The following is a 60948-nucleotide window of genomic DNA, read 5'->3' on the forward strand; positions in this document are numbered from 1 at the left end:
TGAAGGGCACCACATATACTGCAGGCTGTTTACCGTAATCATTCAATGGATGTCAACACAGACTGTGTGTGTGTGTGTGTGTGTGCGTTTGAGAGAGAGAGAGGGGGGGGGGGGGGGGGGGGGGGGAGGCGTGAGTGTTGAGGCTTCTCTGTGAATGTGAGATGGATGTGAATCAGTGTTTGCGTTCACATGTGCTGATGAGACGGCGTTGCTGTAACTGGAAATCTGATCTATGTATTTTACATAACAGGAAATGCAATCAGTGCGTGTTTGTGTGTTTTTTTGCGTGTGAGTGCATGAATGTACATTGAGCATGCATGTGTGTATGCACATATAGTTTATCTGAGTGTTTGTGTATGTGTGTGTGTGTGTGTGTGTGTGTGTGTGTCACCACCTGGCAGAGTGAGGATCAGAGGGTTCCTGCCTGTCTCTGATGTCAGAAATACAACCTGGCAGTTTAATGTCTCAATTAATATGTGCAGCTCAAACGATCTGTGCAGGAACACTGCGATGCGGTTGTTTCTTGCCCCTCACTTGCATATTCCTCAGCAGCCATAGAGATGTAAATCATCTTAGGTGTAAATACACGCACAGGCACCGCATCAAGGGATTTATAATTCGCATCTTTGAATGGATTGTCAGTGGTTCAATTTGCCACGTTTGTCAGGACGAGCAAAAGGTAACAAGACCCGTGGCGCAAAAGAGGCTTTTCAAACTTTGTTTTTGCATAATGGATTCGTTTTAGTTGAGCCTGTTTTGCTTCACCTGCACAAGCCCCAGTGGTAGCATGATGTTCAAATTGAGTGCAGAGGGGAGAGGCCAGGTCAGGCAATTCAAAAGAAAACATGAGCTTACTGCTGAGGAGAAAGGAGGAGACACACACACACACACACACACACACACACACTTATTTTGAGGGTGCAGGATCACCTGTGGTTTTCTGTCCTCAGGCATCTCCACAGCAACTACCAACACAGTCACACACACACACACACACCCCCCACCCACCCAAACCAGCTTCCCAGTACCACCTGTGCCAGAATGTGCATGTGTGGTTTGTGAGAGTATGTGTGTGTGAGAAAATGAGAGACAGAGACAAAATGAAAGTTACGTACTTGTTTTTTTGTACAAGTGATCGGGGTGCATTTGTGCGTGAGCCCTTCTCCCTTCTCTAACACACCCCTACATGCAAAGCAGCGGTGTGCTTCATGCCAAGGTTCCTATTTGGCCTTCAAAGTCACATAGCGGTGCTTGGTAAGGTCTGTTCAATTTAGTCCGCTATCGCCCGAGGTCGCTAGCAAATTGGCTTTGAACCCAGGACCTTCCCTGGGGCTAACCTGACTCTCTGCAGCACCCATCTAGTCCCTCACTGCATAAATGGTGAGAGACATTCCCAGCACATGCTATGAGTCCACAGAAATTTTATGAAGGGCTTTGTATTCACTCATCAAAGCATCTTGATTTTGTATCTATTCTTATGGTTTATTCTACACATGAATTGTGGATAGACTCTGGTTCCCTAAATAGCCTACTTAATATTATAATGTAGCTCCAAGATACCATTCCTTGAGATGTAAAACTAAAATGTTGGTTAATGTGCTAAATGAATGAACTGCGTAGTCTTGTCTAGAAAACTGAAATTTAACTTAAGTACAAGTACTTCTACTTGAATAAAATATTTCAACACATTCAATTTCTTGGTTTTTCATACATAATATTAACTCTTCATGGGTCCAAATAGCTCACAGCCACATAAAAAGGTCTGTCAGAGCAAAGGAAGAAGTGCCTCTAGAGTGTCTGGGTACCCATAATTCACCACCTGGAGCGGTAACATCGGAGGGGAAGCAGGAGGGCTGAAGGGGAGCGTCCAAAAACCAGGAGCCTCTTGCTAGATCAATCAGAGCTTTCATCATCAATCAAATCAAACACACACACAGGAGCCTGTTTTTGAATTTCACAGCCAATAGGAGCCAGAGGGCCAGCTTGATTGGCTGCTGGCCAAGTGGCATCAGACTGCTTCCTCCCCTTCTCAACGCCACCGAACCAGGTGGTGAATCACGGTAGCTAGACACTGGAGAGGTGGCGGTTCTTTGGCACAGCGCATTAAGGAGCATGCATACAGCTGTCAAGTATTTATATACAGGTTATTTTCGCAACTGCTGGTGGAACATTGGCGAGTGATTTATTTGAATTCACTCTGACCTCCCGATAACACTAAAGTGATCCTCACAGTGACTTTGACATATATTCACACCATCTGCCGGCATGCAGGGACTCACAAATCATACATGTTGAAGATATGCATTGGATATATCTATGGATATCTATGGAAATCTATTAACAATTTGTGGGCTATACTATGTAGCAAAAACAACATTTGTGTTTGACTTCTGTGTAACATCTTTGAAATCTTTAAGCATTATGGTCTGAGCCAGAAATAGTTACGATATGTTGAACACAATCTGAGCAAGCCTTTTTTCATACATTTAGTGACCAGTATATGTTTTGATGCATTACAGTAACATAACAATATCCCCTCTGAATGTGTTGAGATATGAGATTAAACCTGCTCTAAAGAATGTTATTTGCTGCATTCCTGGAGTTCATGTTAGAGGATATAATTCGCATGCAGAAATGATTCGCATACCAAAGGGCTCAAGGCATCTATGCTCACGAGGGATAGAAAATTAAAACTGAAATTGTAATGCGGTATCACTAAAATAAGCTTAAGCATCCTCAATTATAAAGCAACATACAATATATGTCTAGATTAAATAGTATTAGTAACAGTATTACAAGTTCAGAATCATTAGGTCCAGAGTCACTACGTTCACTTCAGAAAGGCCACAGAGGTTGGAAATGTCCGTAACACGCAGTGAACTCCAGCAGGAACCTGCAGTGAAGGCAGAGTGATGGGCTTGCTAGCTGTGAAAAAGTGGACATGCATTACATCCCCTGTACTCTCTGTACTCCTACTCTGATTCATATTAGTGCCATAAAGCACAAGGCGAGGGCGCTTTCAGACAGGAGTGGCATAAATCCCATGCCACAGAGCTGATGAAAATAAAAAAAAAACGTCTGCTCATTCACACACAATCCATTTCCTAAGCACTCCGTTCTGCAGTAACTGCCTCTTCCCTGTTGCTTTTGTTGTTTCTGTTTTCAGCCCCAGCAGTGACCAGTGTTTTGGGTGCTATTTAATCTGTGTGGACCGGGTTTTAATGGTAGGTATACTGTATATTCAGGCGGGGCAGTGTCTAAAGCCTGTTTTCACAATGACACAGAGCCAAGGTGGTGACCTTCATGGTGTAAAGGCGTGTCCATCCAATCTCCCAGTCTCCCCTGGGAGCGTCATAAAGCACTCTCTGCTCTGACACCTCAGGGTAGAAGGTGTAGGGGCGAGAGTTATGATGTGCTGTAAAGAAAGATCTAAACATGACTGACTGTACCCTGAGCAGAGTGTGTGTGTGTTTATGTTTGTGTGTATGCGTGCATATGGATGTTTGTGTGTTAACGTGTGCCCATGAATACCTTGGTCTTCAAGGAAAGTGTGTGTAAATCAGCATAACGCAGGCCAACCTTTACCACACTGACACCAATAGTCTAAATATTGACATCCTGCATATTTCAGGTCTAAATATTGCCAAAGTGAGACATTCCCTGTGTCTCTCCCGCTCTGGCCGGTAGCTAATGTTAGACAAGCCTCTTCTGAAGTCCAGCGTGTTGTTTCAGGGAGAGTAAGATAGGCTGTGCTTTCCCTCCGTTAAGATATTCCACAAATGTTTACACAGTCGAGCCGATCAAATTTTAAACCGCTTCACTAATGTTTGCGCAGTCTACAGCGTCAGTCGGGCTGCACAACATGATGTGGGTTTAGATTAGGAGGGACAATGTCAGCAAAGTGGCAGCACCCACTATCAGATATGCGCTTGTAAAGATCACTGACCTTGTCCATGCCATGATGAAGCTGAGTGTCAGACATTAAGGTTTGAGTATTTTTTCCATATGATTTCTGTTCTAGTTACTATAGCACAAGGTCACTCTTACAGTAATTGACCTTATTCGCCATTTTGAGCACTCAGGGTGGGAAACACCTGGAGGAGCGAGTCCAGCCTGCTCTGTGCTACTGTTGTGAACCAAGATACATCATACAAACATTTATCATTTCACAAGTTCCCCAGTGAAAAACATCTAAAACGAAGAAGAATCAAGAGGGATATGTTTACATTTTAATATATTTGGTCCATTATTAGCCTATAGGTAGGTAGCTTACCAGTTAGCTAGTAAGCTAGCTAACTTCCCTGCTAAATTCTAAAGTTGTTGCTGCTGTCCTCGATATTGCTAGATAATTTGGTAACTGTTAGGTTTATGTCACTTATGTGTTGAAGTAATGCTAACTTTATATGCCAAGGTAGAGTTTCCCACCCCAAGTGTTCAAAATAGCCACCGTGGCTACCGAAACCTCCAATTTTGCAGATTTCGAAAAATGAGACAAACCTGTACGACCTGTCCTGCGTTGGCTGTATGGCATGGACATTTCTGAGGCACAGTGTTTTTCCCAGACACTGGTGATGTAACCCAGCTGCAGGCCTGATACAACAGTTTCCTTCATAGCATCATTTCCCCATGCCATCATATATATTTCAAGAATTCCCTCGAGCTTGGTTTTCAGCTACTGCATGACGCTTCAGCATTCCTTCACCTATACCATTATATTTCCTCCTGGCTAGTCAGGATGTGAAGTTGCTCACTCACTAGCGGAAAGGTTTAGGCTTATTTTGGATCAGTGCTGGGTTTCTTAAGCAGCAGCTAGCGGGCTTAATCACAGCTAATATGGACAGAATTAAGAGCGCGACCTGGTCGTGGCATTTACTGAGGCTGTGGCCAGCCTGCCTCCCCCTCATGTTTACCTTGTCAACACAGCACACAGCAACACACTGTCTGCAGGACAGAAAATAAGCAAAGAGAGGCTAATGTTATTTATGATGATTAATCGGAGTCATTTGACTGAAAATGTCAATGTGTGTTTTGGTATATTTTGTTGATGGATGGTTATAAGATGGACGGTTACAACTTTGCAGTGTTGCATTTGCAGCATTTGTCTTATACACTTGTAGGGAGCTATATAAATTCTTTCATTGATTATAAAATTATTCTTTTTTTTTTCGCCTGATGTTCCTGTTGCTCTGTCTGTGAAATGTAAAAGCTGTCATCTCAGTAAGCTTGACCGTGATAGGGAGCGAGAGAGAGAGAGAGAGAGAGAGAGAGAGACCGCTTCTCAGTCACAGTGTGTCCCATTCTCCTCTGCATTCCACAAGTTCACTTCCCCGGCGTGAATATTTGCTTTTTTGAGAGCCAAAGCAGCCTGCAGCTTTCCCTTAAAAGGTTTATGCCGTCCAAAACGGAAATGAGAAGAGTGTGGAGGGAGGGAGGGAGAGAGATAAAAAAAAAAAACAGAAAGAGAGACAAGTGAAGGAGGGGGACGACCGAAAACAGAGGATGTGATAGAGATAGAGAGAGAGAGAGAGAGAGAGAGCAACAAAATCAGAGGTAGAAAGACAGATAGGAGCCAGAAGACGGTGACAAAGAAAGGAGGCGAGGGAAAGGGAGAAAGAAAGAGAGAGACAAAAGGAGAGACAGAGAGAGAGAAAAAGGTGGTGATGACGCGGCTGTGAGAGAGAAAGCCACCGCTCTCCCCGCAGTTGATTATTTCCCAAGCAGCCCGGCACATTGCTAATCCGAGGGCGGACGCAGCTTAGTTAGTCGTTAATAGCTCTGCTGATGCCTCCCAATGTGTGGTGACCCGGCACATTCACAGGTCAAACCACCGGCCGACGACCAGCCCAGAACAACATCATTATCCTTCCAAATTAACGAGAGACGGTCCTTTTACCGAAGCGATAATATTTCAACCCTCCGCAAACTGGCCTGACCTTTCGTCATCCACAGCCGAAGGTGTAGGTGGTATGAAACTTTATAAGGCAGAATGCTCTGGCTGCTTAATTAACACAACTGCGGATCACAACAAATTGAATGTGAGAGCAAGAGAGAGCAGAGAGACGGAGGTAGTGCAGAACAATATACGGCTGGCAGTAAATAGACCATGCAGCCTCTCTCTCTACTCTTCTCTTTCTCCTGTTCTCTCTCTCTTCCCTCTCCCTTTTTCCCACTCATTATCTCATCCCCCCCTCCCGTCTCTTGTCTCACTCTCTCCGTCTTTCTCTCTAACCCCTGAACCGCACTCCCGCACAGCCTCTCATCCAGCATGAGCACAGCAGACAGATTTTTGCCAGAAGGTTCCTCCTCATCAATACCTTCACAGCGCTAACGTGTTTCACAAAAATTCCCCGGATATAAATTGATAAAGCTCTCGGTAGCTGTGTTGTGGGAGTGTGGGTTTGATATGCAGCAATAAAACATGTGAACTTGTGATTTCAAAGAATTTCTGCAGAGGTATTGAGAACGGCGCTTATTCCAGGCGCTGTATGACCTACAGCCGTACCCTTCATGCATTTTAACGGCCCCTTTTCGTATCAGAAATATTGACAGGGAGAGTCAATACGGGATGAAAAATTTATGGATAGTGACCGGGTAGAAGGGTTGACGGGGAGGTTGGGATGCGATGCCCCCATATCAGGTGGAGAATGAGTGGATTTTCAATTAGAACCAACATGCTTCTCAAGTTGGGAGGCGATCATCAAAGGTCAAATTCTGTTCAGATTTCTTCGATCCTGAAGGAATGGGCCGCTGCTGGGTAATGATTTTCTTAGCGCAGGTATTGATGTTCAGCACTAGTTTATCATGGGAGAGAAAAATTACCGTTCACTTTTTAGGCCTTAAAATGGAGAAATGCTTGCATGCAAATTCTGACAAACAAGCTGTGAAAGACTACATGATCTCACTGAGCACTGGATACTGTCATTATTGACTAGCATACCCCAAATATATATGTTTATTATGTAATATTAATATATACTCTCAAGTATCTCTTAATGGAACACCAGCACAGGTACAGTTAGTAAAGGGCAATGCTGTAGTTACTAATCCAGTCAGTATTAAAGCCATAGTTCAGTGCTATTCTAGGCCCACAGTGTGTGTATGGATTTTATAAGTTCCCTGTCTTATGCTTATGAACGGAAAATTGCACAACTCTTTCTCCCACAGACACACAAAAAAAAACCTTTAAAACCCCCTTCCTCCCCCCTTTAAAACTTTCTATATCTGCCTCGCACATACACAAAAATACCCTCACTCTCCTTCCTCCTTATTCCCTTCATATTAGCTTGAGCTAGCCTCGGTGGCAGAAAGCGTCAAGCTGACCTCAATCCCCTCCCACTGTGCCGGTGGGTCACAGGCTTGCCCGGCCGAGCGGCTCTCTGCCTGTCACACGAGGCAGAGTCGCAATCCGGCATATTCTTAGCCCTGCGGCTAGCTGGCTCCCGGGGCCTCGGGGCGATTAGCCTTGCTATTCATACCCGACCAAAGCTACTCTGGCAAGCTCTCTGTCCCCTCAGCCACTCTCCTCAAGGATGTGACTGGTCAAATACTCTGGATAGCAAATCCACCTTAGCTAAGTGGTTGATCGGTGCACCTCTGCCAGACAAGTATATGCTTGTAAGTGTGTGTGTGTGTGTGTGTGTGTGTGTGTGTGTGTGTGTGTGTGCACATGCATGTGCAGTAACAGAAAAACAACCTCATGAAAACACTTCGCCAACATTACAAATGTGGCACAAGCCAAACATGCACACAAACAAAACTGACACTAGCCAGTAACCCTACAGCTCTGCATCAAACAAATCCTGGTTCTTGCCTGATCAACTCCCAGCAATATCACACTGTCACTCTCAGCGGCATCACTGCATCTCCTGCAACTTCACAGGAGTGAAGAGTTTCTCTCCATCTCCTCAACAAAGTTAGAACACTCCAGCTTCCGCCACCCACAGATCTGGCATTTAAAATTCAGATAGCTGATCTCTCTCTCTCTCTCTCTCTCTCTCTCTCTCTCTCTCTCTCTCTCTCTCTCTCCCCCTCCTCATACCTTGCAGCAGCCATGTCTGAGCAGTTGAAAACCATCTTTTACCATGGGAATTAATTAAGACTGTCTAAATCTAGACTAGAGTCCTTTTAAACATACACTGCAGAATGACAAAGGCAAGGCAGTGTGGAGGAGAACTGGAGTGTGTAATTGTGTGAATACACACAAAAACAATGAGGGGGTGGGGGGGGGGGGGGGGGGGGAGAAACATAGAGACAGAGAGAAAAAGACAGAGAGAGAGAGATGGAGGGGGAGACAGAGAAATAAATGCAATTTCCCTGGGGATGTGTAAAATCTTTTCTTCCCCCGTTCCACTTTCACCATTGGTTTCAGCGTCACTCGACTCTCACTGAAATGCCCTGACGATCAGCACAACGGTGGAATAGGTGGATGCCTTCAACGCTTTCTCACCCCAGCAAAGCCCAGAGGAAAAGACCATGACAACCTGCGCTGACAGGCGTTCACTGCATGTTATCAGCTATCCATACAGGCAGATTGAGCAATCATTTAAGGTCGGAGGCGTTGCCTTTGTTGATTGTGGGGCCTGAGAAAAGAGTTGTCAGCGTTTCAATCATTCAGAGCGGGGCCTGCCAAAAATAGCTTGGCAGCCGCACTGTTTGTTCTTTACCTGGGTTTAGAGGAAAAGTTCGCTCCATAAGGAAACGAGTTTACACAACCAAATAGCGGTTAGGCTTACGGCTGTGGGAGGACAGGCGTACTGACATAACGAGCCTGAGGCGGTTGCCTAGACACACACATCCACATCCACACACACACACACACACACATACACACAGGTTTCAACACTGAGCTGACATATACAAAGGTCACGCCTCATCTCTTGATTGATAATGTGATACTGGCTTTGATATCATCATGTTGGTGCTCAATCAAGATGACATTCAGTGAGACAGAGGAGAATACCAAAGCACCGGACAACAAACAAACTGGATGGAGCTCGCATTTCCTGGGAACTACTATAGGAAAGCTACTACTCGAAAACTAAAAAGACCGGTTCAGCATTGTCAGAGAGCAGTCACATTTGAAGTTCTGTCCCCCAAAAAAGGTTATAAAAGTGTTGATGTAATGAATGCCGCTACCACAGGCCCAGAAAGGTGAAACTGTACACTGTCCCTCAGGGTTGGCAGTGTTCCCTACACCTCAGTGCCCATCGAGGGGCACAATCACTGGCATTTTCACACCCAACCAGCTCTCCTCCACTAAAAGGGCATTGTGTGGCATGCCAGCAGGACCCAGCAGGCATGAGCAAACACTCAAACCCCTACAGAGAGACAGGAGGGACAAAACACTTCGATGTCCCCACAGCAAAACAAAACGGTAAACAAGCAAATGGAGCCTGTGTAGGCCAATGCACATGGAAATATACAGGGTTCATTATCTGGTCATAATGGAATGAGATTTCATCAGATTGAAGAGATACTAGAAATATTGTAAGCTCTGACCATGATTAATAAACACCAATTTCCTGGCTGCCTGCCCAGGAGATTTTGGATGATTCTGCACATAAACACTCAGATGTTCATAGGCTCCGTGGAAATGTAATTACATTTTCCATTCCACGTCACAGCTTTTTAAAAAATGTATTTATGCATCATTATCACCATGCCTGATATGATATCATCCGTCTGATATCACATTCCCAGTGTGTCCAGAACACAGATAGCACCTAATCTAATTTCACTCCATCGTTACCAATTACTTGTCACACCCAGTGAGGTGCGGTCGCGTTGCCTTTTTCAAAATGACGTCAAGTGAAACTGAATCCGGCCACTCTCCGTCTGACCGGCTCAAAACCATGGGACTGCGCACCATAACGCCAGACCTGTCACCACACTCCATTGATTTCCAATCTGTCACTTTTTACCCTGCAGTAACTGGGAATCCCATTACGTCTACCCCCCCCCCCCTTAAAGACCAAGGTATGTCTCATAAAAAGAGGTGCCAGTGTGCTCAAAAACAGCATTCTCTCCTTCACCCAAGATGCAGTAGTTCTTCACCCCGACCTGCCATCAAAGTGACTGATGTTCCCTCCTGCGAGGTGTCCCACAGAACATGAGTAACCACTTTCCAGCTCTGCGTCCTGACCTCGGCAGATACATTAGTAAATTTGATTCCCCTCCTCCCTGCCGTATGTCTCTCAGCCAGTTGGGTGTCAAGAAGCGGAGGAAGAAGCGCGTCCCGGCGAAGCCAGGAAGCCTCGGTTCCTCCTTGTCGTATTTCACATGTGTCAGAAAGAGAAAGAGGTAGACACAGACAGAGGAAGAGAGAGGAGAGATTAATTTAGTTTGATATTTATGAGCTATGGGTTCACGGCCCTGGAGGGAAACCTTATAAATTGGAGTTTCAGCAAGATTGTATCTCAGAATTGCACTGACGATTTCACTTTGAAGATGTGCTTGGTCTTGCAGGAGTTGTGTGGACGCAGTGGTGATGATACGCCCCAGCAAAAAAAAATACAAAAAAACACTTACTTGGAATTGGAATAGTTTTGAGCTGTTGTGAAGAAGGAGCTGTTGTTGCCAGTTTGTGAGGGGTGTTTAAGGAAACAGTGAGAGTGCCAAGGAATGTCAACAGATGTGAAAAAAGATGCAGGGAAACTGTGCGCTTTCACATGATAAAGGAAGAGAGGGAGGAACGGGGAAAGAACGCTGAGCGAGAGAGAGATACCAATGTGGGTGAGACATCAGACAGAGAGAGAGAATGGAAAACTGGAGAGTGAGAATGAGAGCAACACCTACTGTGAGGGAGAATATGGGAGAGGGAAAGATAAGGAGAGAATTGCAGAAGTATATTTTGAGTATGACTATTTCAGGCCATGAGCTGACAGGCCCCAGAAACCTGTCTCAACATGTTTTTTTCACAATAAGAGGCAATAATTACCTATTTATCAGCATACAGTCTTTATAATGCTTTACACTCAAGCTAATAATAATCATCCCAGAGAGGTAAATGCTTATGTGAAGGCTTAGAGAGAGAATTCTCTGTTCATCATGTTAGTTGAACATCATAGTCAAAAATGACATTTGTCCAGGCAAGCTCACAAATACAGTGTTTTCTTCTTCTGCTGTTTGCAGGGAGGAAGTTCTTGTGGCATGGCAACACTTGCAGAACTCCTTCGCCGCTGAGCTGGACGTGACGCAAATGACAACAACACAAACTCATCCAGCACAATCTGGTGGGATCTCAGCCTGCTACAACTTCATCTTGCTCACCAGCTGCCCTTTGCGCCCTAACAAGGGAGTGTGTGTGTGTGTGTGTGTGTGTGTGTGCGTGAACAAATATCAGAACAAGGGCAGAATGAAAGGAAAAAATCCTTCATAAAGGTGCCATTTTAGGTTCAGGGATAGAATTAAGGTTCAGGTAGGGGTTCATTTATTTGGTGCTCAGTGTTAAATTCAGGTGTGAGGGCAACAACTGTTACCCAGTGTCCTATTGGTCTGTTTATCCAAGGCATCCCTATGAATATGTCTGATAACTGGCTGAGAAAAATCTATATCTGCACTCACCTTTCACCCACACACACCGCTTCACATTTCAATGTCCAAGTTTCTCCTTGCTTCATGTGAATTTTCTTCCGCCCACATCAACTGTCCATCTATCTCTCTCTCTCTCTCTCTCTCTCTCACACACACACACACACACACACACAAATATTCCCTGATGCGACTGTCTTCATGTTGCTAATGCTGGATGGAGGTTGTCATGGGAACACATCTTTGACAGTTTCTCAGCTCACTTGCAGCAAAGACGCAGAAACTCACTCAGGAGGCAGAGGAAGTACATGCATTTGAAGGGGAAAAAGGTGGCAGGGCTGGAATGTGACGGAACAGAGAGGATCATGGGAAGCCTCGGCGAGGGGCTCAGTGTGGGACATTTGAAGTGGTTTATCTGTGTTTTGAGGTTGTTTCTGGGTAGTTTGGACTGTTGCTTGATGATCAGCACTAGCTGCTTGACTTTGGATCTTACAGGTCCCAGTTTTCTGAAACAAAGTGGAAAATGTGCTCTAAATGTTGCTGCTCCTACTTGGAAACCTCGTAACTCCAATTTTGTGTTGACCAAGCCTCCAAAGGCCCCCGAGGACTTTTCTGAATCCCACCACATGCTCTTCAAAGCATTTGGGGTAACACAGGACATCTCCTCCACATACTTTCAGAAGGCAGCAGCAGTCCCTTTAAAACATTACACGGTCATTAAAGTGCCCGGTCTGTTTCATAGGTTCCCCGAAACCCATGCAAAACCCAGTGCATCGTCTCAAAAATAAAAATGAAAATTAGCTTATCTTAATTTTGATACGTCGACTTCCTGAAGTTACAGGGTTTCCATCGATGTGTACCTATGGCCTCATCTACATGAGTGTTTACATTCAAGAGCGCCTTTGCTAAGTGAGAATGACAAATCGCCCCCGCTCCAAAGACATGTGGTGCTCTTACAGTAAATGAGTTGCAGACTCAGTCGTTCTGCTCCCATCTGTATGGCTGTCTCTCTCTCTCTGTCTGTCTCCCTGTCAGAGATTTATGACTCTGTCTCACCGCAAGCACTGCCACTGCACTCAGCGCTGCTCAGTAATCACATCATGGCACACGACAGAGAGACATTTGCGTATGTGTGTGTGTGTTTATGTGTAGGAGGAGGGGGTTAACCAAGGTATGCATGCATGCTTGTGTGAGATAAGTTGCTGTTTGTGTGTGTGTGTGTGTGTGTGTGTGTGTATGTGATTGTGAGAGTGCGTGGGTGAGCAATGCAAATATGCATGTCCATCCATATCCATGTATACATGCATATACTTGCCCTCATTTCCAATTCGCCATGTGTTGTTTATGGAAACGGAGAGTATCCTGACTTACCTGTGACACATCTGTGCCAACCGCCTGCCTCCTAAATCACAAGTCATATTTTTTAGTCTCACGTCGTCTTCTTGGCTTTTTACAGCGCATATGTTGAATTGCATTTCTGATATAATATGATCCTGGCCTGATTTTTTTTATTATTTTTTTTTTATGTATGTAGTCAGCAATGTTCTGCATTCCAGGCAGTTTTATCGAAATATAATCTCTCTCTCTCTCTGACACTGTAGTGGCAGCATTGAACTCTGGGTAGCTCCTCTCCTCTCTGTGTGTTTTCTCTTGCTTTCTTTCCCTTTTGGTCCTGAGGCATCCAAGGCACAAACTGTATAATCAGGTTTTCTTAGCCGTCCCAGAGTTCATGCAGACTAGCAGATGTTGCTGCAGAGCGGTGTCTCCGCGCCGATAGCCTCCGGGTAAAAACAGACCATAATATACATGGGAGGGTGCCAGAAATATGAAGTGTGGGGAGATAGTGAGAATGGGGAGATAGTGAGAAACTCTACTGTATGTGATAGTGGCTGTGAGGGAAAAAGGAGACTAGGGGTCAGGTTTATTCTGCTGCTTTTCATTAATGACTACTTTGAGAAAGAGAGAGAATGGTGTGTATGGTGAAGCTAATGTTAAACTGGCCATCTGCTATTGGCTGGTCTTTGATGCCAGGTGATGTCACCATCTGTTGTACTCTGTATAGGTGATATCACCTGGCACCAAAGACCAGCCAATAGCAGATGGCCAGTTCAGTTCCATACTTTTCACCAGTAGGTGTCAGGCTTCAAATACGTTGAAATACTTCAGGGTTTTGTGCTGTGGTTTCTTACTTCTGTGTAAAAAGTTGCTAAATATTCAACAACATTTCACATCATTTCAAATATTCAATGCCTTTGACATGTTACTAGAGCTAAATGACAGCTTCACACAGCAGCTCAATGCTCTGCTCCCTCTTGTATGCATTTCAACAGTGAAACAGTAAAGCAGCTGCTGCATAAAAGGCTTAGTGATAGAAGTCACATTCAAGGCGAAACATTGGAATAGTTGTTCTTGTAAACAATCAAATCTGCGTTTTAATGAGCCGTCTCATAACCATGGCTCATGAAATAGATCTTGTGGACGAACATGGATCACCTCTCCTCACATTTCATTTCTCATGTGGCCGGCTTTAATCAGAAACACACGTGCCACGCTTATGAGAGGTGATTGTGTAAGAGATGTTTATATGAGCAGCACTTGTTTTTATTAAGTAGACCATATGAAAGACTTATTTTTTTACTTTTTGTTTATGTTGCTTCAGGTTTCAGCCTATAAACTGAAGCCTTCATACGTAGTATATATGTCTGTTTTTATGTTTTGAATAACCAACATCATTTCAAACGTGTAGTCAATCAAAATCATTTGAATTGAGAAATTGCCTAAACACCTTTCACTTCAGGCATCATCAGTGTACTTAAAGATATGAATATCACATTGCTAGCCCATGTAGAACTCAACCATAGCTCCATAGTCAGCAATACAACTCTGTCAAGTCTTTTTACACTATGCCTCACTCCTTCCTGCTTGCTGCAATAGCCTTGGGATATTTTATGCGAGTTGGTGTGTGTGTGTGTGTGTGTGTGTGTGTGTGTGTGTGTGTGGTAGTGTGTGTGTGTGTGTCACACGCACAGACACACACACACACACACCTGCACTGCATCTGGAAACCTTTTCACGGTGCCTCACTTCACTCCTCCTAACTTCAAAAAGTCTTCTTCATCTGTATGCTGTGCAGGGCACTTACATCATATGCACACACGCACGCACGCACACACACACACACACACACACACACACACGTCTGCACTAAAAGGAGCAGAGGGGGATCTTTTATGTTCACTCCCAATCAAAGCGTGACGGCAGACTCAAAAATGAGACGCACACAATTTTACGACAATGCGGACAACAAGGAAAGCTGTGAATACACACTGATCACACACACACACACACACACACACACAGAAAGACGTCAGCTTGGTGGGGCTTCGGTGATGGAAAAAAAGTCAATATTTTTCCCCTGGCTTCTCTCTCCAGGGGTCTTCAGAGGAGCGTGGCGAGGGTGGGGCCTCTGGGAAAGGTCAGCGCAGCTCCGGGCCGCGACGGGACCCGCTCAGATCCAACACCGAGGGATCAAAGGTCAGGATGTCGCCCCGTCAGTGAGACCTCGCAGTGGGGCGGAGCTTCAGAGGGGACTGGGGCCTGGAGGAGCGGAGGGGATGGAGGAGGGAGAGGAGTGAAGGAGAAGGGGAGGAGTGGCTGAAAGAGAGGAGATGGGTGTGCAAGGGAAGAAAGATAGCCTGGTTCCAGACTCCTGAATCGTGTCCCGCCCACTTTTCAGATTTTGTTGAGCGATTCAGAGAGTCTGGTGTTGCTCTAGTCAACGGCTTGTTCTAGCTCGGAGAAACAATCAAGCCAATCAGAGCCTTTGTGGGCGGGACTAAAGTTTGAACCGTTTTTCTTTGGCGTTTCAGCAGAATAATATTTGGTACATTGGTAAACATCATTGTCACTGAAAATAATGTCAGTGATTGGTTTGGGGAAAATCAACCCCTCCACACAGAAGACGGCTAATTAGGAGGCAATCTCAGGCTGAAAAATGGAGTGGTAACGAAATGATCACTCAGTCTGAATATCAGGCTAGATGAAAGACGGATGGGTGGATGAAGGTAGAGGACGAGTGAACGAGGAAAACAGGAGAAGGTGCAGCAGAAGAACAGAAAATGCTGGAGTAAAGGTGTATGTGTGGTGGAGTAGGAAGAGGCAAGCCTCGCTCTCCATGAGTCACCTGTCAGCCGCCGCTACAGAGCAGCTTCATTATCCCGGCCCAGTTTACGACGCGACGACCTTCACATACTTCCTCGGTAGGAAAATTGTGTTTGACATAATGTGACGCCTAATCATGACCAATGTCTGCTATTTCCATATCGCAGCAGATTTCAGTGACAAATATTCAGAGTCAACAGGTGCTGATTGGAGAGCGGTTTGTCCAATCAGAGAGCCGATACAGCTCCAAACTATCAAGAGTTAAATTAACGCTGACGGATGTGGACTTATGTGAATCTTTTACATAGGAGTGTCACAGTATCTCGCCCCATACACACACATGCATGCGCGTACACAAACACACAGACACACACATAGACACACACATTTTGCTCTCACAAGCAGACCGACATGCCATAAGTGCAAACAATCGCATACAGATACAGTATATAGGCACACACACGGGCACAGAACCAATCAAGCCACATCAAACACACACACACACTTTTACAAACATTTACTATGGCAGGTGATCAGATTCAGGAGTGGAAGGCTGGGTGTCGGCGGACATGTGACACACAGCAGAGGAGACAGAGCAGAGAGACATGTGGGATATCAAATCAGTGGGGGCTGGAGAGGTGAAGAGGGCAGAGAGGGGAAGCAACGAGACACACACAAATCATAGGGTGTGTGTTTGCGTTTGGCCTATATGCCGAGACGGTCTGAGCTGCCCTATGGAAATGACGTGGGTAGAAAATAAGATTTGGTGAACAACAGATGGAAAGAGGGAGAAAGAGAGAGAGAGAGAGAGCGCCCTGGATTATCTGAAAGGTTTATTTCATTTGTCCATTGATGTTAGACACATACTGTGTTCACATAGTAACTTCAAAGTCGGTGAATTTCTGGCACATAAAAACAGCTAATCAGTGTCAATAATATGTCATGATAATCCACTGATAGGCCTAATTTACTCCAAATAAACCGATACAGTATGAACACCTTCACAAGGCCAGTAGCCTAAACATCCCCAATCCAAATGAAATGTCAAAGTGAAAAAGAAATAATCCTCGCCTGGATCCAGTCCCATGAATCACTCACTTTCGGTTTTGCTCGCATTCGCTTGTCAACTAAAACAGAGATATCCACCATTTGAAAAATTTTTTACAATTACACTAAAAAATATATAAAATATATTGCTGGCTTGAAAGTAAAGCAGAATATAAGTTACTATTAAAGTTCTGAGTCGTGTGAGGTATTTGCTTAGAAAATGTTTGTGAGGATATTATCGTCTTCCTTGGGTTTTTTAAATATTGACTGATGAGCAATTTTCTTTTTTCCAAAATGCATATATAGTGTTACGGAATGAAAATCATTTGAATTTCGTGACTCATACGACAGAGGCAGAGGCGCATCTTCCCTGATTTCATTGTCTTCTGGAACAATGCTATTTCAATCCTCCGCCTATATCTTTCCTGACTAGTGACAGCAGCTAAGAGTTGGGTTTTTCACATGCATACGTTAACACAATATAAGTGTTCAGCCCACAAACTCCAAATCCAGAGTGCAGAGAGCCTGATGCCTGTAAGCTCAAACTGCCTCCTCAGAGAAAACCACTGCCAGACGCATGAATCACAAAATTCAAATGGTAATGTGGTTAACGAACACTGAAAAAAGAGTGAGTGATTCATCGGCCTAAAATCATCCAGTTGCAGCCGGCGTGCATAAGGTACAATAGTGGCAAAAACGACAGAGAGCGAGAGAGAGAAAGAGAGAAGGAGAGAGATTACAGCGGTCTGTCTACGTCATCGATGAAACAGTAGCCAGACCCTTGGGGCTGAGGGGATAAATAAAGGAGAGAGGAGCGTGGGTAATATTACCCATGTCCCCCTGCTGCTTGTGGCCTTGCCACCTGTCATGCTCTGCTGGGCAGTGATGTCACTCAGACTGCAGACAGGCTTGGTCTTCCACACTCTCACATCCCCTCGCATACATATACAAACACACACATATTACATACATATATAAAGAGGTGCACATACATGTATATGCATGTAGCCTATATACTATACACTATACACATATCAAACACATGCACACACACACACTATTCCTAGGACTCACTAATATCCACACAATCAATAATTCATAGGGAGCCAAGATAATGCAACTGCCCACTGCCTAACACATTTACCGGATAACTTAGGGTACGCTCTTCTTACTGCTCCAGATATTATTTTTTACGCATTTTTCACGTCATTCACACACTTTTACCGTTTACTAGCCTTGTCCTCTCATTCACAATCCCATCACAGCACAAGTGGAGTGGAGAGAGAAAAGAAAGAGGGGGGGGGGGGGTGGATAGATAAAGATTCAGGTTTCCTCCCATTGCATTAACACGGTTAAACAGAACAGAAACGCCAGTGTACTTTCAAAGCTCCTCCTAAATATAGGAGGGGAGGGAGGGAGAGAGAGAGAGAAAAAGAGAGCGAGAGACCCAACCAATATGCACCCATATGGATATAACCTCTGTCTCACTGCCAGCAAGCACATGGTGTCACACTAAACTGTGTCCCCTCTTTCAACCCCAGTTTAGTGCCCTCAGCACTTTAGTCACTTGCTATAAATAGGCACACACACACACACACACACACACACACAGTCTCTCTCTGGCTCCCCAACCACAACCACAACCCCCCGGCCCATATTGTTTATCTACTTTCCAAGACTCTGATTTGCCACTGAAGAGATTTCAGTCATTACTGAGGCCCCACCCGTGGTTTGTGTTTTTTGCCGTTTACGTTGCGCACGCTGCACCCTAACAATGCTGCGATGCTTTGCTGTGTTGGCTCAGAAAACGCTTACCACAGCCCATCACAGTGAAATACTGCGCTCCTCCATGGGAGGCCAAGGGCACCCTCACCAGGACTTAGGGAGGCTTTTAAATCACATGCGGTCGTAGGTGTACACACACACACACACACACACACACACACACACACACACACAGAGCAGAAGTGGGCAGGAACAGGCATAGGCACATACACAATACATCAGTCAGGGGAACGCACACACTTGGGGACACACAATATACAATGTATGTGTGGACTCATACATATCCTCTCTCTACCTCCCTTTCTGCTCTTAACTCTGAGTGAGAGCTACTGAACCTGCTGTACTCTCCACTACAAACAGTAGAGGGCTGCCTCTGAGTAGGCAGAGAGGAGAAAAAGCCTGAAACAGTGTCAATAACAAGTGTAATGGGTTCAGAGTTCGGATATTGATATAGAGTCAGTTCTATGTGTGTGTGTGTGTGCGCATACATGTGCATTCTTATGTCTGTCTCTTTGTGTGTGTGTGTGTAAATGAGTCGTTTCTGTTATGTCATGCTAAACACAGTCCAAGTGTGAAATGACATGTGAGCGTTCTCATTTCCACACACATCCACAATAATTAAAGTAATAATCCAAGACATTTTCATATAAATAAACACTCCACCTCACCATTGGAATACATGTTAAGTTTAGTCAACTAAAATAACTTTGGAGCAGTAGTTAGCTTACGAGCTAGTTAGTAAGCTAGGCCTACTAGCTACCTAGGCTAGACTCTAGCTAGCAATAATGGACTAAATATATTAAAATGTTAACATCTGGATTCTTGAGCTCCATTCATTTCAGATGTTTTTCAGTGGGGAATCTGTGAAATGATAAATGTGTGATGTATCTTGGTACACAACAGTAGGACACAGCGGGCTGAGTTTGCTCTTCCAGGTAGAGTTTCTCACACCTAGTATTCAAAATGGCCGCCGTGTGAATAAGGTCAATAGCCGCCATGGCTGAACAGACAAAGAAGAACCTACAGAAATATAAACTTCATCAACAAAAATTCCAAGCAAACACACATCACAGTAACAGTGTTTAATTGTCAAGTGATCTCTGGGAAGTGCAGTTCAAAAACACCACAGCAATGGCCGTGTATCACCAAAGATGTCAGAAAACTCAAAAACACAAGAATTTCTCAGATTGAAAAACTGTGAAAACTGTGTTCGCCTCTTAGCACATAAGCAAAACATGTGCGTGCACACGTACACACACACACACACACACACATTCACTCACACCCCTCTTGTTGTTTACCAAGCCTTTCAGCTGAGCTGCTCGCAGGGGAGAGTCCTGACAGTCTGCAACAGATGCACCTCTCCCTCCCTCCCTCTCCCTCCCTCCCTCTCTCTCTCTCTCTCTCTCTCTCTCTCTCTCTCTCTCCTCCTCACCACTGCCAAGCCTTTCACTCACATGTCCTCTGGTGGGCCTCTCCTCTTTCCTCTCCCAGTTCCCGTCCTCCTCTCGCTCCTACTTCCCTGTTTTTCTAGACTCCTTCACCTTCTCACCTTCCTCTCTTCCATTCAGCCCCTCTGCCCTCCCTCCTCTCTGCTCATTTTTTCGCGTCCCTCCTCTCCTCTCCTGCACTGTAAAAGTCGTTTTTCAGTAAAAAAAAAATTACTTAAATATTGTTTTATTGGATATTTTGCTGTGGAGACAGGTTGGAAGAGATGATGGAAAGATGGGAGAGAGAGGGACGACATGCAGCAAAGATAATGGATAAACGTAAATGGTATGAGCCACCAATACCACTGGCCAAAATGACTTTTATTGTGAAATTTCCCCTTAACAAGTCAACACACTGCTCCACAGCTGTGTTGTAAATACCTTGACCACTCCATGAAAGTATTACGGCTATTACATCAAGTATTACATGGACGACACCTCATGAAAGCTTGCGTCAGGGTGGAATGTGTTTGTGAATGTGTGAAGCGTCTGTCCAGGTGCGATGAATGTGTTATAAACCAGAGAGGAGCCAGAGTTCATCTCAAGAGTTACTGTCCTTATCCTTTCTTTCTCTCCACTGACACGTTTCTGCGTCTGTCTTCCTCTCCTTCACTGAAAACCGAGTTTCTACTCGTTCTACTTATTCTCGCAGCAGGATCGCGCTATTGATTTGGCAGTGTGCGTTGCATTTCGCTGCTGCGTGTCAGACGGGTACAGGTGTCGGCTTTCAAGTCGGCACCAAAGAGAACAATACCAGCATGTTTCATCATCACCTAAAGTAGAACACAGGAGGCGACCTGCTGGCTTTTTGGTGATGAATGGACTTTTTGTGATCACAGATAACTAACAAGACAACAAAGCAATATCAAAGATGTGATCTTTAAGCAACAATTGACTTTCATGAAGCAGAGAGAGAGAGAGAGAGAGAGAGAGAGAGAGAGAGAGAGAGAGAGGGAGAGTTTGAGAGAAAGCAGCTGGTTATGTTATGTAACAGTCGAGCCCTGCCTCCACATATTGGGGGCTATTGGGCTTGTTTGGTTCCCATCTACTTTTGATTTGATTTGATTTATTTGACATATCTATGTCATACACTGCGACAAATACATATTCATTTAAAAAAATGTTGAGGATAACACAATAAAGTTAAAAGATAACTTATTTCCGTTGTGGTCCTCTTTCAAGGCAGACAAAGATAGCAAGACAAGTCACAGATGACTAAGGTACCCTGTACCATACATACATACCGTACATATACTCCCACTTACACTCGTACCTACAAACCTACACCCATATACATTTCTAAGTCATTAGACTTAGAAATGTATACTATACTACTATATAGCCATATCCATATTGGACACTGAGCCTAGTGAGCACAACACAGCACCCCTCTCTCTCTCTCTCTCCCTCTCTCTCTCCTTTTTGAGGGCAAATCAATGGGCAAAGATGAAATCCCTCTGCTTTGTGTCATTCTTTCTTTCAGTTGCTTTCCCTCCCTCTCTCTCTCTCTTTGGCAGGTGTGTGCACCATCAAAGACATTATCCTCATTAACACATTACCTTTTGAAACCATGAACTTTAACTAAGTCCACAACAATTCAGATTCGTCTCGCATAAAAAGGAGTAAAGTGACAGTAAGTGCGTTCGGGGGCGTGCCCGCCGTCACAAAAATCATCCTCATCAACACATTTTTTTAGCATCTATAAGTTCATCCAGAACACTGCGGCCAACTCTGATGTTGAATCTACTTTTCTTTTTTCTCATCAGTAGGGTAGCGCTGTGCCGCTGCGGGGTGAGCTCTGTTGTTTAGCAGCATCCCAGCTGTAATGCAGCAGCAGCCTGGCATGTAACAACAGTCTCAGAATCCCCTCTTTGGGCAGCGACGCACTGTGTGACGTCAGAAACCTCAGCACGTCTGCCCCGCTGTGTCTGTGTGTGTATGTGTATGTGTGTGTGTGTGTGTGTGTGTATGCAGGCCTCATTCTCAGCCCCCGCATGGCTTAATGGGAGGGGTGGGTGAGGTGCGTTGGAGGGAGAGGGAGGCGGGCATTACACTGTGATGTAATTTCATGGAAGTTGTTATGTGTGGTGATGCTGCGTGCTGCAGAAGCCTTGAACAGCACAGCCTCCTATTGGTCGAGGAAGGGATAGCATGAACTTTACCTCAGTATAAATAACACAGGCTGGGGCTTCTTACTGGAATATTTCAGTGTCTGTGCTGTCGTCTGTATGCTTGTATCACAGTCACAGGCTCACTGTGTTACAGTGTTAAAACCCTCCTCTGTGTTTTATGTTATTACATAAGGGCGTCACATCTTTTGATATCATAGGTTCATATCACAGGTTTTAATCAGCTGGGATTGAATATGACCACTGTGGAATTGAGAAGACACTGTTTTCAGGAAATGCAGATATAGCGTCATCTGGTGGTAATATGTGGAAAGTATTTTGAAGGAGGCAGTAAACACTGGCTAGCTTTAAAAACACCATGCATCACTTACATTAAAACACTTAACATTCATATTTTGAACTGAATATTTGTCATTTGACCTGATTGACAGATGTCACTTTCCTCGCCTCTGCCTCTACCGCTTGTCTTTTACTCGGAAAGAAGAGACTCAAAAGAGATGAAAGAATGGGAACTGAAGGGAGGAAAGCAGAACGGAGAGACAGTACAGTGGGAGGGAATTGTTAGGATAGATTTTAGTATGAGCATCATAGAAGCATCTCCACAGAAAGGGACATCTTTTTAAGTAAAAACAGCAAGTGACATGAACATCAGTTACGGGTCAGAGGAAAGGAGAGAGGGAGGGAGGGGTGATGGTGGAGGTTTTGGGCTGCACCCCATCACATGACAACGTTCCTAAGCATCTAGAAACATTAATACGTTTAATACCAGCAATGAGACACAGGATAACAGTAAATTCCCCATGAAATTGAGTTTAATAGATTGTTAAAAATAAGGCTATGATGCTGTTTTAGCAAACATTGACCAGGAGGAACCACAGTTAATGGCGTCCGGGGTCCAGAGAGAGAAGCCTGGTACAACTGGTACACCAGACCATTCTCTGGGTATTACACATACACATACAGTGAGCATACACACACCCCACATTTGCAAAATCAAACGCACGGTGACAAATGTGTCTTACTTTCAAACTCCTACATGTACACACACACACACACACACTTGCGTACACACTCTTTCACACACACTCAAATACACATGCAGACATCCACCCCACCCAAAACGGTGGCAATAAACAAGAATTTAGCTGATAACATAGCAGTGTTCTCTTAAAAAAAACATGCATAGCTTAGTACAATGAATGCGTTGTTCAAAACCCACCTAAGTTATTGTCCGGACAGTTTTGATTTCATGGTTTGACAAAAATTTCCCAACATGATTACTTTAATTTATTTTAATTTAACCATTATTAACAATCATGTAAACTCATTGGACTAAAATATTTTTTTTTACAAGTAATAGTCTCCTATTATATTTTGTTCATGTAGAAAGTTACATTCTGAACCCAGACAGGTTCAATAACAAAGGAAATAAATACTGGAATGGCTACAACACGATATAAAGTTATTCTTTTGAAATGGAAAATAAATGGACTGAGGGCCGATCCTGGCCCAACTCTTCAGATATAAAAACAAATCAAAACACCTGCCTATTATTGGTATCCTGCTATCATGTTACAGACACCGTCAAAATACTGATTACTTAATAAAAAACGTCTCACAGACAAGTACAAAAACGCACAATGCCCAAAATGAAAAAAAAAAAATAATAATAATAATTGCCTTCCAGGCCTCCAAAAGCATGTGTAACAACAAAGCAAGGAATGATGAACCAATCAGGGGAGACCCTCTCTAGTGCTGTGTGCATGTCCATTATAAGGTGCCACACAAAAACTCAATAAAATTCCCTGTAAAGCATATTTTCCAAGATGACACCCTAAAAAAAAAGACATATCTCTTTCAAATTATTATAGTCACAAGACTTTTAAACTTGGGAAACCGATAAGATGTCCGTGAAATGGTTGGATCATTTTCACAACGCTTCTTCTTTTGTCCTTTGGTTACTGGGGTGACACCTCACTAGAAATAAAGGTCTTGTTACATAATGTTCCCTCCACACAGTTAGCACGTATTAGTATAGTGTACATTACCACAGGTGTTCTTCAAAACCTCAAGCGACTAACATCTACATTTTAAAGTGCCGACGAGCTGTAGCATAAAGGAAGCCCCGAATTGGTGGCACAGGCAGATTTCCTCGAACAGTAACAGAACAGGGTTCAGCTTTAAAATGGCGGAGCAGGCAGACACTTGGACGGAGATACAGGACTTCCCCATGCAGGCTAATGCTAACCTACAGTAAGCTGGCTCTTCTACACTCAGGAAACCCTAACGTACCCCGACATTGCTGATATCACAAAGGTACAAAAAAAAAAATAAGCCTGTGGCAAATAGGGCTGGGTGTCACTCAAATGTTTATACGGCTTCTAAAACAATAGTTTTTTCCTATATCTTCCTTTGTTAAATGAAAGCACATTTCATTATGCAATAGAGTCAATTATTTTCTGTGCACCATTTGTGCATGCTAGCTTCTTTTCTAAATATAATCAGACAGTACAGTAATCAATTCATTTTCTTCTTATATCGTAGGCTATAAGAAAACAAACTATTGAAGCTATTTGATGCATTGTGATTTCTTAAAATACATTTTGATACCAAAAGTCATTATGATACCAACAAGTATTACTTTTGATACCCAGCCCTATTGGTTAAGTTAAGATCATAAAAATGCTCAACACAGGAAAGACGACAGTGACACACACACACACACACACACACACACACACACACACACACACACACACCTGATGCACGCACGTGTACAGACATGTGGTTTACATATGCAAGTCTTAAGTGTAAAATATAAAATGCATTTTCAGTTCACCTTAAAACCTCCTGTTCCCTCTTGTCATATTAAGTTATGCTTAGTGTACTAAATACATGACTGCAAAAATGTTTCAAGTGATCTGTAGTCATCTTCCCTTGTCCATTGATGTATCCCTCATATCAAAACCCTTTTTAACATTTGGGAGACAAACAATGTCAAATATTACAATACCAAACTATGCCTACACCTTTATTTGTGTTGACTTGGCCCTTTTCTCGTGTTTCCAATATGCTACTCGACAGAAGGGAACACTTCCTCGGACGGATCCTATAACTTAAAATAACCTCGCCTAACCGCCTTCAAGTTCATAAAGAATAAACTGTACAAAACATGGACTAAAAATAAGTGTTTCTTTTACAAACAAAGTAGTCCCCTACTCAGGTATTAAGAACAATCAGTAATATCAAATCAAAAACTGAGGGGCGGGGCATGCGGGGGTTGTTGGGCGACCCTGGCGTTGAGATGGCAGTCCGTGATTGGCTCAGTCGTGACAGGCTGCGACCTGCCAGACGATGAGGTGGCTGCGCTCGGCCTTGGTAGGCGGCGACTGCTGCCTGGCCGTCGGCTCTGACAAGCCGTCCAACTCACTGCCCTCGTCACCTGAGGAGGAAGAGGATGGGTCAAACAAACAAGAGTCCAGCAGGTCACAGTGCAGACAGGGGGCCTTTTTACCTTCTTGCACTAACTTACATTAGAGCAAGCAACATGTTTACACGCACACACACGCACCAACATACAGTATATACATACCTACACACACATATACTTTACATATGCATGCACACACACCACACAGTGTGGAACGCTCACCCATTCTGAAGTCAATATAGCCTTCTCCTCCGCTCATGACCAGGTAGGATTTGGGTTCAGAGGTCGCAGTGTCAGAGGATTCAGACGCAGGGTCATCGGAGCCGGAGTCCGCACTGCCTGGAGGAGGCATCACCTGACCTGGGGGGAGGAGGAGTCAGAATGTTAGGGCAGGAAGCCTGAACACGACAGTAAAAAGGCAATGTGAAGGTGTTCTCTGATTGATTCGCATGTCTTTTTTGACACGTCAGTTATAAATTCTATGGATTTCATTTATCATTAAAGGAACTCTTCACCATTTTTTAACCTTATCTCCATATATTGGTCCTCACTAATACATGCTATGAGACGGAACCATGTCTGTCTACTCGCGGCTGTGGGAAGTCCCAAAATTCACCCGCCGATGACGTCATTGGCGGGTGAATTCCAGCTCGTAGAAAGTAACAACTGCTCTCTTCCTGGATTCATCGGCGGGTGAATTTTGGGACTTTTGTAGTTTCATTTCAAAACAGTGTTATTGACGTTACCTGCGGTTATTTTGTAGTTTCGGTTGTTATTTTGTTTTACATGTGTGATATATATATATATGACATATGTGATACATATGCTGATACGGAAGTCACAATTTTGTTATTGAGATAACACCAGCCTCTTTACAACTGGCTCACACACAGCCTTTTTTATTTTATTTTTTTTATAAATGAGATGTATTTAAGAATCCTCAAAATAAAAAATAACTAAATAAATAAAGTAACTACCTAACTAGCTCCAGGAATCATCTTCACTCTACTTCTCAACCTCTGTCATTGTGCTTTTATTATGATGTTGACGCCATATTTTGTTGACATCTTATCAGACTCAGAATCATCTCTATTTAGCCAAGTACAAGTACAAGAAAGTTGGCTCGGCACATCTCAGCAGCAACTGTACCCCCTTGATTCTGCAACATTTGTCACCGTTTCTGCCACTCGACACCGCGGTATATTGGCGCTCGTCTCTTACCTGGCACGGCCACAAAAAACTTGACAGCATCTCGATGTCCATGGAAACACAACTGGGCGTGGGCCATGGAGCAGTATGGCACGAAGCTGCCTGGCATGACACAGTCTGTACCGTCGTCACTGTACACCCGTACTGCGCCGCCAGGGCGATTTGGCACTATTCCCGTCGTCTTGTTGGCTGCAGTAACAGGACATAACAAAATGAAAAAAAATATGTCGCTCACATCCTAACTTGCGTATTGCCATGGTTTAATATAACACTTTTCTTCATGGATTTTGTATTTGTTTTATTTGCAAATGTTGCAGTGCTGCATTAAAGCAGGGTGGGCCAAAGCCAAAGCCAAGCTGCAATATGACTTCAAAACCCAGCTCAAGTCTTAGCAGCAAAATGACAAGTAAACAACCAGATGACAGAATAAGAGATGAGAAACAGAATATGACTCATATGGAAAACAAAAGACTGACTGGGAGGGGACTGGAAAGACAAGAGATAAGGTCTGAGGTTATTGGTGAGGATGTTACGATCAAAAACTCAGCAATCTCTGAAAACAGGGGTCAAAACCAGGGTCAGGCTTGGTTGAGACACAAGGGCAACTGTCAGAAAAGATCAGAATGTTAATGACTCACTGAGATGCACAAGCACACACACAACCACACATGCAGGACCGTGTGTGAAACGCTGATTCACCATCTTGGAAGACAAACCAGAGATGCCCAGCACACACAGTCGATCAAATAGACAGTGGAGCGGTCAGTGGGTTCATGTGAGTTTTACAATAAATGGAGCCTGGCTGTTTGCTGTCATTGTTTTGCAACGTGTAAAGCAACAAAGACACCCGTGCAAAAAGACGGCTCCATGTTTCTGGCCACTGACTGGAGGCTCTAAGAGAGAGATACTATACATAGCAACCTGCCCCAATGGGTTGGGATTCAACACATAGAGGACAGACCTCTCTTACAATTGACTCACATAATAACTCATTTCATATGCTTTTATACCAAAATCATCAAATCTCACAAAGATACCACAGGTTATATGGTCAGTTTTATATCTGTGGCATATTTGCACACTATAGAGTTGGAGTATTTTTTAACTTAAGACGCCTTTAAGATGCTTCTGGTAAACCAGGCCCTGATACAATCAGTTCAGGGGAGAAAACAAGAACCAGAGCGAAAACAGTGCCAAGAGAGAAAGAGGGAAGAACAGAGAGCGATGAGTAGAAAAAGAGAGAGTAAGAGGAAGGAGACAATGGGACAAGATACAACTACTGGAGCGACTGAGCAAGAGAGCGAGCAGGATGGACAGAGTAAGAGAAACCTAGGAGCCAGATATGCAGAGAAGACAAGATGCAGAGAGGATGCAAGGCTAGGCGGAAATTAGAGCGAGTTAGAGAGGTTAAAGGGCGGAGAGAGTGAAGAGAAGAGGTGAGGCTTTCGAGGGTTGCCGTATGATGGTGACTCACCCCTAAGGCCCCTCAATGAGTGTCCATGCTGAGGACCTATGGCATCGTAAAGTCAAAAAGTGGAGATGGAAGGTGAAAGGACGAGTGGAGGAGAGGATGGAGGGAGCAGCAGAGGGGGAAAGAGTTTGATAAGAACAAGCCACTTGCGCCCATTACCGACTAACCTCATCATACTTTGTTTCAATAATGTGAGCATTTATTTTAAGCCACAAAGGAGAAACATGAGGTCATTCTCAAAGAAAACAACAAGAAAATGGACACCTACTCTGACAAAATAATAGCACAAAATGAAAGGATATTACATCATTTAAGTCCTGGGTTGGCAAAATACCACTTTTACAGAGATACTCTTATATATTTTAGAGATAGTGAGTGATGAACTTAGTGATGAAGTTTTTCCCCACAGTGGATATATAGCATTCTTGAAATAAACTCTACTGAGCTTTCAATTAATATACTGAACTGAATTTACTAAGTAATCTCATCTACAGACTAGACTAGACTAGACTATACTACACTTCTTCCACTCTCAGCATTATGGAAACAGAAGTGGATTTTAGGGTGTGGAGAGTGTGGTTTGGCGGGAAAGTGTTTGTCCTATGTGGGTGTGATACCTTCAGACAGCGGGATGGAGATGATGACGCCGTTCCCCGTCCCCACCCACAGTCGGCTGCAGGACACCATGAGAGCCGTGATCCTCACAAAGGAGAAGCCCAGTTTACCCGTACCTGCAACACACACACACACACACACACACACACACACACACACACACGCACAGCATGAATCTGTTTGCTGTTTCAAAACATGCTCAAAAGATATAGAGGAAAATTAGAGTTCAACATCTACCTAAAATGATACTAGAATCCACCAAAATAATTAGTGTTGTGCATGTATGTACAGGAGCTGTGTACTGTATATATAAACACTTTGAAGTGGCTAACACAAAGTGCTTTATGACAAATCATGTTTATAAGATAGATATTGTGGCTCATAATCTATTATGTAATCTATTATTATTGCATTATGAGTAATATAATTTAAAAACAAACCTAAGCTCAGTTCAAATGACATAACTTCAGATCCAGAGGATTTCCTGGCTAAATGTTGCAGCTCTACAGTTACAGTTACATAGTCAATGACATTGGTTGAAGCTATTTCCCCTCTAGTACAGCTTACAGTTACATAATCAAGCAGCCATTTTCATTTAACCTAAATATTGTATATAATTTGCATTCTTTACATAGAAGCCAAAATTATACCTACCAAAGTCAAACCCACAATAATAAGTCACTTGCCATTAAATGATACATCACCACAAAAGGTAAACATAAGTAGATATTTCTACATAATAATATAATGATAATATATGACATATGCCCTGCATATGTCATTAGTGTAGCCTTAAATAACTATTGTTCTGCTATCACACATTTTGTCATCTGTCAAGAGTGGTTAGTCAAAGGTCAGAGGTCAGATACGGATGTCTGTCAAGAGTGACTGGTTGGTAATCAGAAATCAGAGGCGTACCCAGCATCTTGCTGACGTAGGGCTCAATGTCCACGTCCTGGAGGTGCTGGTAGGTGTGAGCGTGGAACAGCCGCAGGGTGGAGTCCAGGCGGATGGACACCCAGATACCGTCTCCCACCCAGGCCAGCTGCCGCACCTGGCTCTCCTTGCGGGGATGGGCGTCGAACGACTTCTGCTCAGGCGTCACAGATAGAGAATCATGATGTTGGAAAATTGTGTAAATATTAAATGTAGGGAATCCAAAAGTCAAAGTAAGACATACACCTTAACTCAATCACACAAAGCTAGGGCTATTCGGGATTTTGCAAATGTGTGAGACAAGAATACGTTTTTCCTTCATACAAAACATGAACTATTACCTAAGCAAAATGACATGACTAACAGGTTTAATAAGTTGTAGTAGAGAAGTAAAAAAATAAGCTAATTTGAGTGACAAAGTTTATAGACTGGAGAGACAGCTGTACCTCTATCCTCATGGCCTTAGGCTGGATGACGTAGATCTTGTTCCTGTAGCCGCACCACACCTTGTCATGGACTACTGTCATACAGCGGATGGAGTGGTGGGGCCGGCCCAGGTCTAACAGGTGGTAGTTGGTCAGATCCCACTGACCGTCTGCATAGGGAGAGATGCACAGAGACGTGAGAAACTAGGCCCTCTTGGCACAGAATGGTTTTGGTTAGTTTTAGTTAAAAGCAAGTTTATGAAACCGACATTAAAACTGCTCTACTGGACTTCATAATGATATAATTGATATCTTACCAATGCCTCTGTGGAATATTGCTAACGTCCCATCTGCCAACGCGACCAGGACTCTCCCTTTCACATGCCTGTAACAAGTGTCGGGACACCTTCTTAAACATTTTAACTTTTTTCTTGTACATAAAAAAACAGATGTGTGTCCTTGAATAACTACGCAATAGACATTGTACTCACACTATGTTGAGGATGGAGTCTTTCAGCTTGATGGCGTGGAGACACTTCCTCCATCGAGCCACAGACGAGTGAACATACAGACTTTTGAGAGAGAAAGAAAGAGAGAGACAGAACGAGATGGAGAGACAGCGAGAGAGAGAGAGAGAGAGAGAGAGAGAGAGACATAGCCAAAGACAGAGAGAGGCAGAGAGAGAGAAATTAAAAACAAAAGGCAGATATTAGCATGGTATTGGTTCTAACTTTGCAGCGATGACAGCACCCTCTAGTGGCTGTTGTTGTCCTCACCATCCATTCTGAGCCCCCAGCCACATGGTGGGCAGGGCGCTGCTCATCCTCAGGACCTCCCCCTCAGACGGGTCTCTGTCCTCCGGGAAGGAAGCCACGCCATCCTGGTCGGAGCCCCTGGATCACAGAAGGTAGAAGCACCAGCAGGCACAAGTCATTCAAACAGAGCCTTCATAACTCTGCCATAGAAGAGTGTGCAGGTTTTCCATCCCAACCAAACACTGCACCCTCTGATTTCACTAATTTCGCTCCGATTGAAGGTGTGCTAATTGTTGAAATCAGCAGGTGTAGCGTTTGGTAAAATAGCTATTACTGTGGAGCAGGCACGCCTTCTGATTGGCCAAGAGGCAATGCAACAGTGACATTATTTCACGATAACCTACAGCTTCATTTTATTGATCTTGAGGCAGTGGGTTATGGTACAGTATTGTCACAGGGTGTTGCCAGAACACAACACTTTGCCTGGGCCAAACATCACTTGTAACAATATTGCACAATAACCCACTGCCTCTCATTCATTATTGCTTAAAGAGTAACTACACACCGACCCCAAACCTGTGTAAATTTCAGTAGCATGCTTTTTACCATTAGATGTCAGGCTTTACACAGGTTTGGGTTTGGTGTTGAGTTACTCTTTAATTACTCAAACTCATATTCAAAATCTCTGGACTGACCAATGCATGGCCATTTAGCATCACTGTGAATAACTATTAGCTCCTACCTCTTACTCATACAGTGAGCAATCTTAAATAGGGCCACGCAATTAAAGGTAGATAATCATATATCATGATTTTATGTTTCCGTGATTAATAATTGTGTAATTCTGCAATATTGAAGTGTTTGTTATATTTTCAATTCCCCTGAAGGTCCCAGTGTGGCATATCAAGTGCTTCCATCATGCGTGAATGTGCAACATGCAGCCATGTGACCAAACCAAAGTTAAGATGGAGAAGCAGGCAGCTCCAGTGGGAAAGAGAGAAACCTTACATGGACCATCTTTGAAAAAAAAAACTGCCTGTACTTCCGTGGATCGTCTGTTATTTAGAGATACTTTGGTTTTAAACCAGATGACAAACAAGTATAGATTCTGTGCAGTTTGCCATAGAGTTGTAGCTATACCCAAAAATAATTAACTAGTTATTATGTATTTGAAATTTTTAAATAAGGACCAGAGTAAGACTGACTTTCTAACTGCTGCTACTTTGAGAAATAAGTGAAAATATATGTTAAGGTGCAAAAGTGAAATAAAATAATTGTGTTTCCTGAAACTGAATAAACAGAATAATTGTGATCACAATATTTAGCAAAATAACCGGGATTGTCATTTTTGCCATAATCGTGTTGCCCTAATCTCAAAGCTACTGCCGTGCACATTAAGCTTTCCCCTGAACATTTACCATTGTAATTTGCACCTTGGCAGTCTTTTCAGAATTCACAGATCCGAAAAGTACCATTGATCTCTTATAACGCAGAAGCTCATCCCTCACCTCTGTGTGTCGGCAGTAGAGGAGTCAGTGGGCCCCACCCCCAGCGGGTCGGTGAACACATGCTCTGTGTAGATCCCTGGCTGGCTTTGATCCACTCCCTGGCCCTCCTCTCCCTCTTCGCCCACCCCAGCGTTAGCCTCCGTTGCCTCTGTTGCCTCTTCCGCTGTGGGGACCCCGTCTTCTGCCGGACTGGTCTCTCTGGACAGCTCAACTGTGGGCATTGTGGATCAGAGGGTCGATCAGAGAGGAAAATATGAGGTATAACGACAAAGGGAAGCTGAAGGAGAAATATAGACAAAATGACACACAAAATATGTCCTTTTACCTGAGCCAGATACAGCGCTGCGCTCGGCCGGCTGGTCGCTGAACCCCGAGTTGGCCGTCTGGGGGATGGCGGTGGTCCCCTCTGCAGCCATGGCACCATCGCTGCCCGTGGAGCCCACGCTGGCCACGCTGCCCGCCAGTGACACCCTGTCACCCTGGCTGGCCTCCAGGTCCTGGGGAACCTCCTCGCCTGCCGGGTAGTCGCTCTCCAACACGCCTGAGACAAACCGCAGGAACAACCTCACAGTCAAAATGAATCAGCTTGAGTGCATCTTCAGTGTTAGAATCAAAAGGGAAAACATGCAATACTGGACACGCTTACTCACAGACGAATAAAAAAGCCGCTCAAACCACTCGACCTACCCGGCACGCTGGCGATGCAGAGGACGTGGGTGTTGCAGGCGTAGAAGCTGTCGAGCGGGTCAGAGGGCTGGCTGGCGTCCAGCACCATCACCTTGGTGGAGGAGTGGGTGCTGGTGCACACCCAGACCCTGCTGGACATCTCGTCCTGGTGGATCAGCTCCCTCTCCTTCTCCTGCTCTCCTTTCTCCTGATCCTGAAGGACAGAGAAGACAAAATCAGCCAAAAGTCTAGACAGAAAATTCTCTCTCTAAGCAGACAATGTAATGAAATTACGACGACGAGAAAGTCATTGGGTACATTGGATACTGGCTAAACTAAAAGCTATGGGATCTACTACATCTTGGTACTGTAAGTAACTGTATTACAGCAGCATATCACAGGTTGTATACTATGCACCCACCCCCCCCCCCCCCCTTACCTTGCTCTCTTGCTCCAACTGGTCCAGGCTACTCTGGGAGCCCTTCCTCTGCTTGGTGAGCTCCAATGTCTCCGATGTGCCCCCCCCCGACAGGTTGACCCCCGCAGCGCACCACAGCTGGGCAACAGGAGGGAAACACATTATGTGATGGTGGGATGACATCCATTCATTTGATTTACTATCATTCACATTCAGTATTGGTGAAATAATATCATATAAACAACTAACTGTCTTCAAAATTTCATTACTAATAAAGGCACAGTTATCAGTGAGCGCATTGCAAGAAAGTGTATCTATGTGTTCCCTTGTGTACCTTCATAGAAGCATCTTTCTGATCCAGAGGTCTCAGGTAAACTGGTACAGGTAAGTTCATCTTGTTCTCCGTCTGACCCCCATTTGCCACCTGTGAGAGTACAACCAACACACACAAAAGCCACAAAAACATAATTTTAGTGTGCTGCTGCTTCTCCTTTACCCGTTTTTAGATCAATCACCTTAGCTTTAAATTAGTACTTCTTGTGTCCTTTTTTCCTACATGCTCATTTTTACAACTTTAGCCTCTCAAGTTACCATAATCCCCTCTTCTCTGTCCTCCCACTCACTTACTCTTCTGTCCTCTTCATTCACCCCTCCACCCCCACCCCCACCCCGACCCCACCCCGACCCCACCCCGACCCCACCCCGACCCCATCCCCTCTGTCACCTTGTATTTGCTGGGCAGGCTCCAGCCGTGTGCAGTGACTCGTCCGTCCTCCTTCTGCATGTGGGCCTTCACCTGTCTGTACTGGGCTCTCTTCTGCTCCTTACGGGACGGCGAGCTGCATGGGTCCGTTCTGGTGGAGGAGAAAAGAGAGAGAAATGTGATCAGTTATAGGTTAATGTAGGCCGTTTGGTGGAAACATATCTACAAAATGTCTTACAGTATGTTGAGGGCGTACATTTTTAGTAGGGGGGCCATAATGGGAATCAAATCCCTAAGACAGATAAAAACTTCTTCGATGGATAAAGCGGATATATGGTCTGTTGGTATATAAATATCAAAATATGCAATAATTATTCTAGGAATGAAAGTAACAGACAGAGAATGTAACAGGCTATTAACAGAACTAATGTATAATGTGTCCCTCTTACAACAAGACTTGTACAATGTCCGCTGACTTTATGTTCGTCAATACTACTAACAGCATAACAGCATCATACAGGGTTCCTTATTTGCTAATCAAATCCCTTGAATTTCCATGACTATTCAATGACCAATATTTGTCTGCATCTGTGTTCAAATGTTACTTTTTTGTTAAAATACAGAATCTAATGTACCAGGGGTTGTTTTGGCTGCAACTATTAATTGTGACTTGTGTCATCAAATCAGGAAATGTGTTATTTGGTGTATTATTCCTTCTAAGGTAACTAGATCAACCTGATGTTAACCACTTGAACATTTGCAAAACAAAGATTACAAACAAATTTCTATTGCATTTCTAAAGGTTTTTGAATATGCATCAATTTGTAAAACACGATTTTCAAATTCCATGACTACCAGGATTTCCATAACCATGGCCACCCTGATGAATATGACTAAACCACTGTCACCAGTCTCTGTTACTCACTCCTCATTGAGGAAGTCGAAGGTCTTGGACTTCTCTGTGGGGAACTGGGAGAAGGTGCTACTCCTCTTCACCAGGCTGCCCGGGGCGTTGTACTTCACGTTGGACTGGGGCTCCGCCTTCTTTATAGCAGGGGCACTGGAGGAGGAGGAGCTAAACAGTCTGCTGAAGCTGCGGGGGGGCGGAGTTAGGAGAGCCACAGAGGGAGACGGAGCCAAAGGGGGTGCAGGGAAAGGGAAAGGGGGACAGCAAGGTAGGGGGTCACCAACCAACCAGACAACCAAGGGTCACCCACTACCACCATTTACTGTACAGTGAAGTAAAGCATGCTGGGAGTCTTGGGAAACTGAGCCACACTGAGCCGAGCACCACCTGCCACATCTAACTTGTATCATATGGACTGCAAACGTATTTCCCTCTATATTAGTTGTAATTCTAAAGCATGGTTACACAGTTAAGTATGTGTGACTTTTTAAGACACCTGAGAGGCTTGAGAAGTTCTTCAAATCAGACAAGTTAGTCTATCATATTTACAATCAGTCTCACGATTAAAATTGTAGTGAAAAAATTATCCCCATGTACAGTGTGAACACATAAATGAATGAAAACATCACAGTGTTCAAAAGCAAATGAAATATCTTAACTTTAAAACCAGCCGTAAATAATTTACTTTACCCTGCTGAAACGTAACCAAGCTCACAATCTGTGGCATTAAGAGACTTGACCCCTAACCTACGATAATATCATCTCACCGGATTGCATCGGTGTTCAAAATGTGTTCACTACACACAAAATCAAAGCAGTACTGCCCATACTGCTATAACATTCCATTCAAACCATACCAGGATGAATGCTGATGTGTCTCTTTGGTAAACTGTACCATAACTGATATCACACTCTATACTGTGTAGTTAACTGCACTGTTTTCTGGTCAGTATTTTCCTGATGTCTACTTAAACAAACCTGGTAAAACAGTATAACCTGCCTATCAATAAACACATTTTAGAGAAAAACATGCCTATTAAGCCCTTGTAAAATTCCTTCTACTGAAAAAGCCTACTGATCAGCAGGTACAATGTGACTTTGAGTAGACAGCGCACGTGTCTATGCTGCTGAGAGAAGTCTCTCTCTGCTCAGCTGTCTATGAGCAGACAGAGTAGGAAAACATCAAAGGCGACACAGCAGGCGGGAGACAGGAAAGCCCGGGGCAGAAGGAGAGTCACGTCTGAGCGGTTTGTGATAACAACAACTGATGCATGGAGAGAAAACGTCACGGATAAGGACAAATCTAGGTTGTATCCAACTGTGATGGAGGAGCAGTTTTGTATCGATGGAGGGCAAGAGAGAGGTTTGGCTAGGAGGAGGCTTAATAAACCATCTTTACCTAATGCTGCCAATTCAATAGCACATCCACGGAAAGATAAGAAAAAGAAATTTAAATTTGAGCGTTTTCAGAGAAAATTGAATAGGTGTCACTGTCAATTTGGAATGTGTGTATTGAAATAAAGAGGCTGTCAATACTAAGATACCAAGAGTATGAATGAACCAAAGCATCAATCAGGATGGTACATAAAATTCTAGTTTTTAAAAATGAAATGGTGAATTTGAGAGGACTTACAACTGCCATATGCTGGATTTCTTCTTTTCTGCAAGAGCGGGATTTTCTCTTGAAGCCCTAGGAAAAGAGGACAAGGTGACATCACATTATTTGTCGTCATTTTCCAGACGCTCTCAGGCTAAGGCAGAGTACAGTTTGAGGATATAGAGGGTCCAGTGCCATCTGCAGTGTCCGACTGCATTCTACATTAAGCAAGAATTTAGATGAGCCGACAAGCCTCCTTACAGAACAACAAATATGGAGATTATTGACCAATTTGTCCAACCGGCCATATTGTTTGAAAAGACAAGCCTAGCCCAGGCATGTAATGTCTTTTTCCTCATATCCTCTCCTTATCCTTTCTGACCTGACCTGGACAGATAACGGAGCAGTGGGTTGACTTACAATGCTATTCATATACCAGATATTGGGATAGCTTTTGTCTCTGTGGTAAATAATGAATATGAATGCAAAATACACTTTATTTGTGTAGTACTTTTTAAATCAGAGTTACAATAAAACAATAATTAACAAAAGACAATAAGATAAACAATTAAAAAAACAATAAAAGATGTAAATATAAGAAATACATTTATAAAAAACAATAAAACTAAATAAATGTAAAATAACAACATAAAAATTGTCTTTATAACTGATTTAAGAAGTGATTCAAGTTATTTTGCAAGTGATCATGATTATTAGTCTTGATGATTTCAAGAACAAAACTGTGCACATTTTGCACTGCACATGAACATCTTGACCATTTTCAACTAGAGAGGGCATTCCAAATTGTATCAATATTGCCAACATGCTATTTTTGGACAATTATACATTGTGGGACCTAAAATCACAACATACGATTATTCTGTACATGATTAATTGTGCAGCCCCATGTTCCATCCCTCCATCCACCCAGCCTCATCTCCTCACCTGATCATCTCTGTCCACCGCACGGCCTCCTGCAGCTCCATCAGTCTCTCCTTGTACTGGTTCCTCTCCATCAGGACTCTGGCCATCTCCACCCTGGTGAAGCGCTTCCTCTGGGCCGTAGGCACGTCGCTCTGTGGCAGCAGCACACACACACACACGGAAATGTATTCATCATTTTATGAATGAGCTGCAATTTATGCAAGACAGATGCAAGGCGAATTCGCTATTTCTTATATAGGTAAAACAAGTGGGCAGGGGGGATTGTTCAGTTGCAGAAATCGTTCTATAAAGCAAAAGAGACTCACATCTTCTTCATCTTTAGACTTCTGTTTCACTTCCCCCATCTCCAATCGCACTCTGGAAAAGACCATTCATTGATAACTCGCAACGTCAATATGAAAAACAAAAAAAACAAAACACACAACTCTGCCAATATCTGCTGCCAGAATTTCCCAGAACCTGCAAACACTATGTTGTATGTGAAAAGTTAGCATAAGTCAAGTAGTGTATATGATCTAGTATAGTCTGTATATGATGTAGGACACGATGTATATGAAGTATGTATATGACCTTGTATAGGATGTATATGATGTGTATGTATATGTATGATGTAGTATGGTATATGATGGTATGTGAAGCCCTTTGAGACTTGACTGTGATAAAGGGCTATATAAATAAACTAGACAAGACAAAGACGCCGCTATCTGCTACGATCGTTTCCTTACTTTTTGAGCTCCTCCTCCAGCTCTCTGTTCTTGTCCTCCAGCTTGGTCTTGGCCTGCAGCACGGCCTCCATCTCCCCCTGCAGCACCTCCCTCTCACAGGCCAGCTCGTCCACCCGCGCTATCAGGTCATTCTTCACCACGTTCAGGGCATTCCTGCGGAAATAAGGAATGAGGACATTTTTTTGTATCCTTACACAATACTGTTGAAACTTTTCTGTATGACCAAGGATGGGACAATAAAATCTATCTTAACTCATACCAATCAGTTACCACCGATTACCACCTACAGTATGTTTTATAGCAGACAGGATTAAGAAATGTCAGATCTAAAGTATCAAATAACAAACTCATAACACATAATGAATTGAGAAAACTTCCCACTTACTTTGTCTCCAGCAGTTGTGTGTTCTCCTGAATGAGATTTTCAACTTCACGGCCCATACCTGAATAGAAGTTACAATAACGTTGGAATTCTATTGAAGGAAAAACTATTTGAGCACAAACTGGAGAAGTGACTACATAAGCGCTATATATTTTAGAGAGGATGCACCAGTAGATTATTCTTAATGTGTTAAAATCTAACAAGACACAACGTAGGGTGTGAAATATCTCCTGGTGAGATATTTGTTGGGGTTCACAACACCAGCAACTATGTGCAGAACCAACCACAGCACACAAACACACACAACATGTCACATGACTGACAGGAGAAGGATGGAGAGAGTGGGTGAGGTCTTACCAAGCAAACTAAGGTCTGAGAAAACCATGCAATCCAAGTCAGGCAGAAAGAGAGAGGGAGAGAGAGAGGTGGAGATAGTGTGAGACAGCGGAATGACCAAACCGATGGAGCCAGAGCTAAATGTTTAGCTGTCGACTCGACAAGCAATGAGGAAGAGAAGCTGCTGGGTCTCTAAGGTTAGCTAGATACGATAGGGGCAGTAGTAAAAAAAGAAAGAAAAAAAGAGGAAAAAACAAGAGCAAAAATAAATTATTTTAAGCTGTAAAAGAAACAAGAGTTAGGCCTACTTTGTGCAAATGATGCATCATTTTAAAATATGTAATCCAAAAGAAGCATTGAACTCCGCCATTCATGCACCTCTTAAACTTTGTCTCAACGTCTACACAACTGTGACTTTGGAGGAACTAGGCAGTCAAAAGCAGGCAGCTGAAAAGCTCTAAACTGCATCATTTAAACTGTGTGCCAGCTGCTATCAAGCAGAATGAGCAAGAAGCTATGAGCTGATGAGAGAATATGGGAGAAAAGTGAGTAGTGAGTGAAGGTCAAGGGGAAATTAAGGAAGAACGTTTAGCTAAGGAAAGGTTTGAGGTCATACACACCAGAGTACTCCACTGGGATTATGGACAAAAGCCAGAGGATGAGACACGGGAGAAAGAGAGGTGGGGTTAACATGGGTAGGTGGCTGACACTGTGTATTAGCATAACAGCTAGTCCAAAGCAAGTGTTGTAGCATTGCAGCTAACAGCAGATGGTGCCGTTACGACCAATCAGCAGCTGGTACAGTCAGTAGATCAGCAGCTGCTAGCCAAACACAGGTGCCTCAGGTAAATAGCATTAAAGTTCCTTGAAATTCCCCTAAAAGCAGTTGATTACACTGATAATTTGCTGAGAAATGGCAAGAGTAATGCAGTTAGTTTTGATGTAATAACCTTGGTTTCACTGATGGCGCAAGAAAAATTAGGATTAGATTATTGACAATGCTCTGATGTCCCATAATATTTTGTACAAATTATGGGATAAATTCTGTTAGCCAGATATTGTATGTATTTTTATCCTGATGGGAAGATAAGCATAGAAATAAACTACAGATTTATACAGTATATGATCATCTTCTCAGGCAACATGTGAAATATTGCAATTGTAGCATTCATTCATTCATTCAAGAAATTGTACTTTTAGTACAATTTCTAGTTTTATATTCTAAAGTTGCAATTTCACTGGGAAAAATTACATGCTGTAAAAACAGGAGAAGTAGAGAAAGTTAATGACAACACTGGAAATTTAAAAACACCATATGTATCACTATGGTCATTTCACTTAATATGTCAATTCCTGATTTAATCAAGTAATTTAAGTAAGTAAGACTATTCCAATACATCACATATAAAATGTATTCAGAGCTGCTACACTATTCCTTTACAGTGCTACGTTGTGCCACTGTAGATAGACAGATAGAGGTCTTTCTCACCCAGCAGGTCGGCCCCTTCATCCACATCCCCTATCAGCCCCGTGCCTGCAGACGACAACTCCTCAAACAGGGAGTCTGTATTGCGGTCAAACGCCATGTTCTCGATGCCTTTGGTAGGGGTGCTGGAAGAGTGATAACCATTAGAGGTGATGTATTACTGCCTGGTGCAACTTTGTTTAAAAGTGACGCATGCCAGCGTGTTCTTTGGCCTACCTGGATGCCTTGTATCCGCTGAGATCCATGTCCAGCTCGGGGGTGGACTCGATGATATCCTGCACATCTGAGCTCTCCTCGTTTTCAGGCAAACCTACACAACACAAGACAAGTGCCAGAATGACCCAGAGATGAGAGGACATGTGTGAGCAAAAATCCTAAGCAAAATGTGTCATTAGTTGTGTGTGGTGGGATGTGTCAGACTATGATTCTTTGTCATCTCTACAGCTCCAACCATACTGTATGCCATGTCAGGGTTTTTCCTATATTGAGAATTTTTTGGCGGTTGCCAAAGCACAATTCCAGGTTGCAAAAAACAAAATTTTGTTTTTTTCATAATTTTGTGTGTAGTTTGAACATTTGAAACAATTGAAGATTTAGCCAACCTCAATTTTATTTATTAACAACAGTTCAAATTAGAATAAATACACTACAATATTTTGGTTCCTGACTTGTTCTATAGTGTTTCGGTTTCCAAGTTTCACGTTGGTTTAATAGTAATAAAACCATCAGAATAGAGGAGAATGACCATTCTATCACTGAAAATTCACTTGATGGCATAGTTTTATTGGGCTAATTCTGTAATTGAAAAAATATTCAAAATGTGAATAATACATTTTGGCAGTATCACCCAGCTTTAAGGTACAGTAGCGTAGCCTATATACACATTTTAAACAGATTTTCTGAGCCAAGAAAAATCCCTACATGCTGCCTGAATGCACACAATGACTGGATGTTGAATGTATCTTTGTAAAGTGTATAGTCTACTGTCGATCATATGCCCTGCACTGTATGTGAAGTCTTGTTGTCCCTGTGCCTAAATATGTACAAAATCGCTACATGTTAATCGATATGTTTCTGCACCAAGGCCACCAAGACTAATTCCTGTATGAAGTGACTGTGGTTCTGATTCTGTTGAGTTGGCATTTGTAACTAAGGTGGTTCCATGGTGTTTGACCTACCCACAGATATGGACCTGGTCCCCGGCGCGGCCTGCACCTCCGTGCTCTTACTGTTCCCATCCTCCCTTTCCATGTCCGAGGCCGTGGTGGACATTGGCGTGGCCGACTTGGAGCCGCTGAAGTCCGACAGCTCGTCCTGAAATGATAAGTGACTTAGTTGTTCACGGTCAAGGGTCAAGCTGACACTAACCTTGACCCCAAAGGAAGCAGACGCCACAGTGCAAAAGACAAGGAAACGACACCATCACAGCACAGTTTAACATCTGACAGGCTAGCATTAGGTTGGAACAAAAAAGGTGCTACACACAAACTGCAAAGGCTGGGGATGCAATACATACAACGCTGCACACATAACAGAAGAGACAAGAGTCCAATTTCCTGCAACTTTTACATTTCTTATGGCTGGAGCACCATAATGATATCAATTGAAAATCTACCTCTAAAACCTGATTACTTTTTCCCTTCTGTGAAAGAATTCCAGTAAGAGTGGAAAAAGAAATCTATTAATCATAAATATCGCTGAACTACTAAGCTACAGGGAACTATTTTTCTGAAATTGGAGCTCATGAAAACATTAGGGAAAGGTGTCAATTCAGAGAAATACTACAGATGAACACAAACATGAAACAACATCGAAACACTGAATAGACATGAAGAGGGAACAGGGACTGCTTTCTAATCAGACACAGGGAGACAGCATAAGCAGCAGAGAGCTAGGGCGCACACACGCACATCAAATCCACAGAATCCACAAGGATTGCGGGGGCTTCACACATCGTGAAGTGAACATAAACTACAGCTACAATGGGAGATCTACGCTACTTCTGGAACATCACAACACAACACAGACTGACACAAAACTAAAAAAGAAAAACACCTAAGAGAAAAAGTGAACAGAGTTTAAGAGGCTCACTGAAAATGTATGAAGACAATCAGAAATCTAGTTAGGCCTAATGCTATATTGAGCGCACATCTACAGCGTCAAGAGACAGAATTGACTGAATTGATGATGCTAAGTTACTCTACAATGAGTGATCAGAAATGTCACTGTAATATTGAGATTTGCTTCAAAGCTAGCATGGATAAATGAAGCAAAACTGCAACAACAGCGTGTGAAATATGAAACTATCATGCATTTTGACCAAAATGAAAAACAAAATAGAGGCCAGATGCAACCACACCATTAACGACCTTAACAGACTAATAATTAGCCTATTCCATCCTCAGTGTACACAGCTGAGATCAAAGTGATGCTTGGGTTTTTTTTTTCTTTTTTTCCTTTACAGGGCACTTAAATTTTGAAAGACCCGATGTGGCCTTGATGTACAACGTGGTTGCATGTGGCACGGGCGGTCTGTGAAGTCGGGGTCTTTAAATGCACAAAGAGAGAGGTGGCGCGTTTGAAAAGATGAAACAGCATAGTGGAGGAGACTACTGAAGCCCACAGACACGCAAACACAAACACTGTGCCGTCCGCGGCCCGTGCAAGCGTGTCGCTGCCTGGTATTTCCGCCAGTCACCGCTCATCCAACTACCTTGCAGTCGTCAGCCAGTGAATTCCCCCAAGTAGTGTCCTGCGCACTCTTACCCTCCCTTTTCTTTGGGGGGTCGTCCAAGTCCAACTGCTTGGAGGGGGGGAGAGAATTACAATGAAGCTCATAGGTGCAGAAGCAGTTCAGCAGAAGTGCATACACCAGACAGCGTGCATGACTGTGAATCCAATGGAAAGTAGTGTGTGCGTATGACAGAGTATATTTATACATGTAAGCCTGCGTGTGTGTGTGTGTGTGTGTGTCTGTGAGTGAGTGGCTTGCTGGCTGAAAGTCAAGACTGTGAGCATTACATTTCCTTTTATCAGTATCCCAAACCATACAGGGGGACCCTAATTTGAGATGCCTACAGCCTCGTATGATTTGCGTGTATCATGATTTCAATTTACCTGCTACATGTCAGATTTATTGATAGTGGCATTCATTTTTTAGGGTCCCTTTGTAAGAAACAAACTGCAGTGATTTAGGATACATAACTATCCCAGCTTCAAAGGCAATGGAAAGGTCTTGCTGATATGACTCACATTGTGGATGGAGCTTAGGTCATGGCTGGCATGAGGGCATATGCACATCATCAACCTGTCCTTTCCACTTGCAGAGCATCACAAGGCGACACGATCCCCTCCCAGAAATAGATGTGACGTGCTCAACTATAAAAGCCTGTCTGCGTATCAAAGCCATCCATGTTCAAAAGGCCATGGCTCAACAATGACCGTCCTGTAGCACTGATTACATAAGAGCCAATCACATTCCAGCTGGGCTCTTTTTCCCTCAGTGACTGGCTGCGAGCCATACAGCGGCATCGCTCCCATCATGCACCTCGCCACGGAGCTGATGTCCCAGTTTTAACAAAAACGCAGCAGTGGGATGAAATAACACAGTCACCCTCCAGGTCCTAACTGCCAGAGAGATACAAACAAAACCCACACACCCAAAAATGTTTTGAGGGGTACCAATGCTTATTTCTATCACTGCTTAAAATAGGAAACAGCTAAATCTTAGCTTAGAGAACATAGCCATCATAATGTTTATGTGTGGGTAGCTTTGTTCACAATAGTCTTTATAGCAATTGAATTTAAATTGAAATCACTGGAAATACACATCATACAATAAAGCATAACATTCACCTGGCAATTGAAATCAATTGGGCGCAAGCCTGAATCAAATAAGAAATTGTTGCAATTCTGAATATTCATGAGATTCATGAGACTTTAATAATCTACCCTGCTTCATCAAGGGAACAGACATGTTTGCATATCCCTGAATGGTGAAAGAGAGAGAGAGGATGTCTGAAAACAGAGATGGCCTTGTCAGATCCCTACTAAAATATGCTTCAGCACGCCCAACCCTTATCAAAGGCTCTCTATTTTTCATGGATCCAAAGCCAACCTCCTCTTTCTACTAGCTAAAGGGCTCAAAACACTCATCCAGGGAATGGGATTCTAGTGATCCTATCATTACCTATATTTTAATTTCTGTTTTCAATATGCTTTTAACACTCACCTCGGCGAGACAACTAAAACAGTGAGTATGCTCTAGAAGTGTTAATACTTAGTTATTATGTAATTTGTATAACTAGTAACTTGTATACTTTTTGTAAACTGATCTCATCCATTTAGTGAATTGAATAATTTTACATTCTGAGGAAAAATGACAGTGGAATAAGCTTTTCTTTTCCACAAATTGTGATGTCCACATAGATATGAGGTGCACACAGTGCCACCCAGACACCCACCTTGAGGCTGGTGTTGGAGCGTGGCTGTGCCGGGTCAGTGAACCTCCAGCTCTCTGTGCCCAGTGTCTCTGCCCTGGCCTGGGGGTCTGGGATCAGCAGAGAGCCCCCTCCGGATGGCGGGAAGATCCCCAGGGAAAGGGGCCGCTCTTTCCTGGAGAAACAAGATAAGAAGATAAGAAGATAAGAAAGCGGTTCTTTGATTGTCCCAATCCGGAAGTGGAGTATGGCACTCCTTGCTGAGCCGCTGTTGCCCCACTACTGGCTCTTAATTTGTTGGGATTTTTTCACGTTGACTGACTTGATATAAGCACTATCAATAATGTGAAAGCCAAAAATTAAATTAAATGTAATTTGAAACCATTAATGTTTTCCTTATGTTTGTGCTCTTTGTAAAGATTGAAGCAAAATGGACCTGCATTTTCAGTTACAGTTAATATAAAACTTCCCCAGATAAATACAGTTTAAAATATTGTCAAAACACTATTTTCACTACCTACCCGATAACCTTCAAAAGGTCAGTTCATATGTTGGTTAATATACAGCTGTTCGTGGGTTTGTCAGTAGTGTCATCTGCCATGAGATACAGTATATGGTTCCTTCCTGGTGGGCTTCACACAGCTTGTGTTTCTAAACATGCAAACTCCTCCTGCGTGGTCTTACCTGACTCGACCCAGCGCGCCCGACTCCGAGGTCTCACTCATCTGCTGCAGTTTGATCCTCTCTACGTGCTCCATGTAATTATGGATCATCTGCAAAGGGCAAAACAAAAGATCCAGAGGAAACTAGTCACGAACATTATTCCTAATCACAACTCCACAGCGACAAGAATCACGCTAAGCAACACTTCCTTCCTCCCTCCATCCCTCGCTGCCCCCCTCACCTCCGTGTGTCGCTGATGGAGGGAGTTGAATTCCTTCTTGAGCTCCGACTCTCGCTCTTCTAACCTGCCGACTGAAAGAGAAGACAACATTGATCAGTCCATCATTAAGGGAGTCACTTAACTAGTCAGGCATCTTACGTTGATCCTGATGGTGAGCAGCAAAAATGTTTAGGCCATGATAAAAGTGACATGATACTGTGACAATGTGAGAGGATGCCTGAAGGGTACTCTGCTTTTACAATGGGCATTGCACACAGGATCTGGATGTGTGTGTGTGTGTGTGTGTGTGTGTGTGTGTGTGTGTGTGTGTGTGCACTCTATCCGTGTTTTTGCATGTGCATCTTGCAGTGCAATCCTGTGCACAGAAGAGTATGCATATCCTACTTGCATAACTGTGGTCTGCCAGCCAGGCACTGGGAGTACGCAGACTGGGTAATCTCCCTCAAATAGTTTTGAATGGGGGCAGACTTATGAGGTGACAAAAACACCTAATCCCCTATTAGCACGTCAGGTTTAGCCTAAGCCACGCGGAGAGCTGCTGCAACAGACAGACCTACAAAGCACGGATGCTATCAATTACAGCAGCTAAAGCTTCTGCATAGCGTTTGGTGATGTCGTGCCTATGTGTGTACTTTGACACTACAGAGGGATTTTATTCTGCTATCATGACTCATGAAATTCAGGGAGACAAATAACAAAGTGAAGGGAGAAAGGTTATACACAGGGGAAACAGTCTGCTAGTAATCCTTCCTATGTGATACTGTGTGTTCCTACGTGTGATGATTAAACAAATCAGAGTAAAACATCAGGGAGTGTGGAGCAGCTGAAAGTGAGGCTAATACTGAATGAATCTACAATTTCTAATGTAAAAATGTATTTTACAATCACACTAAAAAAGCCTATTCTTTGCCTACAATTACAGTCTAACAGGATATGTAAGGTCCAGGAACATAGTGGCACCACGGTAATGCCAACAGTGCCATTTCCCAGTCTGTGTGGGTACCAGGAAATCATCCATCAAGACCATGATGGTCCATTTCATATGATGTCATGAACCAGTCATGAAGCCTAGAGAGTGAGATGTGTGTCTATTAATGGATCTTCGTCATCAGATGCTCGTTGAAGCATTTTGCTTGACCAATATAACAGCTGTCAGAGTGCACATTACATAACAAAGCCTCGCCCAATTATCACCATCTCAGTGTCACTAATAAAATTAGCGTGCATCTTAGTCTGATAGTACAAATGGATGTCTAAAAAAGAGGGTTTCAAGTGGTCTATGTGGGAATACAGAATAGAGCTGTATAGAGCCAACACAACCAGAATTGATGGACTGATGGATTATTTGATTGCACAATGCCAGGCAAGTGAAAATAAATCTGAAGAAAAGCGCAGTTCTGCCACAGATAGAGAGACTAAGTTCTCCTAGTGGTCTAGCCCCATTGTGATCAGCTATGGGAATGGCTTCTATACAAAAATATGAGCTATACTATCATTCCCAAAGAACATTGATCTGCTGCTAGCAGTGGCCTTATTTACGAGACAATCCATATACAGTATAAACACTACAGTAGCTGTGGACTCTGTCCTGCACGGGGAATGCCTGGGGGCAGTCAGCCCAGGTGCAGCAACATAACGACCCATTAATGATTTATCATCCACTGGGCGTGGCAGAGGGGCAGTGTGGCTCACTGACGGCGAACTCATGTGGATGAAATCACTGACTACTTGCATAGAGCGTTTATGCTGTAAGGATCCACATTTTCCTGAAGAGTGGAAACAGTGAACTACCTCTACTGGTCAGAAGGCGGTTGACGATGGAACTGAGTAATCACAGACATAGTGTAAGCTGTAGTCATCATCTACACTTGTTTTTCCTGGATGAGGGAGCCAGAGAGCTACTTCTGTTGGCTTGTTTATGCTTCAGCCAAAGGTTAGGCACGGCAGAAACAAGAGAGGGTGGCAGAGCAGGCAGACGCTGGCATTCACACTGGCATTTTCCTCCCCCTAATGGCCGAATGCGAATGAATGCTTCACTTTAACCAGCTGTGTTGCTTTGCCACTAGAAACTGGACCGGCCATTCTGTGGATTACCATTACTTCCCACAAGACGGAATATATGAGCCAATCATGTTGCTCCATTCCTTAATCCACCAATAAGATGGGCGGTAATGCACTGCCGTGTTAAGAGGATGGGAGTAACAGAAATCCTATAATCCCATTACTGTTACCCCCGCAGAGAGAGAGAGAAAGTGAGTGTGTGTGTGTGTGTGTGTGTGTGTGTGTGTGTGTGTGTGCATAATAGAGAGAAGGAGAAAGGAAGCATGAGTGAGATATGAGGAAGACATCAAAATCAGTGGGGGGATGAGAGGAAGCAAAGGAGAAAGAAAGCAGAAAAAGGGACCAATCAGTCAGAGTCAGAAAAGGGTAAAGAAGCCAGAGGCGGAGTGAAAAGAGGAAAAGCCTAGCGCACAGAAACAAATGAAATGTATCATACTGGGGGTTTGATATCCGTGAATGGGGGTTTCTCCTAAACACTGTATGGAGAATGGGAGTGGGAGAGTGGGAGGAATCACGGACATGGGAGCGAGATAATGTGTCTGTGCAAGAGCTGATGTTTAAATTGTGTGTGTGTGTGTGTGTGTGTGTGTGTGTTAGTGACTTACTCTGGTCTGCATAGTTCTTGATCTTGAGTTCCAGCTGTCGAGAGTGGGACTCCATTCTGTCCACATGGCTCTGCAGGTCCTTCTTCTCCTGTTCCTGAGTGTCTTCAAACTCAATAAACTTCTGCTCAAGGATACACAGACAGAAATTTGCACATGCACAGCACGCACACACACACACGTACACACACACACACACACACACACGCACACACACACACACACACACACACACACACACACACACACACACACACACACACACACACACACACACACACACACACAAGCTTGGTCAGACTCTCTATCACTGTACCCAAAACCCATCAAAGCTTGACTGTCATTGTTGGTCTGTTATTGTTTAAAGTAATAATCTGCCATATTTCCATATTCCATATAAATAAACATCTGTTTTGCTACTCCCATTCTTTATAAACATAATAGTTATTGAACCTATGCCCAGTTCAGGAAAGCTTTTACATTTCCCATTCTAAACACGCGGTGTTGAGTAGGTCTTTCCCAGGCATTTTATATTTCCAGCAACAGCTGTTTGTTTGGAATAAATAAAAGAACTGGATAGCTACCATGAGCAGCGCTAGTCACCATGGCTGAACAGACAAAAGAAGAGACAGAAACTCAAACCTCAGCAAGAGGCATTCCAAGGAAAAAGATGTCACAGTACTGGAGACACTGTTTCATTGTGATCTCTGGGAAGTGCAGTGCAAAAACACCACAGCAATCACCACTTAGCACCAAAGATGTCACCAAAATAAAAAAATAATAATAATGAGGAACTTGAGGATTACCTCTATAAAGGAAACACACGACAGCATGTGCTGTGGGATTTTTATCACCTCCCCCACGTTACTCCACAGACACTCCACATATTGCCATTGAAGCATACACTGGGAGTCTGACTGTGTGGTGACTTGGCCTGGCTGTCACAGTGAGGGGAACAGGGAATAGGCTATACAAAAACACATCTGATTCTCCATCATCGAAAAACTCTATCAGATTTTATATAATTAAAGAATAAAAAACAGCCATAACACTTTCTCTCTCACACACACACACACACACACACACACTTAGTAAATTTAGTAGATCTAGCCGCACTTTTGTGCCACAGTACCAGCAACGCAGAGCAATAACATATCAGACATCAGAAGGGATTTAGATGATCATTCAGGGCCACCCACACATTCGCATCCTTTTTAAGAAACAAGAGGCACTTGAGCTGCTTCATTTCCCGCCATAACCATCATGATATATTAAACATAACCAGCTGTGCTGATGAAGTCATTAAGGTAACCAATGCATTAATTAGCAAATGTCAACATTATTGTCTTCGCATACAACACAGACAGTATTAATATGAGCTCATTAAGGTACTGAGAGATCAGTTTTTCCTCATTAATATGCAAGTTTATGCAACAAGGTGCTCCAAAATCTAATCAGATCATCTTCTCTATAGGTGGAACCTGTGGTGTGAGTATGAAGTTTCTATCATGTATTGTTCTTGAGTTATTGTGTTCACAAGAACATGACAGGCAGATAGACAGACAGACAGAAACTGACAGGACATAAGACTGTCTGAATTGGGATTGGAGGGGCAGGATCTTGGAGTCTTTTGTTCAATTTCTGGTTCCTCCCCAGTTTCCTTCTGGGCAGACCACTGAGCCGGAGAGTGTGTATCAGCCTCCACATCCTGTCCAGCTGAGCCGGCGAGGCCCTGATCCGGCTGCCCTCCTTCCTCTAGACGCACAAGCCTGAATGTACTTGTACACGCAAGTCTGTGTGCAAGCTCATGTTACAGATTGCTTGCCTCTATATGACTGTAAAATTCAAAATAATGTGGCTATACTCAGTTGTCATGGCAAATGATCAAAAACACATTAGTCGCTCTGAAGTGGCTGTTGTAGGGTTTTCACTCATGTCTGCCCAACTTTGAGAGCTCATTTCAAATTAAACACATATTTAATAGTGAAATATGAGGATATACTGTATAAAGAAGATAGACAACTATAGGAGCAATCCCATGGCCATAAGGAGCAATAATCAACAGTACACAACCATGTGCAGAATCAAGAATAGCAGCCACGATACACTTTGTGGACCAATGAGAAACTGGAGAAGAGCTACTAATTAGCCTAGATTATCTAGACAGCTGTATGCCTGAAATTTAATACCACTCTGATCATCAATATCATTAGTAAAATATACTGTTTTACGTTTGGCCTTGCCTTCAAACTAAATCAGAGAAACAAGCTTGCAAAAATAATCCAGCAGGGAGTATGATGCTACTTTCTTATTATTCTTGTTATATTTCTGTACCCAACTACAGTCACCTGCTGTGAAATCTATAATGTGTTAGGTAGCAATGAGAGGGAAATCCAGACTAATAAAGTCAATACATGTGGAAGCTTGAACTGATCATCTTATTTCTACTTTAGAGGTAGTCCCCTAAGAGACACGTGACACCCTAAACTACGCTGGTAAAGTGGGGGACGGTTTATGTTGTGACACCAAACCCAAGACTGGCGCTTGAGGGACTTTCTCTCGCTGTCAATTTGTGACAAAGGATCACATGACCTGGAAGTAATACCTCTCCTCTCCAACCCACGACCAGGCTCCTGCTCCCTCCTCTTCAGGGGGGGTGGACAAAGGATCTCTCCCAGGGAACTGATACAGTATTTGTGTCAGTGGGTGTGTGTGGGCGCGTGTATGAGTGTGTTTGTGTGCCTGGCTGTTGCGCTGTTTCAGTGTCACTGCCTGTACGGAGGGGTCTGCATCGCCGCCACATGCTGGGCCAGTGTCTGTCCCGATGCCCTGAGCCCAAGACGACGCAGGCCTTGACAGACGGTCCGAGTCACATCTGATCGCCCTTCACACAGAGGCTGAAGGCCAGGAGGGAGCAGATTCACACATCCAAAACATGCACATCATGGGCAGTGTCTCAGCCAAAAAGACCACTGGCACACACACCATGGCATCGGCTTCCACATCTCCGATTCATGTCTGATCAAGGGAGAAGAGAGAGAGGCTCACCTATGAATGCACCTATATCACCCTTTCAGTTGCTGATACCTATTCTGAGTACTAAACTTTACTGTATGTAGCAGCAGACACTGATTTGCCCTCATATCCATTACTTTTAGTGAGCAATATAGATTTAAACCACTAGTTATGGTCACTGGACAAACAATTTCATAGAAAATCAATTTTCTATGTAAGAAAGATTTAACATCCTTCTATGTGTGAAAAAGGAAAAGATTTGCTTTGATTTCTAACATGTTCCGCACAGCTTTTTGTATCAAATGTGAATTTTGGTAAAACTCTTTGAAACTCATACCCTACTTTTGCTAGGATTGGCCTGATATACGCTACCGCTTTATTAATAAGTAAGAACCTGCAAGAGTAGGAATTCAGCAATGGATCCCAGGATTAATAATCAATTTATGAGGAACCAAGATTTGATCGATTATTTAACCCTAGCATAACTAGGGCAGGCTTCTAAAAATCTCTGGTCACATTTCACCCCAACCTAAATCATACTTGTCATATACTCATCAATCATAAATGTATTCATTCCTCAACATAGTGAGCCTCAAAAAAGGACACTCACAATCCTTACTCAAAATGAAGCTTGAATGTCTTGTGTGAATGCAGCATGGCTTAGATATATTGAATTTATGCCACGTGCTTCACTGATTAGCAAGAGCACTTTGAAAGTGGCAAAATAAAGTGTCACCAATACAATAATAAAGAAGACATAGTTAATCTGTGTAAAGTTGCCAAGAGGACTGCACCCTTGACTGCAATAAATAAATCTGTGTTCAGCAATCAAACATGGTGTTACATTGAGAACCACTGTTCATATTTAAGCGCATGCCGGGCACCCTGGGGCCAGGGACAACCAGCACCCTGAAATACCCAGGTTTGCATGTTTGTAATGTACATTTGTAATGTAATTGTTAATTTGCCCTTGGATACTTTCTTTGGTATCTTCAATGGTTGTACACTGACCATTTTTTAGTATGATTTGATGTAGTCGGTACTTGATGGGGCAGATGCACTATGTACAATGGTGAAAGGTCAAATAGTGAGGGCAGCGCAGCATGGTGGCAGTGGGGCCCATGGAAATTATGCATACCCTAGGGATAATCTGGGCAAGGCTGTGGCGGGTAGTTTTGAGACTGTCATTTCTGTAAGTCTGTCTGATACATGACAAGCCCCTGCTAATGAATTTCAACACCGGGACAGAGTTGGTCAGTCTGCCATGTCCTATTGTTTGTCTCACTCCTCCTTTCCCGGGCTTGTGTTGTCTCCTTTTCCTTGTCATCCAGGGATGGCCCAGAACGCTGAGTCACTTCACCTGCTGTTTCTTCAGTCAGGGTCTCACGGTACTCAGACATGACTTAACTTGCTGATGCAATGGGCAAAGAGGCGGTTATAGAACAGCAGAGGCGTATCACGTGGAAATTACATGTTACGCCTATCGGAATGATGTTTCTTTTCTTTTTTTCAGGCCAGCATTCAGGATGAAAGTTTAAGGCAGTGGGTAAGCAACCTCTTGCCTCGCATCCCCTTATAACTTCGCTATGGCATGACACAAAGGGCCAGGCTCACATCATTAACCATCTTGCTAGCCAACACCGTCTAGCTGAGTCATACAACAATAGGGCCACTACAGTTGCATTACCTATGGAGCTGACGTTAGCCATGCTAGTGTCTTGTTTACATCCCTACTGAACAACATGGAAGGACGGATAGGCTGCTACGTCGCCACGTGCATATTTCACCGCACAGGGATGCTGGGAGGAGAATCACCTGACGCGGCCTTCCTTCCTCTTGAAAGGATGCTGCACATATTTTTACCTCTCCAGTGTCGGGTGCTGTCCGCTCCTAAACTCACCTCCTCTGCATGTTTCCTTAGTGCTTTCTCCCTCTCGTACTGGGTGATGAGCTGCTCGTTGTCCTCCTTCAGCAGCTCTAGCTCCACTTCGTGCTCCTGGTTTTCCGCGAACACTGAATCCAGGTTTTCCAACACGGCCACGACCAGCGGCATCAGCTCCTTCACCACATCCTCGTCGTATTTACCGATAAGCCTCTCAAACTCGCGGTAGATGGAGTTGGCCAGGCCCGATACCCGCTCCGACATCATCGCTGATGTCCCTGGGTCGTCCTGGTACACAACTCCGTCCTCCAGCTCCATTTTCTTCCTCTGCTTTCAACAAATAGGACCAGTGTGAATTATTCCGCTTTACCCCGCCAGTATGAACACCGGTATCCTCTTACTGAATGCAGCGTTTCTTCAAATAACCGCACACATTGAGATATTCAGTGTCTGTACTATTACATGCATCCGATACAAGCTAGGCTACGTGGATTTCTTCCTCTCTCTTTTTTTTTTTTTTTTTTTTTTTTTTTGCTTACTTCGTCTCCTGCTGCCTTCAAGTGCTCCTCGAAGCTCCAAATATGACCGGTCGCGCAGTAAAGTGCTCTTGCTCGTAATGGCAATGTGGTCACTGTTTTGTTTTTTTGTTTGTTTTTTGGTGTCTGTTCGATTATGTTATAAGTCAAGTGCCACAGAGCGATTTTGTGCTACACCAGCAAAATGAAGAAAATGCACATCATTAGTTTTCATTAAGGCTACTTTATTAAAAGCAAAAGTGTTTGACAATGGCAAGTTAAACATAGAATAAAAATAGACACACACAACTATACGAACTGTTTACATGTGCCAAACTGTAATGGCCCTATACAATAATACAAAAATACATCACTCTTACCATTAATTGTCAACGCGGCTACAATGCTTTCTAAACGTCATATCTCAGCAACTTGGGTGTAATAAAAAAAAAAAAAAAACGTCTTTTCCAGTCCCACTTAACACTTTGTTAGGTCGTCCATGTGCAGTCAACATTTAATTGTACTATTTCCGCCAGCACATGAAGGCATCATCACAACAGCTGAGTTGTTGACCAGATCACGTGATGACGTCATGATCTTGCTGACAACGTACCCTATAAAGATGAATTTTATTTGCACTGACAAATTGTAAACATATGGCCTACCAGAAGTATAAATGGCAATAGGTCTTATTAAAATTATTTTATTTTGTAAGGCTAATAAGTAGACAATCGCATCAGAAAATATATGAAGATACAAGAGAAATGATAATATAAATTTTGACCTGTAGTTGTAGCGCCTCCGTCAGGCTAATCAGTGTATTTTTCAAATGCAAGAACTCAGTGCCAAAATGCATCATTCCTCCAAGTTTTGTCAAAATTGAACTAGTGGTGTCTGAGAAATTACATTTGAGTTTAAAAGTTTGACCTATAAGATAGTTAAATCTAACTATCTATGCTCCTAATCTAACAATCAATGCACCCCAAGTGACGGAGTTAAGGATACACATTAAGATTGCCTTGTCACCATCAAGGTCCAATGAATTCCCCAATTTATTTTTTGAGGTTGCTTTAATCCTTATTCCATCATTTTACTGTGGTCCCACTGTGTCTATGTAACACTTCATATACACCGGCATTTTGATTTTTTCCAAATCATTGCACACTATTGACACCTAATTTCTGTGAAAAAAAACCCTCACAATATTTCTAAGGACCCTGAGGAAGTTCAAACATATCCTGTGGGAGGAGGGATATGGCTTCCTGAATCCATCAGGAATTCCATCAGGCATCACAAGTTAGTCTACTACAGGGAGTAGAGTGAATAAAAATTTAAAAAAAGGAAAGAAGAAGAAATAGACACACAGCGTTCCAATTCCAATTATCTTTGTTTATTGTGGTTTTATATAAATGGCAGTAAACACCATGAATCACCACCTCAGTCAACAGTGCATAACAACAATCTCCATAAAACATAAGTCATAAAACATGGAGAGAGTGATACAGTCCCACTCTGGGCACATCCAGATGGTGTTATTGTACCTGATATGTCCATACCTTGTTCATACTTAATTCAATGAGGTAAAGTACAATAACATAAATGTCAGCTATATTATGCAGTTGAGCTGTCTTTGTTCATGCTGCAGTCAAGGTTTACATAGTGTTGAGGAAGTCTTCTCCGACGTCAATCATCTGTCTCAGTGCACACAGTATCAGTGAATCAATGTCGTCATCTAAGTAGATTTCTGAGCTGTAGTTCTTCACAGGAAAGATGCAGTTCAGTGGAATATCCAGCTTTGAACTGAATTCCTCCATCTAAGTTGAAAGAAACAACATTTCAGTTCATTTTAAGAGGTTTGCTCAAATAATAAGATATCTTGACTGTAAAGCTAAATTATATTCTAACTGGTACAATCTATTACAAAATCACCTTCAGACACTCACCTTTTTCTTCAAGCCCTTGCTCTTATACACATTTCTTATACTTTTATTGACCTCAGAACAGGCATCATCAATTTTGGTGAGAATAGCCACTTGGGGAATCCCTGCAGATACAGAACAGAAACCTACTCAGTCCTTTAATATGTTTTTCAGGGAATTTGGTAACATTCACAGAACCCAATGTGGCACCAAGACTGCACACACAAAGCAATAAACACCCTGATGTTTGCTCTTACCCATGTCACTGGCTGTTCGGCTGATGTCCCTCATCTTCCCAACGACTTCATCACTCAATAGAGATACTGCGTCAGCAGGTATGACACACACCAGAACATGAACTTTGTCATCCACAGTGGGGCAACTGTTGTAGCCTTGGTCTTCTTCTGACAGTGTAGATATAGGATTGAACTGGAAAAGAATGCAAACTCCAGTTAAATAATGCTACTTGCATATAAACAGAGTATCTGTTATGTATTTTTGTGTGAACAAAATTATTTAATGCAAGACAGATCACAGAACTGGATTATTTGACTGAATGATGTCAAAAAGAGTTGAAAGACTGCAGTACTTTTACCTTGTAACCGTCTCTCACACGTCCCTTCATGGCCAGTTTGATGTCTTCTGGGCGGACTCCTTTGTTAGTGTCTTTCTCAAGACCCATGATGTCATTGAAGATGAAAGGGTAAAAGGTCCTGGGGTTTCCTTTTTGGATTTTGTAGGTTGTGTACTGTAAAACACATATGGAGAAAAGTGCTGTTTTTATCACAATGCTGCCATCTATTGACTGGTGGCCTTACACAGTTTGTAATTTGGTAGTGCATGATGCATGGTAGTCAGTTATCACAGATGGTTCTTTGCCAAGTTTTAAATTACATGAAATACATAATGAAATAGGGATGGCTGTTGTTTAGTTTATCCACGCAATCAAAAGTTATTTGTTGTGTATTCAGTGTAATAGTTGCTCAGTATGATGCAATTGGGTCGTACAATGGGTTTCTTTGCATTCTGTTATTGTTATGTAGGAAGCATTTATCAATACACAGGATATGATGTTACTGTCTCTTGTGTCATAATTCAAGGTGAGCATTCATATAGAGGCCCAATTCAGAGTTTAATGGAATTCTATACTACCTTAAAAATGATTAGTACCATAGAAAAAGGCTCACAACACCTCAAGAAGGCTCAACAGTGTATTGCAGCAGACCCAAGTCCACTGCACTGCTGTCACTGTCACCTGTACATTTGTTACCAACAACACTACTTTACGATACACACTACCATCAATATTCCTTTCTATTCAGAACACATTACATCTGCACCCTACCAAGTCACACACTATGAAAGTTACATCTAGCAGAGAGCAGATACCCGGCCAACTCAGCAGTCCACATATCCACATTGTGTCTGCTTAGGCTAAGCTAAGTCTGCCTGGCCCTGCTGGCTTGACTGGCAGCTTCATCTGGATGCCAGGGCCCGCTCAGCTGTCCAGCCATGCTCATTGTTTATCTAGCTAAGTCATACAATTACACAGAAGCCCCATTTGTGCGGGCTTTAAGTATGGCTACTACCTAACTAATTTGCAAACAAATTATTACATAAGCCTATGCTAATGTGCAAAAATGCTACCAGGCTAATGAAGGCTACCTCAATATTTCTGCTAGACACTTAGGCCCCCCCGGAATATGTATGTCAATTATACATACTGTATGTGTGATTGTATTATGATGTACAGTATGTATGCATGTTTGTATGAATGATGAATGCTGTGTACTTCACATCTTCACACATCATCATAGTTCACATGTATCATGAGTCCAAGACAAATTGCTCCATCAAAATAAAATACATCTTATCTTATCTTATCTTATCGTATTATCCAGATCTTATCTTACTTTTTTGGTGAAACTTTCACCAGAGGTTGAATCCACCAAAGCTGCACCCGTCATTCTGCCTTGCATGACACTGTTGACAGAGTTGATGAAACTGGACTTTCCAGCACCAACTGGCCCATGAAGCAGGATTCTGAGATGTTGGGCCTCTTCGTTGTGAGGTTGATAATCCTTCACATACTGCAGATCTGTCGCTTTGTCACTGTTCAATAAAGAAAACACTTAGATTCGATTTTAGACTTAAAATATGTTTACTTTAAATGTTACAAATGGTGCATATATCTAAGGCGTAGTTGTCAGTTGTCACAGACAACTGTTAAGTTAACCAGGATGTTACTGAGACAGTAAAAATGTATTTAGTTATGTTAAGAAACACACATTAAGGGCACAGTGGCACCACACACACTTTGTTAAGTTTACACTTACTTACCCCCATTGGATTCTCCTCCATGGTTCACTAAAAACTGAGAAGCAAATTGCAGATGTTGATTAAGATGTAAGCAATATTTCAAATAAATAACTTTATCAACATCATGCAAGCATTTATCATTTTCTGTGAATGATAATCATAATTGAATTTTGAGCAATGTTCTGTAAAGAGTTTTTGCATATCTTACTAGGAGATGGTGGGGGGTTGGAGGTCAGTAATATATAATATAATAAGTAATATATAATAACAGTTTATTCATTGCCTCAAACCAACTGTGAGACTAAATACCTTTAATGTTTTGTTTTAAATTTAGTTTATTATTCAGTGGAGTCTAGGTGTAAAAAATATTTTAGTAGGCTAAATTGAAATAGCAAAAACAATATAACTAAAGTGTGTTAAAGTTGAGAGGAAACTGCAAGTATATTAGCTATTTCCATAAGCTAAAAATGACGCAAGACTCATGTACAAGTGTTGAATCATTGAGTCCAATCATTAAACTGAAGACATCATTATGTGTCCAGTTTGAGAGCCTTTCTGGTCATCGCTCAGTTGACACAGCTTCCCTTCATAAGTATACAAATTGGTATGTGTATATATATTTACGTATGTACAGGTGTGTGCATACATATGCAGGTATATACTGTATGTGGAAAAATTTGCTCATATTTTGGTGCAATTTTTGTTTCTTGTTTTGACCTGGCTATGTGCTGAAATGTTTGCCTTTTTATTTTATAATGTTTTCTAACTTATTATGAGGCTATTATTCTTTTCCTTTTCACCATGATGTGTATATTTTAAACTAAACACTATTGTGATGCTCACGTATTTCAGATGAATTGTCAGCTGCCCTGTGAGTACTTAATAAACCTAAACCTAAACCATCATTCATTGTTTTGAACAACAGCGTCACAGTATTTACAATATGACAGTACAATATGACTACACTAACATTATTCCAACATTTTTACACTACAATTAAACCGGTTCATGTTTACACTACAGTTAGAGGATAGGTTCAGTGATTTTGGACCTATATATAATTTGTCTTACTTGGAAAGAATATTGACTCCCAAATCAGCTCTCGGTTGAAATGGTGAGCTCCCGTTGCTAGGCCTCTTGCTGCTAACAATGAGTCCAACTTGGGTTCGTCAAATATCAAAAAAGGCCAGTCTGTGAAATCATAATTCACAAGTTGGAATCATTTCACAGCCTGTTTTGAACAATAGCGTCACAGTATTTTCCCCCAAACATCTCTGACAGGGATAGGCAACTATAGTATGTGCAATGTAGTACCAAGCAATATTTGAAAGAAATGACTTCTTTAACATCAGGCAAGACTTTGTCATTTTCTGTGACTGAATTCTGTGAGCTTAATTAATCATAATTGAATTTTAAACAATGTCCTACAAAGTGTTTTTGCATATCTTACGTGGGGAAGGTGGGGTTGCTGGTCGGGAATCTCCTCCTCCCATTGCTAGAAAGTAAGAAAAATAGAGAATATGTAAATACTTGAAATACTTTGGTCCAATATTTGAACAGTTTATTCATTGCCTAAAACCAACTTGTGCATAACTTTGAGACTGAATACCTTGATAGAAACATTAACATCGTTAACAACGTTAACATTTATATCATTGTAGGCTCATAATGGCCACAATTAGTTTATGTATTTGTTAGGTCCAAGCTTATGATACCAAACTAAAACTAAAATTAAGTTTTTAGTTTAATATTTAGTGGAAAAAATATTTAGTAAACTGAAATAGCAAAAACAGTGTAACTTAAGTGTGTTAAAGTTGAATGCAAACTGCAAGTGTAATCTTCAAAGCTAACTAACTAAAACTCACAAACAAAAATTAAATAAAAGTCAACACTATTTTGTCACTTTAAATATTTTGATCAAAAGAAAATACATAAGGACAGATGAAACAAAACCTGAACATGGTCCACCTATATGTTTTAACTGATAGCCTAGTAAGCCTACAGTATAAAATAGGCTATACCTCTTGCAAAGGCCTACTGGGAAATCTCATACTAATAGTAAGTAAACCTAACTGAACTCAATAAAATTAGCTAAACATCAGAATAATAATAACTCAAAAAACAGTTAACCAGAGTCTAACAAACCAGCGACATTAACTTTTGTGGACGCGTCCCTGCCGGGAATCAAACTCCAGTTTCCCGATGGAGAGTCTGCAACTCCCTGCAGCACACTTTCACCCACGTGACCAAAAGTGGCAAACACAGCGACTGACATTGGATCCTTACGCCTGGATTCCACCGGGGGCGGCTGCGTCGCGTTCCGGCTGCGTCGCGTTCCGGCTGCGACGCGGTATTGTTCCGTCCTCCGCAGGGCTTCATACCACACCGGGAGCGTTTCAGAAGCGGAGCGTTTTGTCTGGCCGATTTTTTGGACTTGCTGATTTGGTCATTTTTCCGTGATTTTTGTGCTTCTACCATGGGTAAATAGGCTACGTAGTTAAATGGTTTCTTTTTTTGTCTGTTGTAATTGTGTTAATTGTTGTTATTTCCTACTTTGTTGTGCTGTAGCCTACAGACAAAGTTAATACAGTTAAGTCCAGTTATGAACGACATGGATCAAAGATTTGTGGCTGTGTT

At 42.8% G+C, this 60948-nt stretch overlaps 2 protein-coding genes across 6 annotated transcripts; both read right to left on the reverse strand.

The window, feature by feature from the left end:
- Nucleotides 1-22935: 22935 nt before the first annotated feature.
- On the reverse strand, nucleotides 22936-54058 carry spag9a (sperm associated antigen 9a). 5 transcript variants are annotated; one of them, XM_071912996.2, is made up of 32 exons: nucleotides 53577-54058; nucleotides 48665-48785; nucleotides 45999-46069; nucleotides 45779-45867; nucleotides 45119-45269; nucleotides 43369-43455; nucleotides 41834-41969; nucleotides 40872-40965; nucleotides 40659-40780; nucleotides 39790-39801; nucleotides 38837-38894; nucleotides 38452-38604; nucleotides 38032-38083; nucleotides 37727-37857; nucleotides 36818-36874; nucleotides 35203-35370; nucleotides 34299-34428; nucleotides 33909-33998; nucleotides 33596-33712; nucleotides 33178-33370; nucleotides 32816-33031; nucleotides 32491-32701; nucleotides 31004-31120; nucleotides 30719-30799; nucleotides 30545-30612; nucleotides 30249-30397; nucleotides 29785-29956; nucleotides 28869-28982; nucleotides 28255-28290; nucleotides 26793-26969; nucleotides 25794-25931; nucleotides 22936-25583 (listed from the first exon to the last, which is right to left on the reverse strand). In XM_071912996.2, the coding sequence occupies exons 1-32, from the start codon at nucleotides 53874-53876 to the stop codon at nucleotides 25465-25467; spliced, it is 3930 nt and encodes a 1309-aa protein (XP_071769097.2). In that variant the 5' UTR covers nucleotides 53877-54058; the 3' UTR covers nucleotides 22936-25464. The 5 variants fall into 5 exon arrangements, with proteins under 5 accessions (XP_071769097.2, XP_078140597.1, XP_071769098.2 ...); XM_078284471.1 differs by lacking the exon at nucleotides 43369-43455; XM_071912997.2 differs by lacking the exon at nucleotides 39790-39801.
- Nucleotides 54059-55447: 1389 nt separating this feature from the next.
- LOC139922482 (interferon-induced protein 44-like) lies at nucleotides 55448-60536 on the reverse strand. The gene is made up of 9 exons (XM_071913012.2): nucleotides 60457-60536; nucleotides 59762-59806; nucleotides 59383-59502; nucleotides 58333-58366; nucleotides 57906-58104; nucleotides 56588-56740; nucleotides 56250-56421; nucleotides 56017-56117; nucleotides 55448-55887 (listed from the first exon to the last, which is right to left on the reverse strand). The coding sequence occupies exons 2-9, from the start codon at nucleotides 59802-59804 to the stop codon at nucleotides 55726-55728; spliced, it is 984 nt and encodes a 327-aa protein (XP_071769113.2). The 5' UTR covers nucleotides 59805-59806; nucleotides 60457-60536; the 3' UTR covers nucleotides 55448-55725.
- Nucleotides 60537-60948: the final 412 nt, after the last annotated feature.

The sequence above is a fragment of the Centroberyx gerrardi genome, chromosome 7, assembly GCF_048128805.1.
Source record: "Centroberyx gerrardi isolate f3 chromosome 7, fCenGer3.hap1.cur.20231027, whole genome shotgun sequence".
NCBI classification, from domain to species: domain Eukaryota; kingdom Metazoa; phylum Chordata; class Actinopteri; order Beryciformes; family Berycidae; genus Centroberyx; species Centroberyx gerrardi.

Excerpts from the sequence above, each read along its gene's own strand:
- spag9a (XM_071912996.2), bottom strand. The coding sequence starts at position 53,876 with ATGGAGCTGGAGGACGGAGTTGTGTACCAGGACGACCCAGGGACATCA. Across the intron at positions 41,970-43,368 it reads CACTGGCTGACGACTGCAAG|GACGAGCTGTCGGACTTCAG; the intron begins GTAGTTGGATGA and ends TTATCATTTCAG. Across the intron at positions 36,875-37,726 it reads CGGTGGACAGAGATGATCAG|GGCTTCAAGAGAAAATCCCG; the intron begins GTGAGGAGATGA and ends CTCTTTTCCTAG.
- LOC139922482 (XM_071913012.2), bottom strand. The coding sequence starts at position 59,804 with ATGGGAGGAGGAGATTCCCGACCAGCAACCCCACCTTCCCCAC. Across the intron at positions 58,105-58,332 it reads TGGAGGAGAATCCAATGGGG|TGACAAAGCGACAGATCTGC; the intron begins GTAAGTAAGTGT and ends TTTATTGAACAG. Across the intron at positions 56,741-57,905 it reads GTGAAAGTTTCACCAAAAAA|TACACAACCTACAAAATCCA; the intron begins GTAAGATAAGAT and ends TGTGTTTTACAG.